Consider the following 72,089-nt stretch of genomic DNA (forward strand, 5'->3'; position numbering starts at 1 on the left):
AATCAGTGTTCTACAAATTTGCTGCACACAAGTTGGAAAATTGACTATTGAAATTAGATTAAACCATCCAAATAATAATTATAGTTCATTTTTCCTGTTCATATCTTTTAAGAAATCTGCATGCAGTCCCCACAAACTACTAACTGTTTCTTCTTGTCTGACAAATAATGCATCTAAATATCTCATAAATAGCTGAAAGTTTCCTAGAGGGGACCTGTAGACTGTTACAATTAGCAGAAAAGGGTTCTGCAGTAACAACTCACAAGCACATGTTTCTAGGTTCTTATCAATGCAAAATCTATTTCTTTCAATATTTTTCACTTTGTGTCCAACTTTTACATATGTTAAAACTCCTCATTTTTCCATGTTAATTCTACATGAAAATGATGCAAGTCTATAATCCCTGATATTTAACTTCTTCATCCCTGTGGTTACGTGGTGTTCAGGCAGGCACTGAACACCTATTCCTTCAGTATTTTCCTTGCCTTCTAAGCATACAATCTATTTTGTATTTCAACCCTTTAACATTATGACTAAGCAAGTTAATTTTATTTTTTTGGAAACTGTCACATTTGTTATGGTCTTTACTGCTCTAATTTCTTTCAATACTTTCTGTCTGTAACCTGGCTCTAACCTAGAAAAAAGTGTCCCTTTGATTCCAGTAATCACAAGAATTTTTTCTTGCGTGCTTGTGGCTACCCTTACACTTTTTGCAAGGTGCTCAGCTAATCTTTACATACCCATCCTATTTAGGTAAAGGCCATGATTAATATATCCCCATTTCCCAGTTGCAGCAAGAAGCACAGCACATATATGAGACTTTGTTTCAGCCGAAAGCAATTCCCTCAACTCTTTGTTCACATGGCTAACAGCTGTGTTAACCCAGAATTGGTTATATCACTGAGGAACTTTGACAAACACAACAAGAGTGTGTGCTGTTGATGCTCCTATTTTCTATTGTGTATTGCAACAACATGGAAAAAGTCAGTTTGCAGGCCATTTAAGTAATTTTTATTTAAATGTTGTTGAAGCTGGCCATTTGCAGCTGGGTTTACATAACTTGAGGAAAAAACTAATAAGAGAACTAAGCGTGAAACTTCTAAAAAAGTAATCATCTTTGGAGAAGCAGGAACTGTCCAGAAGAAAAGTATGGTTTATTTACAGATAAATGCCTTTATATACCTTTTGGAAAATACTGAGTTACATTGTGTTTCAGAGCCCACTTTACATTGTAAAGCACCCTTACAACAGGCTGGGTAAGTCAGTTAAAAGGCAATGCATACCACCTGTGATGCAACCATTACTAGTAAAGCACTGTGGTATTCAATCTGTCCTCTAGTTTGATTACAGTTTTACCTTTTTCATAGATTTTGTGGAAAATGACAGCTCCAACAAACTTGGAACCTTTTTAGCTGACTTTCAATTCAAGCTTCACCGCCTGTCAGGAATTTTATACCATTACATAAATGATCAAGGATTTTAATTGTAGCATTATTCTGAGGCAAAACATGACTTTAAAACCATGAAAATAATTTGTTTCTATTGTTGTCACTACAGTTGTAGAAGTATCTGTAGATGTAGACACTACTACTTCTTAAATGTAACTGATATTTTAGAACAAATTTTATGAGTGAAGAAAGGTTATCTCAAAAGAAAGTTTATATTTGATGTGTCAAAATAAAATAGAGGTTGAGGTCTATTGACAGAATATTTATTATTGAAATATACAGCTTGAAAATAATGCCATTTAACCACAAGGGAGCATGCCTATGGCACCCATTTAAATGATGAACAGATTTTGCATTTTGGCTCGGCATATAGAAACTAGGATGGCCGCCACTTCGCTGCAGAAATTTTCTTTCACTTGCTTCAGAGAAGTTGGATTATTGACATACAGTTTAGATCTGACATAATAAAAAATCCATGAGGCCCAAATTTGAACTGTGTGGTGACCAATTTTGTCACCCGTCCTGGAGATCAGTTTAGCAGGGAAAATTTCACAAACTCGCAGTGTAGGTGCATTGGACATTTAGGTTGCGGCTCTGTCTTGGTGAAACCATGTTATTTGGTTATAACTGGAAAGTTTTGCAATTCAGGCACCAAAACGTCATTTAATGTTGTCACATAATGATCCGAATTCACTGCAACTGCATGATCACTCTCGTCCTCAAAAAAGTATGAGTCAGTCATTCCTCAAGTCAACATCACAACATCTAATGATATGTTAAAATCAGTTGATATTTCCTAGTATAACGTAAATATGCACTAGATTTTGGCTTCTCATCAACCATTTCCTTCCTTCCCTGGATGAATTCCCTACAGAGAATACACTTAGATTTTGTGTGTCAATTCTTACAAAAACTGTCTGTGGCCGACAGGAACCAATGTACAGGATGTTTCCATAAATGTGTGCAAAAATGTAGCAGGACATAGAGAGTGCTCCACTGAACAATTCGAGGAAGGGAACCTAGGGTCAGGGAAACCAGCTTAAGGAGATATGGAAGTAAACTTGTCTGTCACTTTGTCTAGCATTACTGTCTTTCAGCTTATTTAAACTAACATGCATACAAGTTTACACACACTGTGCTGTTTATTTATATGTATATTCTTTATTTCCTGCAAGGAAATGAGGAGAATGGGCCTAATTACTTGGAAGTATTTCCTGGTTGCCTCACTGGAAGGGGAGGCCCTATTCCATGGCCTGCATGGTCACCTGGCCTGAATCCCCTTGTTATGAGACTCCAGTGGATACGGAGTTGGAACCAGCTACCAGAACTGTAGCTGCCTGTGATCTGATTTGAAACACACCAGGAATAGTTGTCAGGGTGCATCAGGATCTTGTTTGCCACTGTCATGCTTGCATTGAGGTTGATGGCCATCAGTTTCAGCACATTTTGTAAAATACAGTACAAATGGTACACTCATTGTGTCAATGATGATATTTGCAGTTGACTGTAATTAATGTAAATAAAAAAGTACACAGTACTGTGATTTTATTCCTATTATTCGCTTAAGCTGGCTTCTCCGATCCCAAGTTCCCTACCTCAAATTGTTCAGCAGAGCATCCTCTATGTCCTGTTAAAGTTTTTCATGCTCTTACAGAAACACACTGAATAGGTTCTGTTTGGCATATAGTTCAGTTGTCTTGTGGTAAAGTGTTCTTAGCACATAGTTGTGTTGTTACATAAAATTGTGCTGGTCTGGAGCAGGTGACAGAGGATTTAGGATCACTTTGCAAAGATTTCACTAAGGAAGACACCGTGGTTATAGTGGGTGGGGCAGGTAACAGTATTGACAGAGATCCTGGGTACAGCATAGAGTGTGACCTGGCGAAGATTGCATCAGCATCGAGGCATACCAGTGTTGAGTTTGTATCTGTTCTTGGGCGCCATGACCGACCTCATTTGAACTCTTCTGTCAAGAGAGTTAATTTGGAGCTGGAACGGCTGCTCATGTCGGGTGCGGGGTCACACATTGGTGTGGTTCATGTTGATTCTGTCAGTAGGTGGGATTATACTAGGCATGGCCTTCACCTCAACAGGAAGGGGAAGGGTAAATTGGCTGGGGAAATAGCAGGAAAGTTAAAGGGGGGAGGCACTGTCATGAGTGGTAAAATACCAGTGGTTATAGGATTCAGAAAAGACCCTTTTTTAGGGTAGGGAGGACAGAAAGAAAACAAATTTTAAGAGAGGTTAGAACTGAGACAAACCTTCAGTTTGAGAAAGAAATCAAAAAACATAATTCCAGCTTATTACATCAACATAAACAGCCATTGGTTAAGAATTTTCAACTGTCAGCAGATATTTTAACTCCATCCAATTTTAAGTCAGTCAATGTGAAATGTCAGCTATCTTTATTGCATCAAAATATTCGAGGACTGAGAAATAAAATTAATGAATTAACTATCTGCATAGATGAATTAGAGTCTTCAAACCCAGCTGACATAATCTGCCTCTCTGAACATCATGTGACCACTGGTATAGAACTTTTAAGTGTTACAGGGTTTAGGTTAGCATCTCACTATTGTAGATCAGAAATGGAGAAAGGAGGAGTTGCCACATTCATCAGGAACTGTCATAAATTTAAGAACATAGACATTCATAAATTTTGCCTAGAACAGCATATGGAAGCATGTGCAACAGAATTAGAATTTCACAAAAAATCTTTCATAATATTAAGTGTATATCGAGCACCTGCAGGTAACTTTAATCTGTTTGTAAACCACCTTGAAGCTGTACTGGCCCATTTAACAACCAAAAACAAAGAAATAGTGGTTGCTGGTGATTTCAATGTAGATTTCCTTAAAGACTCTCCCAATAAGAACCTATTTGAGTTAGTAACACTATCATTCAACTTAATTCCCACAGTAAAGTTCCCCACTAGGATAACCACTTGCTCACAAACAGCCATTGATAATATCTTTATAGAAAAGTCAAATGAACAAAATTATATTACAAAACCAATAGTCAATGGCCTCTCAGACCATGACATGCAGTTCCTTCTGTTAAATGTTAATACTGAACAAGATATAAAATCTGTTAAATCTGAGCTCAAGAGGGTAATCAGTAAGCCAAAAATTGATTATTTTAGGACACTCCTCAGAGACATTCACTGGACTGATGTTTACAGTGCTCATGGCATGAATGAAAAATATAACATTTTTGCTAATAAAGTGCTTACCTTATTTGAACACTGCTTTCCCCCAAAACTTACCAAGGTTAGAGCAAAGTCTACAAAGAAGCCATGGATTACTCGAGGAATAGGGGTATCTTGTAAAACAAAAAGAAAACTGTATCTGTCAATCCGAAACATTTCCAATGTTGATGCTATAGCACATTATAAGAAATACTGCAAAATATTAAAGACTGTAATACGGATGTCAAAGCAAATATATTACAAGGAAAAGATAGTCATATCAGATAACAAAATAAAGACAATATGGGATATAGTGAAGGAGGAGACCGGTAGAACCAGACATGAAGAGGAACAAATAGCATTAAGAGTAAATGATGCATTGGTGACAGATGTGTATAGTGTTGCAGAACTTTTTAACAAACATTTTATAACTGTTACTGAAAAGATGGGGTTGTCAGGTTCGGTAGATGCTGCTATGGATTACCTTAGACCAGACATTTCAAGTAACTTCCATAATATGAATTTGACCCTCACTACCCCAACAGAAATAATGTCCATCATAAAATCTTTAAAATCAAAAACATCTAGTGGGTATGATGAAATATCAACAAAGTTAATTAAAGAATGTGATTCTGAGCTAAGTAACATATTAAGCTATCTGTGTAACCAGTCGTTTATCAGTGGAATATTTCCCGAATGGCTGAAATATGCTGAAGTTAAGCCACTGTTTAAGAAGGGAGATAAAGAAATAGCATCAAATTTCCGTCCAATTTCACTGTTGCCAGCATTCTCAAAAATTTTCGAAAAAGTAATGTACAGTCGTCTTTATAACCATCTTATCTCAAATAACATACTGTCAAAGTCACAGTTTGGATTTCTAAAAGGTTCTGATATGGAGAAGGCTATCTACACTTACAGTGAAAATGTACTTAATTCATTAGACAAAAAATTGCAGGCAACTGGTATATTTTGTGATCTGTCAAAGGCATTTGACTGTGTAAATCACAATATCCTTTTAAGTAAACTAGAATATTATAGTGTAACAGGAAATGCTGCAAAATGGTTCAAATCTTATATCTCTGGCAGGAAACAAAGGGTGTTATTAGGAAAGAGACATGTATCAAGCTATCAGGCATCATCCAACTGGGAACTAATTACATGTGGGGTCCCACAAGGTTCCATTTTGGGGCCCTTACTTTTTCTTGTGTATATCAATGACCTTTCATCAGTAACATTACCAGATGCCAAGTTTGTTTTGTTTGCTGATGATACAAACATTGCAATAAATAGCAAATCAAGTGTAGTCTTAGAAAGATCAGCCAATAAAATATTTGTAGACATTAATCACTGGTTCCTAGCCAATTCTTTGTCACTAAACTTTGAAAAAACACACTACATGCAGTTCAGAACTTGTAAGGGGTGTCCCAAGAGTATATGTCTAACATATGATGACAAGAAGATAGAAGAAGTGGACGGTGTTAAATTCTTGGGATTACAGCTTGATAATAAATTCAACTGGGAGGAGCACACCACAGAACTGCTGAAGCGTCTTAACAAATCTCTGTTTGCAATGCGAATTTTGTCAGACATAGGGGATATAAAAATGAAAAAGCTGGCATACTATGCTTACTTTCATTCCATAATGTCATATGGGATTATTTTCTGGGGTAATTCATCAAGCCAAGCTAAAGTTTTCCGGGCACAAAAACGTGCAGTAAGAATTATATGTGGTGTGAACTCAAGAACATCCTGCAGAAGCCTGTTTAGGGAACTAGGGATACTAACTACAGCTTCCCAATATATTTATTCCTTAATGAAATTTGTCATTAAAAATATATCACTTTTTCAAACCAATAGCTCAATTCATGGAATCAATACTAGAAATAAGAATAATCTTCACAAGGATTTAAAGTCACTTAGTCTTGTACAAAAAGGTGTGCATTATTCAGGAACACACATTTTCAATAACTTGCCAGCAGCCATAAAAAGCTTAACAACCAATGAAATTCAGTTTAAGAGAAGCCTAAAGGATTTATTGGTGGCCAATTCCTTCTACTCCATTGATGAATTTCTGAGGAAAACCAACTGATTTGTATATAAGTACAACATATCTTCTGCACAATTTCAGTGCAGTAATGTGTTCACTGAAAGAGAGAGAGATAGAGAGAGAGAGAGAGAGAGAGAGAGAGAGAGAGAGAGAGAGAGAGAGAGAGAGAGAGAGAGAGTGTGTGTGTGTGTGTGTGTGTGTGTGTGTGTGTGTTTTTCTTACCTTATAAATAAATAAAAAACTTTTTTATTTTAAATTCAGTGCAATAGTATTTGTAAAATGACTCTTAGTGTTCATTAAAAAATGACGATCATTCCACTTGGGACCTGTGGAATGGTACATTAACTTATTTGTTTTAGTTTAAATATTTGTCATGTATTGTTGTTTTTCTGACATGTTCCACATCCTGGATGACCTCCTCACTACGGATCAATTGGAATGAAAGTAAATCTAATCTAATCTAATCTAATGTATTTAAAGGCCTGTAAATAAAGATCTGTATGTATTTGTTTGTAAATGCTATATTCAAGAGCTCTCCTTGGCTTGAGAATGTCTAGGAAAAGTTAACAGATCATTCATTTCTACCATAAAGCTAGAATTTAAAAAGCAAAGGAAGCAGTTATAACTCACCATAAATAAGGGGCGACACTAAAATGATATTACAATATTATTATTAAATGTTAATGTGCAAATAGGTTTCAGAACTTACAATTCAGAGTTCTCTTGAAACTCCAATAAAAATGTTGGTCACAATACATTAGAGGATCTAGCAGTGATGTGGACATCTATAGTATGGCTTATTATACAGGAAGAACATGAAAGAGAAGATTTTATCTATAAAATCTAAAATGTTCATGTACTAATCACCATTCATTACCAGTATCTACGTGTTTATATGAATAACATCAAGCTTGAAATTACTCATTTAATGACAATAGTGAACAGATTATTGTGCTGCACCTTCGTAGAACAATTACAATCTTTGATATTGCAAGTACATATTTTTCTTGATTAAATATATTATTTACTTACACGTTAGGTCCATTGTGTGAACCACATAGTGTCCCCATTACTAGAGAGCTGGGGGCTGCCTGCCCATTGCCCTCCAGAGCCAGCAGTCATTCTGTCAAGATATATCCAAGAAGTATCAATTTCTATTTTCTTTGAGACACACATGCGGAGAAAAGAACTAGAGAATGTGTTATGTACAAACAGAACATTTCACATGTGTCACCATTTGTTGTTTTAAAAAAAAGAAAGAAATAAAGAAAATTTTGGCCATTAGTTAGAATCTTGAAAGATTATGAGTGCTTTGTGTATCATAATTTACATGGAATTCTGATGTAATTTGTGTATTCTACAGATGTTGACGGAAGTATCTTATCAGGTTATTGTTTCACCAAAATTGCAATGCATATGTGACAAAAACTTCATTTCCATTTTAATACAATGACAGCTCTACAGAGTATTTGATTTTCATAACACTAGTTTGTAATATGAATGTCCTATACAACTGAAAATTATTTATTGATTGTAGGTAGCTGCAATAAACATTTCTCTTTATCAATGAATACTGTAATGGAATTGATCAAAGGCTCAACTTTAACTACATATAGTTATTGTCAATAGATTTAAGGAAAGGCTTACCTGATAAACTGCATAAATTTGTTGCACAATACAAATTAATTCAAAAGTATTATTTCACATTTCTTATAATTTTAATTACAATAATATTAGTTCTAATATCTTTCAAAGAACTTTTTTTCCGTTTGAAGTCAATGACATTGAAATTGTTAATTATGAATTTCAGATCAGTTTCAAAGCAAAGGATGTAGATAAGTATGTCGTTTTTTGTGTAAAAGAATCACTTTGATATGTGTATAATATTTGTTGTTGTTAGTGAATTATGTGGGGCTGCTGTTATAAGTGACTGGTTTTATATTATGCACATGTTGCTTTGTGTCTCTGACTATTTTCTTTGAAGGATAATCATGTGGAAGGGTGGAGTAAATGTGATAATTGTGAGGATGAAGATCTGTGACTTTTATTGCTGGTATTAAGAAATTCTACAGTTAAATAATCGAATATCTTTTTGTAGAGAAGTACTCAGGTATGGTGGTAGCTGCATATATGTTCGAGAATATAGAGACTTCACTCACATAACCAAATTTGACAGCTTATCTAAAGAAAGAGACATAGAAATCTCAATAGTAGAACTGCCAACTAGAAATGCTGTAATCATCTGTGTATATAGGTCACCAGATGGTGATAAAAAAAAGTTTTTTACAATCATATGGAAGAGCTGTCAGAGGATTTCAGCACCCTCAAAAAAATATTGTATGTAGAGATTTCAATGTTGTTTTCTCTAAACCCAGTAAATTTAAAGATGAAATCAAAGATTTACTGAAGTCCTTTAACCTAAAACTAACTATAACTAACGCAACTTGTATAACCACTACATCTGCAACAACCATAGATCAGGTGTTTGTAAATACAGATAAATATACCTGCAACACACAGACTGCAAACACTGGTTTTAGTGATCACAGTGCCCAAATACTAACAACCGCTATCCCAGGAAACACAAAAGCCCAGAAAACTAGAGCTATCGTCAGGATGTTTAACACTGAAAACATAGATTACTTTTTTCTCTCTTGAGAAGAGAAATCTGGACTGACATTTACAGTTCAAACAACACAGATGACAATTTTGATAAATGTATGGCCACAGACAAACATTTTTTTTGAAATAGCATTTCCTAAACAAACATCACTTATAAATTCTGTACACAAATCAAATAAATGGATCACAACAGGAATAAAAATATCATGCCAGAATAAAAGGAACCTACTTGAATACTCAAAGCAATCCATAAATCCTGTATTTATCAACTACTTTAAACAATACAAACAAATACTTAGACATGTTATAACAAAAGCAAAGAAAATGGAAATTGACAAACAAATTAAAAAGTCCAGAAATAAGATTAAAGCAACCTGGAGTATCATCAAAAGAGAAACAGGTACTACATCATTAGGCCATGAAAATATAGAACTTCATGAAAACAACAATAAAATAATCATCCCCACAGTAATGGCTAATAAATTTAACAACTACTTTTCTAATGTAGCACACCATCTGATTACCAAACATTACAACTCACAACCAGACAGCAATACACTCCAGTCAGATACAAAAATTTTTACAAGAACCCTATTTATGTCTCCTACGACACCTGAGGAATTGTCTGTCATTATAAAAAGGTTACTGAATAAATATTCAGCAGGTACTGATTTTATCATCAAAGCAAGTGTAACCTCTATCGTAGGACCATTAACAGATATTTTCAATTCATCATTTATGAGTGGGATATTCCCAAAAAAAATCTGAAAATGGCAAAAGTGACACCACTGTACTAGAAAGGGGACAAACATGAAGCTGCAAACTGTAGACCTGTATCAGTATTGTCAGGCTTTGGCAAAATTCTTGAAAAACTGTTTCTTGGAAGGCTGACAGCATTTCTAAATAAAGAAAACATAATGAGTAATGCACAACATGTATTCAGAACTGGCAGAGCAACACAGTCAGCTATTTATACATTCTTAAATAAAATTCTAACTGCATTAGATAATAAGCAACATATGTCTGGCATATTTCTTGACCTTAGTAAAGAATTCGCTGTAATTGATCATAATATTGTGTTGTAGAAACTAGGTAATTATAGAATACCAGGCCTGCCAAACAAGTGGATACATTCCTACATTCATGACCATCAACAGATCACTCAAATAAAATACAAAGACATAAAAACACAAAAATTTGTAATTTTTACAGTAATGCACAAAAACGTTACATATGGAGCTCCTCAAGGGTCAGTTCTTGGGCCAATTCTTTTCATTCTTTATGTTAATGATTTGTCAGAAAAAATAACTAAAGGGACAACAGTATTTTTTTGCAGATGACACAAATATCCTAATCAAATCATGTGATCAGGAAAGCCTACAAAAAACAGCTACATATTGCCAGATAAAAACAAAAGGGTGTTATAGCTATATTTTTGTAACTGTTTCTCTCAAAACTAATCAAACTATACCCACTCAAAAAAGCAACCAGTAAACAGCTGATTACAAAATTTACCAGTGATTATTTAAAGCAAGGTGGGGAACCTAAAACTTTCCTGTCAGATAATGAGCCACAGTTCACATCTCAGACACAGAAGGATTTCATGGACCATACCACAATTAGACACATCTTAATCTCTATCTTATCATCTGTCCAGCAATCGATCTGAAAGGTACATGAAGGAAAGGCCTTATAGAATTTCCTGTAATAAAAACCACATGTCAGGGATTTTGAAGATATCATGAAGCAGCCTGCAACATATATCACTGGATTCTCACCCTTCAAAGTCACACATTACAGAAGACCAGTAAGTTTCTATACAGAAAATATAGAATATCCAGCTTTTAGAATCATGTCTCCACAGGAAAGGGAAGTCAGTGTCAGGAATAGTGTGAAAAAAACAAGTATAAATAAGAAAGAGAAGGCAAGTTGCAAAAAGAAAGTTTTCAAAATTTAAAGTGGAGGACTTGGTATTAATGAAATCTTAGGATAAATCAAAAATAATGACTGCTAAAGTAAAAAAGGTTTTTGACATATAAATAGGTCCCTTTGAGGGAATAGAAAACTCACATTCCAATGTATTTCAGTTGGTGTATGCAAAGTCCAGAAAGTTATTTGTATTATGCAGTGTCACTGAACTAAAGCTGTATCTAATGGCAAAGCCCTGTCAAATTAACCATGAAACAGTATAATAACATAGTTCTGCAAACTATGACAGCAAACTAATCTTCTTACCTGTGTGTATTAAATGCCTTATAGTCATTCACCACACTATTTATACATTTGTCTTTGTTATGAAACTCATCTAACACCTATTACTTGCATGAATATCTAGTTGTGAAAAATTAGAATAACTCTAAAACAGTAAACACAAATTCTCAAAGGAAAAGTTGTGGTAGAGGAAGGTCAGACAGACATTGTTGGCTATAATAAATGAAATTTTAAATATATTATGCAAGCTACAAAAATGTATGAAAGTTGTGTAAGGGGCATGTATCAAACCAGAGGGTGGGGGGTCAGACTGGGGTGTCTGCCCCAGGTGGCAATTTCAGAGGATGCAAAATTCGTATTCTTGATGAAGAAAAACTTGTTTCACAAAGCGCCTAGCATCCAGTGCACATTGGTCTGTCTACAGTTCGTATGATTTTGAAATGCATCCTTGTCATTTTTTGGACATTTTTGAACATATTCTAAGTTGATTATGAATCACAAGTTGATTTTTGGATGCATGGATAATGTACGTTGTATCTCTGCCAGGTGGACCCTGTCGCATCTAGTAATAAAAAACTGTCCCGCAGACAGGGATGGGGCTATACTATGTGAGCTGAATAAACCCAAAAGGGTGAATGTCAATCACTGCTTTTTTATGTGGTTGGCTGGGTGTGCAAATGATAAGCATTGTTATAATTCTTAGCGAAATCCATAGATTCAGACTACCAGAGTGGAAAAAATGATTAACAGGAATAACAGGTACGAAAGATTACGTATTATCTTCTCGGTGTATCTAAGAAAATGAAATTTTTGCCAGAACTCTATACTACTAAGGGTTAGTTGTGCAGTCTCCGGTTAGTGGCCACTTAAGTTCTATGCTTGGAATATCACGGAAAATGCTTTATACAAACACATAACAATGCCTAACCGGATAATAAATGCAGGGTAACTGAACTTCTGATTCTGACAGGGTTAGTGAAGTTGACCAGAGACTACATTTTGACAATGACAGGAATAGTTACAGAATTACTGATGACAAGATTGTTTGTTAGACTAAGGAAGGAGAAGAAATGGGATAATCACAGAAAGTGTATGGAAGAATATGTTTCCAAATTTATACAAAAATGTCATACGACTACTACTTTTCAATCACATGCTTGAGAAACAGGAGCATATGAATGAAATGTAAAACTATTCCCTAACCTAAAACTTTTTCCTCGTAGTAGGCCTAATAGGCAGTTGATATTGGTACTTTGTGAATTATATTCTGTTGTGTTATTTATGCAAATGAGGTAGATAAAAATGACCATTTGTGCCAAGACAGTCTCACTTATTTGTTATGAGTTACAATTACTACAATATTAAAAGGCCTGTTTCATTTTATGTAGCAGATAGTGACAAAATACACATAATCAAATCGAGAAACCACACCAGTCTTGGGTACAATCCATCAATTCATATTAACTGCTTTTTCTGTATTAGACAATGACATTTTTATTTTGTATGTAGAAAAATGTTTGACTAACTTTGATGAGGTAATAGATTCTTTTGCAGAAAGGAAAGCACGCTGTGTAAACCTGTAGCAAAATCAGAGAAAGAAATAATTTTGGGACCTAAGAATTGAAGAAATGTGACTGTCTTGCTTGTCTCTTGTCTTTACTGATTTTATGTTTCCTATATTTAATTTTATGTCATACAAATGAGGAAGTTATTAGCTAATATGCAATAAAGGGTGCGAATTTTCTGAAGAGTTCTTAGTCTCCTGGTCACAAACAATCCCACCCAGTATTAATTGTGAGTTTTTTTTTTTTTAAGGGAGGTAGAATGTCAAACTGGCCGATCAGGAGCAGTAGAGGCACCACAGCTCATTTTAAGTTCCATTATCCTGAATATAGGTTTGATGGCTTCCATTACAAAATATACATGTTTGAATTCCACAGAGTGGAATACAGTGATGTGTGGTAGAAGAATGCTGCTTGAAGACGTGTGGCACTGCACTTTGGCACACTTAAGACCAAGTAGCATATCTTACATTTCCTTGAACATGTATGTTTTACGTATCAAACTCTTCGGAAAGATGTGCCTACAAAATGAACATACTTTTGAAAAATTGACTTTTTTTAAAATTTTTGATGTCATATCTCGAAATAACATAGATCTGGATCTGATGATGACTATCAGTGCAAGGAGATATAATCCAAATTGTAATCAAACCAGTTTTATAACATAATAGAAAAATGCTAAATCTCTGTAAAATAAGTTCTCTACCATTTTCATATTACGTTCAGAGGAAAAGCAGAAAGGGTTATAACTATATTTAACTGTTTATTAGTGCATGCAAGCAAAAGTCAGTTTTGCACAACTGCATTTATATTTCTAAAACACATGTATTAGTTCTACATTTTGATTCAAAGATCGACTAATGACCGAAACAATAGCATAATTGCAAGAATCAAAGTTATTAAAACAAAATTGTTGAATTGACTAGCAAATGTGGCATTACCCTATTTTTGTGTACAAAGAAAGGGAAAGTGCTTTGTCAGTCAGAGAGATGTTAGTGGTGGTTGTGTCTTTATAAATTGCGATTGATATACAGCAGTAATGAGGAAACGACATAGCTTTTGGAAATAAACAGGAAACATCTTGTGTCCAGTTTAATAATTAAATGACCCACTGCCCAGCTTTTGAAAACAGCTTGAGAAAGCTGAAGCAGACTGGTGCACCAACTACATAAGTACCAGAATTCAAATATTAAATTTCATGTATGCCCCTCCACATATAACTACAAGCACTGACATATAAACAGTTGTACTGTCATCATTGGCAGAAGAGCTAGGCAGCAATCTAATGCTTTTTATATATGAAAAGGGTTTTCAGCATGAGATACTTAGACAAAACAATTAAGCAAGACAACGAAATGTTTGATTTAGTCAAACAGAGGGATGACAATGTAAAAAATATGTTAGCAGAAATAGTTCAGTTTATGAAACAGCATTGAATCTAAAATTAGTAACACTTCCAGAATATAATAGAATCAATTATATGAGTTAATCACTCAATTATTAATCTTGAACAGCATGTGAACCAGAAAGTTGCAAGTCTTGAACAGTCATTCCCACAGGTGATTCATAACCTTGCACAGAAAATAATGATTTGGAAACCAGAGTTTTGGCTGCAGAAACCAAAGTGCAAAAGCACAATGAAAGCTGAGTAATAAAATCAAACAAGTCAAAGATACAGAAAAAATGTTTGTACTGAAATCAAAAACATGGACTAAATTTTAAAATCTTGTATCTCAAGTGTAGGAACACAATTAGCTATTGTTGAAAGTAATTTTGATGAGAATGTTAAAATAGTTAGTCAAATAAACTCTAATGAAATAGTGAACACCAACAATGTATCTAATTTGCAAAATTCTATTTCTGTGATTTTCCAAAAAACTTGAACATTTAAGTAATGATATAGTTAGCAGAAATCTTTTCAGTAGCTCATGTACCATGCTGGCTAATATTCCTGTGAAAAACTTTTCAGGTGAAGGCAGTTTACACCCAGTTAACTTTTTACAAAATTATAAAGAAAATTTTGTACCTAGTGTGAGCGACAGTATGAAAACCAAGTTGTTTAAAATTTTTTTGGAAGTGGAAGCTTGGTCAGGGGCAAATCAAAATTCATCTGTAGACATGTCATCTGCAGGTTATCAAAAAAGTTTAGTATGTTCTGGTCTGAAACTGTACAAGCTAAGCTGAAAAGTGAATTTTTGAGTGTACCACATTTCAGGGAAAGACATGGTAGCATAATACAATTTTGCAAAAGTCAAATAAAGAAATTAACTCGTTTAGACAAACCATTTGATGAAATGACACAGATATATTCTTTAAAAAGACCACTGCCAGCTGAAATTCAATGGGATGTAGTGTATGGGCCAGATAACACTATGAATTAATTAGACAGAATTGTGGACAAAATGAGTGAACAATGTCACAATTACCAGCAGAGGGGAGGGAATCAATATTTAGGAGATGCTAATCATGAAAGAAGAAAACAAATGACGGTAATAACTTTCATTCAAGTAGACACCAGACAAACGACTGGGATAAAAGCAGGAGTATAGGATTTGACAACACAAACAGGAATTGCCATAGACACAATGACATGCAGAGGCAAAAATATTAAAACAAACCAGATGGTGAGAAACTAATAGTCACTCTATTTGTGGTCTGCAATTTAGGGGTGGATGAATAGTAATAAATAAACCAACAGGAATGTAGAACATAAAGATTCAAGTGAAGTAATCAGTAATTATTTTAAAAGTGTATACTACCTTATTAATGTAATGTCTGTTGAAAAAGAAAGTTTTAAATGAATCAAATGGGAAACTGCAGATAAGGATAATAAACACACATCTAATTAAGAGAAGTATGAAGAAGATGACATATTTGACTTATCAGGGTTCATGAATGGTTAGCAGCTTGTCACTTGTCAGAAAATGAGATGCTAACTAATTTAAATTGTTATTTAGGAATTAAAGAGCTAATGAAAGAACCAGATAAGAAAGATGTGACCATTGTGTTAATTGAAAACTTAAGTACAAACAGTGAGAAAGAGTGAGGGATGAAGATACTGATGATAATTGTGATAATAATGATATGAAGTCTATGGTGATTCAGAGATACCTGATAAAGAGGAGAAATACAGGGTGATTCAAAAAGAATACCACAACTTTAGGAATTTAAAACTCTGCAACGACAAAAGGCAGAGCTAAGCACTATCTGTCGGCGAATTAAGGGAGCTATAAAGTTTCATTTAGTTGTACATTTGTTCGCTTGAGGCGCTGTTGACTAGGCGTCAGCATCAGTTGATGCTAAGATGGCGACCGCTCAACAGAAAGCTTTTTGTGTTATTGAGTACGGCAGAAGTGAATCGACGACAGTTGTTCAGCGTGCATTTCGAACGAAGTATGGTGTTAAACCTCCTGATAGGTGGTGTATTAAATGTTGGTATAAACAGTTTACAGAGAATGGGTGTTTGTGCAAAGGGAAAAGTTCTGGATGGCCGAGAACGAGTGATGAAAATGTAGCACGCACCCAGCAAGCATTTGTTCGCAGCCCAGGAAAATCGACTCGCAGAGCTAGCAGAGAGCTGCAAATTCCACAATCAACTGTATGGAGAGTCCTACTTAAAAGGTTAGTTATGAAACCTTATCGTCTGAAATTGGTTCAAGCACTGTCTGCAGCTGATAAGATTAAAAGAATCGATTTCTGTGATTTTATCCTTGCTCAAATGGAAACAGATGAATCTTTCGTTTCAAAGATTGTGTTTAGTGATGAAGCAACTTTCCACACTAACGGGAAAGTCAACCGTCACAATGTCTGTATATGGGGCACTGAGAATCCGCGGGAAACAACTCAGTATGAACGTGACTCGCCTAAGGTGAACGTTTTCTGTGCCATTTCAGCCAATAAAGTTTTTGGTCCCTTTTTCTTCGAAGGTGCTACTGTAACTGGACTACAGTATCTGGAGATGTTAGAGAATTGGCTGTTCCCTCAGCTCAAACAAGAAGCACAACAATTCATATTTCAGCAGGATGGAGCGCCACCACATTGGCATTTATCTGTCCGTAACTACCTGAACGTCAACTACCCGAGGCGATGGATCGGCCGCCAGGCAGCCCGTGACAGAGCACTTCATCACTGTCCTCCAAGAAGCCCTGATCTTACCCCCTGCGATTTTTGCTTATGGGGGTATGTTAAGGATATGGTGTTTCGGCCACCTCTCCCAGCCACCATTGATGATTTGAAACGAGAAATAACAGCAGCTATCCAAACTGTTACGCCTGATATGCTACAGAGAGTGTGGAACGAGTTGGAGTATCGGGTCGATATTGCTCAAGTGTCTGGAGGGGGCCATATTGAACATCTCTGAACTTGTTTTTGAGTGAAAAAAAACCTTTTTAAATACTCTTTGTAATGATGTATAACAGAAGGTTATATTATGTTTCTTTCATTAAATACACATTTTTAAAGTTGTGGTATTCTTTTTGAATCACCCTGTATATTGTATGTTTCAAAGAGGACATAGAAGCATTCGGAACAGATGAGGATACAGTAACTGTAAAAGAGTTGTAGAGATATCCAAATACCCTGCCAAAGGTTTAAGTATTAATGATAGTGTGGCAGCTAGTGAGTACTGTAATTTAATTTCTTGTAAAAGACCATGTGTAGATTATGATGATATTCTAGTTACCAAATACAAAAGTGAAGGTAAGTTATCTGATGAAATGGGTAAAGGTGGATTATTTCTTTGTGACCTGGGGCCAAATACTGATGCTATTAATCAAATAAGAATTTCAGGCAAATGGTTATCAGTGTGTGTGATACTGTGTATTCTTGTTGATGGAATAAGATTAAGTGCACATCTGAAAATGTCATGGTGGTGAACAGTGTGAAGCAGACAAAATTAGTTGTATTGATAAAATTGTTGGTAAGAATGGTAATAATGATGATGTTTATGTTAATATAATGAAAGAATATGATGTAATGATGATAGTAGATGTGACACTAGACCTGGAGGTCATTGTTTCAAAGAAATTTATGGTGATATATTACATGAAACTATTAGTTCTGAAAAAAGTGGTTAAGTATGCAGTCCATTTATCAAAGTATTGATTGATTTTTGGGAAGGCAGACACCTAATAGTCACAGATAGTGACTATTAGGTGTCTGCCTTCCCAAAAATCAATCAATACTTTGATAAATGGACTGCATACTTAACCACTTTTTTCAGAACTAATAGTTTCATGTAATATATCACCATAAATTTCTTTGAAACAATGACCTCCAGGTCTAGTGTCACATCTACTATCATCATTACATCATATTCTTTCATTATATTAACATAAACATCATCATTATTACCATTCTTACCAACAATTTTATCAATACAACTAATTTTGTCTGCTTCACACTGTTCACCACCACAGATAGTGAGGTGAACTGAGACATGAAAAAGATTATATATTTAGTTGGTTTAAAAATAAAAGATGCAACAGGAAGACACAATAGGTAGTAAAAAATCAAACTACACTCACTTTTACTATTGAAGAAGTTACCTTTGCACATGGATGTTTAATTATACCTGAACTTAGTGAAGACTTTATACTAAGAATATCTTGGATAAGAGCTGTGATTGCAGGGTTTGACTAGGGAGAACAGAAGCTTCCCATAACAGCACCAAATGGGCAGTTTTATTAAACCAAATGTAACTTGTTATGTCAATAAGATTAAGAGCATTAAATTTCCAAAAGAAGGAGAACTTGTGGATAGAGGTATACTACGGTTAGACACAAATGCAGCAGAATATAAGAAACTTGTAGATGCAGAAATCTCTGAAACAGGACTTACAGACAAACAAAAACCTGAGTTCAAATCTTTATTGTGTGAATACAGTGACGTTTTAACAACAGTCCAGGAGAAGTCAAAGGATATTAGTGTACTCAATAATTAAAGTAGCATTAACCATTTTCCACAAAACCATATTGGGAACCTATAGCTAAATGAGCTGTTGTTGAGAATGAGTTACAAAAAATGGAAACATATGGTAGTATTGAAAGAAGTCTCAGTTCACATAATCTACTTGTGATTGCATCAAAGCAGGATTGGGGAGAGATGCTAGTTTTGGATTCTAGATATCTGATTAAATTTTTGTACAGAGGAAGAGACCAGCCTTTGTACAATTACAAACATAAATTGAAAACACTTCTGATTATATCAAATTTAATTTAACATCAGGTTTGCATAAGCTTCCATTAGCACCATTGCCCAGAAAGCATACTGAATTTCTTTATGGTGGAGTATGTTAGCAATATTTTGTTGTATCTCTCAGTGTGAAGTCATTAGTAGCAGAATTCATTAGAGCTATAGACAGCTGGACCACAGCGTCTACAGTCATCAGGATAATGTCATGCAGAATGTGATAGTGAGGATGTGTCAAAAGCCTGAAAGCATCACGGCAACATTACTGTCAGTTTATATATTATATTAAAAAAAAGTACAGCATTGTCTTCCCCATATTGCTGGCAGCCAGGTAAGCCAAAGAGCACTCGAGTAATGGCTGCTACATCAGGGATGGTTGCTGACTCTGTAGCACTGCAACACAGCCAGTGCTATTCAGTGGCCTGCAATCCTCTCACTGAATTACCAAGCACTCTCCTTTACAATGCAGACTGTTCCCCAGAAAGACTGCCTACAGCTCTGAATGAGATGGCCGTAGTCATGGAGAGCTATGTCGTGGTCTGTCTGCGAGTCAGGGAGCAACAATTACTCTGCTCCCCAGGAACGATGTAGCTTATCAGCTTGCCAAGATCCATCAGTGAGGCCTGTACAGGCCCTAGTGTTGTAAGGCACCACAGACTTCCCATCAGTGATGGCAAGAATGAGGCAGCAGCGGAGTTCATCAGGTCTAGTTGGCAATTGCATTGTAGATTGTAGTCTGCATCTATGTCTACATGATTATTCTGCTATTCACAATAACATGCTTGGCAGAGGGTTTGATGAACCACCTTCAAGCTGTCTCCCTACCATTCCACTCTCAAACAGTGTGTGGGAAAAGCGAACACTCAAATTTTTCCGTGTGAGCCCCGATTTCTCTTATTTTATTGTGACGATCATTTCTCCCTATGTAGGTGGGTGCCAAAAGAATGTTTTCACAATTGGAGGGGAAAATTGGTGATTGAAATTTCATGAGAAGATCCTGTCACAATGAAAAATGCCTTTGTTTTAATGATTGCCACTCCAATTCACGTATCATGTCTCTGGTACTGTCTCCCCTTTTTGTGATAATACAAAACAAGCTGCCCTTCTTTGAACTTTTTTGATGACATCTGTCAGTCCCACCTGATGTGGATCCCACACCACACAGCAGTACTCCAGAATGGGGGGGGGGGGGGGGGCAGCATGGTGTCAGCAGTCTCTGTAGTAGACCTGTTCCACCTCCACTTCTAAGTGTTCTGCCAGTGAATCGCAGTCTTTGATTTGCTCTACCCACAACAGTATCCATGTAATCGTTCCACTTTAGGTTATTTGTAATTGTAATCCCTAAGTGTTCTGTTGAATTTACAGGATTCAGATTTGTGTGACTAATCACTTAATCGAAATTTAGCTGATTTCTTTTAGTACTCAAGTGAATAATTTCACACCTTTCTTGATTCAGGGTCAATTGCCACCTTTCACACCACACAGATATCTTATCTAAATCATTTTGCAATTCGGTTTGGCCATCTGATGACTTTACAAGATGGTAAATGACAGCATCATCTGCAAACAATCTAAGAGGTCTACCCAGATAGCCTCCTATGTCAATAACATAGATCAGGAACAATAGAGGGCCTACAACACTTCCTTGGGGAACGCCAGATATTACTTCTGTTTTACTCAATGACTTTCCATCTATTACTATGAACTGTGACCTTCCTGCAAGGAATCACAAATCCAGTAGCACAAATGAGGCAGTATTCCATAGGCATGCTGTTTGGACAGAAGATGCTTATGAGGAACAGTGTTGAAAGCCTTCTGGAAATCTAAAAATATGGAATCAGTTTGACATTCCCTGTCGATAGCACTCATTACTTCATGAGTATAAAGAGTTGGTTGTGTTTCACAAGAACAATATTTTCTGAATCCGTGCTGACTATGTGTAAATAATTTTTTTTCTTTGAGGTAATTCATAATGTTCAAACACAGTAAATGTTCCAAAACCCTACTGCAAATTGACGTTAGTGATATGGGTCTGTAATTCAGTGGATTACTCCTATTTCCCTTTTTGGGTATTGGTGTGACTTGAGCAATTTTCCAGTCTTTAGGTACGGATCTTTCTGTGAGTGAGTGGTTGCATATAATTGCTAAATATGGAGTTACTGTATCAGCATACTCTGAACAGAACCTGACTGGTATAAAATCGGGACCGGAGGCCTTGCCTTTATTGAGTGATTTAAGCTGCTTTGCTATACTGAGGATATCTACTTCTTTGTTTCTCATCTTGGCAGTTGTTCTTGATTGGAATTCAGGAATATTCTTTGGTGAAGGAGTTTCGGAAAACTGTATTTAATAACTCTGCTTTAGTGGCACTGTCATCAGTGACTTCACCATTGTTCTCACGCATTGAAGGTATTGATTGCGTCTTGCCACTGGTGTGCTTTATGTATGACCGGAATTTCTTTGGATTTTCTGCCAGATTCTGAGACAGAGTTTCATTGTGGAAATTGTTAATAGCATCTTGCATTGAAATACGCACTATATTTTGAACTTCTGTAAAACTTTGCCAATCTTGGGGATTTTGCATTCTTTTAAATTTGGCATGCTTTTTTCGATGCTTCTGCAACAGCGATCTGACCAATTTTGTGTACCATGAGGGATCAGTACCATCACTTATTAATTTATGTAGTATATATCTCTCAATTGTCGTCAATACTATCTCTTTGAAATCACTCCACATCTTATCTATGCTTACATGATCAGATCAGGAGTGGAGACTGTCACTTAAAAAGGTGTTAGGTGCATTTTATGAGCTTTTTTTAAATAGGTGTACTTTGTGTTTCTTTTTTATGGTTATGAGTGTTACAGTATTCAGTCTAGCAGCAACTGCCTTGTGGTCACTATTCCCTGTATTTGTCATGATACTACCTATTTGTCCAGGATTATTTGTTGCTAAGAGGTCAAATATGCTTTCGCAACCATTTATGCTTTGAGTGGTCTCATGAACCAATTGTTCAAAATAATTTTCTGAGAAAGCGTTCAGTAGAATTTTCGATGATATTTTTATGCCTGCTGCTGGCATTAAATGTATAATTTTTCGAGCATATCGAGGGTAGATTGAAGTCACCACTGACTATAATTGTATGAGTGGGTTACTTACTTGAAATGAGACTTCAGTTTTCTTTGATCTGTTCAGCAACTATATCTTCGGAATCAGGGGTCAGTAAAATGATCCAGTAAATAGTTTAGCCTGATTGTCAGGTATAACCTCTACCCATACTATTTTGAGGAAGTATCTACTTCAATTTCACTCCAAGGTAAACTACTCCACCACCAACCGGCTTTAGCCAGCTTTCCATACCTATAACTATTTGAGCTTCAGTGCTTTCAATTAGAGCTTGGAGCTTTAGTTCTTCCCCAATCTAGCTATGACAATTTACAACTTGTTTCTACAACTATCTTGCTGTATTTTGCCTGCCCCCTTTCAGATGGATGCCCTTTCTGTGTTTTCCTGGGACACTCTAACCTAAAAAAAACCGCTCACTCCCTTCCACACAGCCCCCAGTACCCAAGTAGCCTTTTCCTGTGTGTAGTGGACACCTTACCTATTAAGCGGAACCCAGAAACCTGCCACCCAATGACGCAAGTCAAGGAATCTGCAGTGTACATGGTCACAGAACTGCCTGAGCCTCTGATTTAGACCCTGCACTCGCCTCTGCACCAAAGGACCGGTGAGTTCTATTAATGATGCTGCAGATGGTAATCTCGCAAGCAAGACTGGCAGTCTTTACCATTTCTGCTACCTGCCCGAAACCAGAGAGAATCTCCTCCAATCCAAAGTTACACATGTCATTGTTACCAACATTAGCCACCAACTGCAGTTGGCTGCACCCTGTACTCTTCATGGCATTCGAAAGCACCCTTTCCACATCTGGGATGATTCTCCTGGTATGCACACTGAGTGCACACTGGCTTCCTTCCCCTCCTTGACAGCCATGTTCATAAGAGGCCGCATTATGCGCCTAATGTTGGAGCTCCCAACTACCAGCAAACCCACCCTCTGTGAATGCCCAGACCATGCAGGCCGAAAAGCTTCCTCTGGAAGAGGATGGACGGCTGCATCCAGTTTAGAGACTTTGTCAGCCACAGATAATACCCAAAACCAAACAAACAGGTGAGGCGCTGTGATCGGCCTGTCAGGAAGTCTTTTGCTGCCTGTCAGACTTTGGAATTATCTCCCACTCGACCACAGGTGAGGGATCAATCTCAGTGTAGGCAGTTCCTGGGGTGGCCACAGCAGTGGATTGATCGGTGGACATGTCGGACGTGCTTGACGTCCCTCGCATCCCTGTGTCTGACCCCACCACAGTGATGCCCTGGGCAGCAGCCTCAAGCTGTGTGATGGAAGCTAACACCGTCTGGATCTGTGAGCAAAGGGTCACCAACTCAACCCGCATCTGTACACAGCAATCACAGTTCATATCCATTACTGAAGTCACTCCTGTTTGAAGCTCGTCAAAATATATGACACATGAATGGTGTACTCGCCAGGAACTGGAGGTGCTCTGTCACTAACAGTCTAACAACTCTGAGCTGTTCTGCTACACTGTTATTAAAATAAAAGGTTGTGCCTAGTAAACACTCAAACATGCAATAAATTGGAAAAATAAAATAGTAACTACACAGATAAATGAAAATAAATTGCTCCTGTTTGACACTCATAAAAATATGTAACAAACTAATGTGTACTCGTCTTATTAGCAGCAGGAACTCAAGGTGCTCTGTCACTGATGTTCTATCCAAAACTGTCATCTCAGTAGATCTCAGACAGAGCAGAGCAGAAACAGCTTGATAGTAGTAGTTGTAACACTGAATCACAACTGAGAACTAAACTGTGGAAGTGAGGGTATAAGTACTCATTGAGTTATGCTGATGACATTATTCTCAGGAAGGGATATCCAAACGTGCTCTAGTTCTCTGAGCTCATCACCGCTCTTGGTCACATCAGGATGTCACAACTTCATCTTTCAGATGCCCTTTTCTGCTGTGTGAGTAACTGAATAGTTACTCTTGCATTATATCTGAGCTTTCTTGTGACACTTTGAGCAAGCCACATTATGATGTTATCTCTATGTCGTCATGATGTCAGTTTTCCCCATCTGCTTGCTTGAGCACTCAGCTTGTCCTGAGGGTTGCAGTAGCTTCCACATTTGCAGCTGCTTCATCAGTGTTTCTCACTTGCTGGCATTCTGCCTGGCCTATGGAGTTGCCAGGGATAAACTTCAACAATTTATTTAATATCTGCCTGCAATACTATTCTGGGATATGACAATTCCCCCTTCCTTTAGAAAATTAGCCTCAGATTTTCCTGCTTGGAATATCTCTTAAACAATCTGATCATATATATTTGACATCAATAACTATACACTGTGTGGTTTGGTTGTTGTTCTGCACTCAAGGAGCTGAACCACACATCTCATAGGTTGACCCTTAATCCTATAACATTACACTCTACATTAAGCCCATTGAACATGTCATTTTAGCTGACAGTCTTTCATAAATTTACAAATTTACCTACTAGTTTACATATAATCACTTATTAATGCTTAGCTCTATTAACAAACAAGCAGACAGGTATCTGGTGTACAGGTAACTCTGAGCAGTTTACAGATCCTCATCTAAAGTGAAAGTAGATTACACAAGTTGCAATCAGAACCACTGTAGCACTGGAAGATGTAACACTAATAGTTCTAATGTTATGACGTTACTTATCAAGATATTCCTGCATGTGCTGAAGTATTTGCTCTGCTGTAATTTGTTTTTTTTGTGTCTCTACAGGTTCATCTAGTGAGTGAAGGATGTGTGAGTTCAGGGTATTATTCAGGAACATTAGGTTTTGAGTTGGCAGCACCTCCAGCAGTTTCTCCAGTTAATATTACATGGGTTGTTATCACTTAATTGTAGTCATACCGGTGGACATAGTTGTGTCACATGTCATACTGCTTATTAATATTACACTGTCCTGCAATTCCATTCTGATCATCCCCTTCAGTTTCCCCTTTTTGTAACAATTTATGGTTACTATTTCTGGTTAAAAAATTGAGTAGACCCAGTGTGCCCATTTTCTGGAAATGACAGTGCAAGGCTAACAATTCCCTTTCACATTTAGTTGCTTCAGTTTTCCCCAAGAAAATTCAAATGCCTGTGCGTGAGTCTGTACCTCTCTACTTGGGCAGATCATAATATTTTTCTTCTGACAGCCCCTGTAAGTCTTCCAGTGACATCAGAAGGTAGGCTTCTCTTTGTTCTGAACTTACCAATACTTCCCACGCCTGGCCTGTACCCATTTTCTTGCAGTTTTTCACTTCTGCTCCCTCCTTCTAAAGGTGAGTCTACATGGAATGAACAACACAACCACAATCTACAATGAAAGCAACTTTGTTCTATCCCTTGGCATAGTTTACCAACAAAGAAAACAAGCCATCTAAAACATGCGATACATAGTAAAAAGCAAACAATAAGCTCCAAATACCCCTTAATAAACTAGGCAAAGACAATCAGTGTACAAAACAACCATTTAATCTAAAAAATTGATGATAGCCCTAGTCTTTGGAAAGTAGCTGATGAATTCTTAAGTCCAAACAGCATTCAAGATTCCTGGAAACAGCACCAGAGGACACTAAAAGTGATCTTCAGCTGCTCCTCTTGTGCTGCTTCTAGTTGATGATATCCACTATTCAAATCCATTGTCGAAAAATATCTGCACTGATCCAAGCCATCCAGAGTCCCTGTTATGTATGGTATGGAATACACATTGCTAGCAATTCTTGCATTAGGTTATTGTAATCACAGCAAAGTTTGTGTTTCTTAAAGCCATCCAGTGACTTCTTTGGGATCATGATGATGGCTGCTTTCCACAGGCTGTCACTATGTTTAATAATCCCATCACACAGTTGTTGATTACTAAATTCTCCCATCAGTGATTGCACACTTCTCAAGTCTCTGTATGGTTTTCAATAGACTGGACCATTGTTCTCTGTTGGTATTCTGTGCTGCATGACTGGTGTCGCTGGTATAGGACCACTTGGATTAAATAAATCAGTAAACTGCAGTAACAAGGCTTCAATTGCCTTCCTATCATTTCTATGTAAGTTCTTTACTTCCAATGTAATGCAGATACATTGATAGTTTGTTTATGTCAAAGATCCTCACTTGACCTATCTATGTCATCCTTCTCTAAGACATCTAAATTAGCAGTCTGTAAACTCTTTGGCAAACTCACCCCATCCATGCCAAAATTATCAAAACTGACTGGAACCAAAAATCTACAACCATTTCACTGGCATGCGCTACACTTCTGCATATAAAACACCTCTTTGCTCTCCAGTGGCTTACAACACATAATATTACCTTTGGTATGTCTGTACTTACAATAACCCAGACCAACTTCCCTGTTCCTTGTGATATACTATAATGTGAACAGATCTAGAGTACAAGGGTCTGCAGTTTATTTGTTGCCACCTTCACAATTGGTAGACATTGTTACATTTGCAGTTGTTCCACCTCGTGGAAACAGTGACCCTCTGAGCTCAACTGTGTACTCTCTAAGGTAAATTTTTGCATGATGTTTATCAAATAAGTCAGGTCCTAGGATCGCACAGTATCCTCATCAACATGTGGCAACACTTCCATATCCTCATGAAATCTCTTAATTCCTCCATGAAAACTAAACAGTGTTGTCCTCAATGATGTTGATCATTGTCACTCATCCTATGTAACATATATCATGGAGACCTGTCTGTCTCTACACAGGAGGTCCAGATGACACGTGAGCACCTGTGTCGACCAAAAATTTATGTTCCCTACTATTTAAAGTTCCTAACAAGCAGCACTCCATCTTTGCATATATTTTTTCAGTCCTTTGTTCTACTGGGAATTCCATATGATGAATGAGACACTCATATGTACACATCTATAACACTTTACCCCAGAGAAGAAAATACTATGGTCAAACTGTCTCTGAGTGGCAATGTCGATTTCTTCCAGCTGTGTGGTGATTTTAGTAGGAGCAGAAATCATCTGGGTTCTCTATCCTGGATCTTCTTGACATCTCAGCAAAAATGCACTTCACAAATACCTCCAAGGCCCTATTCTCCACTTCTGACAGAATGACTCTTGTCAGTCTATGAATTCTGCATCAGTTCATATGTTTGTGCATTAATCTTCCTAATACTGTATGAGAAGGACTCCACCATTTAGATGTGTTTGTGTGAAAATCCACTGAGTTTCTCTCTAAAAAAATGTGGTGCTATTTGGTTTACGATATTGCTAGATAAGTCTGTTAGCCATTTCACCAAATGTTTGCATCTTATTCAGTGTCTCACGTTACATAATGTTTGTCTTTGGTCACTCACTAACCACAACCTACCCATACTCAAGGAAGTTTCATCATTCCTGTTTTCAGTTTAGTGGGAGCTTTCACATTGTTAATAGAAACATGCACAAACACACAGTCATTTTTCACAGTACAGGAGCTACCAGATTAGTTGCTGTGGTATCAATGGGTATATTTAACAAGGCATTTGTCTCTTCCAAATCAGATAGTGGTTACCTCCTAATGGTTCCAGCACCGCTAGTTTGTTAGAAATGCATCATTCACCTTTTACTGTTTACCTGTAGTTAACAACAACATGGCTATTTCCCATTTTAAGGCTGGTGACAGGTGACCTTTTTGGATGGATCACATTTTATGCTCCATTGGACAGAGGTTTTGTCATCATGTATGGCGTGAAATGTTTTACAGAAAACACCCTGCAAGCGTCATGGTCTGAGGAATGTTTTCATGCCATTTCCTGAGTGATCTCACTCTTTCTAATTGATGAGTTACCCCTGGAAATTATTACATAAGACATTATTGAGTAGAAATGTGAAGTATATGTCAGGAGGTTGATTTGTTTGCTTCCAAGACTAGTAATTACATGAAGAGCAAAAGTAGCCAAATTTAATTGTTGAGAATCTCAGTAAAATGCTTCTTCCAGTTCAGGTTTACACAGATACGTTCATTCAAAAATGTGGAGCACTGTACATTATTCCCTGACTTGTTCATGTGCTACATCTGTTGCTGGTATGACTTTGTTTTACAGAATAGAATATAGTGTTTTCCTTAAAATTTATGGAGGGCCCATTTGCAGAGACCCTCTGAATAATGTTTTGAAAAACATCATGAATAATTTCTTCTGTTGCTTTATCTCCAGTGGGATTATTATTACACTAATATTGTCTGCAGTCCCAATTCTTCTTGTTGGATGTTAAGTGGAAGGTTATTCACATGTATAAGAAGTTGGAATGACTCAAAATTGTGCCTTGTGCACTCCTTTTGTGATTCATCTCATCATTAAAATTTTCCTACTCTTCTAACATCATTTGAATTATTCAGCACAATGTTTGACATTCTCTTTGTCAAGTATGATTCCGGCCAGTTGTTTGTAAAGCCAGCAGTTCCATTCAAATTATGTCTTTCTGAGAGAGCGACATTTTTGCACAATCAGGCACTAAGAAAGTTCACAAAAATACCAACTGATGATGTGTTATTATTTAATACATGTAATATTTGGTGGGTGAACATATAAACTTGCCAACAGCCTTGCCACAGCAAAACACTGGTTCCTGTCTGCTCACCAGAGTTAAGCATTGTCAGGCTTGGCTAGCTAGCACTTGGATGGCTAACCATCCAGTTCTGCCAAGTGCGGTTGGCAAGTAGGTTGCACTCAACCCTTGTGAGGCCAACTGAGGATCAAATATGACTGAGAAGTAACGGCTCTGGACACAAAAACTCACGATGGCCAGGAGAGTAGTGTGCTGACCACATGCCCTCCATATTCCCACTCAGTGGCACCTAGCCAAAGAGGATGACACAGGAGTTGGACACCATCAATGGGCCTTCTGAGGCGTCTTCAAATAGAGTTTAGAATGGATAAATAGCATTCTTATTATACATTCAAAAATTCTTCGTTCCATCACTGATGGGTTGCCAAAGAATTTTTTTGAGTGAATAAGTGACTACTTCTTGCACAACACTAATACTGTGTGCTTAAAAATGTAAACCATTTATCTGTCTTTTATTATATTTATGATTGGTATGCTTGTTTTCAAACTGTGATTGTTTGTCAACAATATTTGTACAGTGTACAGGTGTTGTCAGCATGACCAACTGTCTAAACAGCTGTCTACAAGAAGTTGCAGAGTGGACAGCATATATTAGCCTCCTTACACATTTCTGTGCAATAAACACTTTCATGCTCAATATCACATTATCCCAGAATATTATGCCATAAGATATTAGTGAATGAAAACAGGGAAAAGTAAGTCAGTTTTTCAACACTTTTATTTCCAAAATATTATATTATCCATAATGTAACCAAAGATTGTTACTGATGGAATAGAAGATGCAACAAGTCTGCTAAAGAGACTGCCTACACTACACTTGTCCATCAGCTTCTGGAGTATTGCTGCATGGTATGCAATCCATATCAGATAGCACTGACAGGGGGTTGAAAATGTTCAAAGAAGGGAAGCTAATTCTGCATTATTGTGGAACAGGGGAGAGGGGTCATGAATATGATGTGTGTGTTGGTGTGGCAATCATTAAAATAAAGGCATTTTTCTTTGTGATGAAATCTTTTCATGAAATATCAATCACCAAATTTCACCTCCAGATGCAAAAATATTTTGTCGGCGCCCATCTACATAGGGAGAAATGGCCATTGTAAGAAAATAAAAGAAATCAGAGCTCCCATGGAAATATCTGTGTGTTTTCTTTGTCCTATGCACTGTTTCAAGTGGAATGGTAGTGAAGTAGTCTGAAAGCAGTCACGTGGATGTGGATGGAGAGCTAAGACATTTAAGAAGATGAGTAACATGTGACTTCCAGTTCAGGTTGTTATCAGTATAAACATCTAAGAATTTAGAATTGTTTCATTTACTGTTTTAACCTCATGCATTATCTCTAATGATGTAATCATGGTCAGAATTTGCAGAGAACCAGTTTTATCAAGAAAATACTATTTACATTCTCAAATATTGAAGTTACCCCATTGGGTCTGTTTATAATACTGGTATTTTCAGCAATGGGAACTTTTTCTCCTTCTTGGATATATGATGGAAGATAATTACCAATAATGAGTTTTGTGGCTCTGTGGTACATGTGTGGTGATTGTTCCCTATTATGTAGATGCTGAGTTTCTTAGTGCAGCAGTCTGCTTCCTCTTAGTTAGATAGGATGGAAACCTGTTACTAACAAGATCTTTGACCCCATAATATTTGAGCTTCTTTAACAGAATGCTGTAAACTACACAATCAAACGCTTTTGACAAGCTATAGACAACATCAGATGCCAATATTTTGTCACTTAAATTTTTTAATAGCTTGCTTTACACATGTTTAGATGGCAGTACCTCAACTGGTTTTCTTGATATAGTTTGTCAAATAAATGAAAAGGTGGCTTGAGTGGATGAACTTCCACAACATATATTATATCTCATTACTCTATAAGTTAATGACTGTTGAAATGATGTAATAATTTCTATAAGGTTTTCTCGCATAAAAAAGAAAACAAGAGGTAATTAATTATGTGAAAACTGCTTCCAGCTATCATCTTAATAAGGTTGAAAGGTACATTCACAAAAGTTGCCACATTCAGTGGTATTCAGTTGATGCATTCTATTTGTTCCCATGAACTGTAAGTTGTTCAGAAATAGTGACTGACTATGTTGTACACAACACTCCATAGAATGGTGTGTATGAGCATCTAATAACTTAGTATCAACTACATATCAGCAATGAAACCAAAGTTTTCAGTCTATATTTGTAGTTTTATTTATGTTGTATACAATAAAGAATACTTACAACTACTGCTGGCTCTTGCTGACATTTCCATCCTCAATTGTCTTCAGGTTGTGAACAGAGTATCTGTTGTAGAAACCCCAGATACTCTTCATCAACTTGTCATTATATTTAGTGGGCAACTCTTCCATAACTGAAAAATAAAACATTTTAAATGACACGACATCATCCCAAATTCAGACTGAAATGCCATGCAGCATTTTATAAAGCATGGTACAATTCATTTTAACTTGAGTCATTACAGTTATGAAGACAGTGAGCACATTTTACACAAATGAAGCACATGTGAATTTGATGAATTATCTTTGCAGTCATTTACATGCTGCTTAAAATGGATTGAAACAATAAAAACAATCAAATATAGATAAAATTATTTAAATGGATAGATAAAAAATCTACTCACCAAGTGGCAGCAGAAGACACACATAAAAGATTGTTGTGATTGGCAAACTTTCAGAGCCAGTAGCTCCTTCTTCAGGCATAAGGGTTGAAGGGGGAGGAAGAAGGGTGAAGGAAAAGGACAGGAGATGTCTAAGAAATGGGGTAGATTTTGCGAAAGCCACCCAGAACCACGGGTCAGAGGAGACATACCGTGTGAGATGAGAAGGAAAGACATTGTTGACCAGTATGGGATGAGAAGGAAAGACCTGCCAACAATCAGTCTTTCCTTCTCATCTCATATGGTAACCCTCCCCTGACCCGCAGTTTTGAGTGGCTTTTGCAAAATCTACCCCATTTCCTAGACATCTCCAGTCCTTTTCCTTGACCCTTCTTCCTTACCCTTCAACCCTTCTCCCTGAAGAAGGAGCCACTGGCTCTGAAAGCTTGCCAGTCACAACAGTCTTTTATGTGTGTGCTCTGCTGCCACTTGGTGAGTAGATTTTTTTTATCTATCCATTCAAAAAACATTAAAATGGATTGTGTTTGATCCCTAATGTTAGTAAAAATTCATATAGTAATATGGTCAGTGTAAGGTGACAATAAACGAGACAATGGGAGGGGTGTGGGGGGGGGGGGGGGGGTGGTTGGAGGGGTGTGTGTGCATCAGTAAGTTACCGCCATTCTCATTTGTTAAATGCCTGTCTGTTTGTTGCCTAATCTATTAAGTAATCTATGATAATTGTAATAAAATTAAAACTCATTCTAAAGTGTACTTTGAATCAAAAAAATTATATTAAACAGCAACTTTCTAACTGTACATTAATTGCAGGAAAATGCATGTGGCTAGGTAAGATCTTTATACACACGCAAATACACTGGTTAGCCAAACATTTCAGGTATGTAACAGACATTTCAAACATTTTCAGAACATGTAACATTTAGGTTCATAAATGCTGTTGTATTCTCTTTTCTGTGTTCCATAAATCCCGTCATGGAGGAGATGATTTAGGGATGTGGAATGTGTACATTAACAGCAGAAGCCAATGCTGGTTAACTTCTGCAAAGCATGTTAATAACACATTATGACTAGTGATAGTCTACTAACTTAGACTGTCATAGGAATTATAAATAAAATTGTTCAAAAAAGGTTTTTCTACACTGCACATCTGCAAAAATTTGTAAGCTTAGATTTAAAGAGAGAAGCAAATGAAAGAATAAATTAATGAAAAGCACCAGTTTGCTTTTGTTCTACAATATTACTTTTATTGTTAACCGGTTTTCGGCTTACAAAACCATCTTCCGACATTTACTGAGTAATATCACCAAAGAAGTTACAATGTTTGCAAAGAACATTGGAAGAGAAGTAAACTGATGCTTTTCATTTATTATAATATTGTTCTACCAAGAATCAACGGAAGATTCTGTTAACATGAAAGAATAAACCTTATGGAGGGGGAAAAACTGTATTGTGAAATACAAAAACAATAAACAAGATAAAGGCAATCTCTTTGAAAGTGCACAAAATGTGAAATCAAAATATGCATTGCTCCAACAGATACATAGTAATATGCATGGATATTCCTTGGCAATCTGTCAGTTGTGTGAGGTAAGTTACTGTCAGTCCTATACATGACTAATCCACCTCCCTGCTGAAACTGTGGGTCTGCAAGCCTGAGACATGCATTCATACCAGCTCATTCCGTGTTCTTGTATGACAATCATGAGGTGTCAGACAAATCCTGCATTTATTGGTGAAGAAAATCCAATGTCATTCTTCCATATTCCATTCCAGATGTCCCCTGGTCCACCTTCCTCACACACAACAGAGTGTCTAGGGATGGGAGGGTGTTGTGCTCTTGTTAGTAATTGATACCTAGAGGCCTTATTGATCATTTGGACATGATGAAGTACTATATACCATAGATCGACACAGTCCTCCAAGTTGTACCAATAAGGCGGCATGCAGTTCTGCAGCATTTTCCTCTGGAGTCATTCTCCAAACTGAAGTTCAGACGAAACATTTTACAAAACCGGGCAATAAACAACAATACCTCCCTTTTGAAGCTGTGACACTTCCATGTCAAACACTTCCTTCCCTCCACACTATGCTTTTGTGGAAAATGTACCTGCTAGAACACTGTATATTTTTTTCCCTTTTAAATGTGTCTATTAGAACTGGAATTTTGCCTTCTGAAATTAAGTACTGGCCATCTACTCTCTGAACCTCTGATTTCTAAAATGGATGTAAGTCTCCCTACATATGAAAGAGGTGTCATGCATCTCAAAACATTTCAGTTTGTCAAAGAGAATTTTATGGCTCTCACAATCAGAGCCCTTGGCAATGTTCACAATATACTGACATGATGTTTTTATTTGTTTAATTCACCAGCACTCCATTTGCAAGAAAACATATGGCTTAGGCTGTGAAGAATATATCACATAAACAGATTGAAAGGCATTTAGCAGGTTATGCTATAGGACATGAATCTGGAATGATGATGGTGGACAATTTAAGTGAAATTTTTTAAAACACTGATAGAAGTTAAATGGGTCTTGATTAAAAATGATTTTCTTAGCTTCACTTTTATGGATTTGTATAACCATTTCATATCTGAGTCTGTCAGGGAAAATATCACGAGTCATAAACTCATTACAGAAATTACTTAAGGGCAGTCACATCAAATCAACATATGATCTAATAATATACTAGAACCACCATCATAGCCAGAAGAATTACCATTTGTAGTGATAAAATTTTTCTCTTCCTTCTTGGAGATTATATTTTTGAAACTATTGTTGATGGCTGGCGAAAACAGTGACTGCTTGTAAAACTAATGCATCTCTGTGTTATTGTAGAACAGTAGGTGCAATACTTGCTGCCACAGTGAGGTAGTAATCCTTGAAACTGGTGTCCAATTATTTTAGTGTGTTTTCATTCCTGCCACAGCTATTATGTAGGAAGTTGGTTTCATTTGCCTCATTGTTTTTGTTTATTTATTGTTTAATAATTGTCCTGATTGTTTTTACTTATTCCTGAAGTTTTTCACTTGTTTCTGTCAAGTGTTTCTGTGTTGCTTTTTTGGTACTGGTAATAGGCTAAAGAGTTGTACAATACTTGTGGTAAGGGTATTACAGTTCTTTGTTACAACTTGTTCTCTGAATTAGACAGAGCTTCCTCCTCCCATCACAATAAACTTAACACCTCTATGTAGCCCATCCCTTGTCTGTGCTTCTTTTACCCTACCCCTCTCCTGCTGCTGCCCCCTATTTTTACAGGAAGAACAACTGAAATACTGATGAAACATTATTATGCAAAAGCTAATTTTTAGTCTACAGTGTGGGTCGCAGAGATATCTCCCCTGTGTCCTTCCCATAGTTTTTCACTGAACATAATGGCTGATTCATTGGTTATGTTGCTTCCATACTCTGCTTTTCTGTTATGATGCGTATTTAATACTTCACAATATTTTATTGTAATATTTGACCATTGTGACCAGATAAACCATTTACTACATTTAAATCACTGAATGTATTTGTGTCTTAGAACAAGCATTCAGTGTTACTGAATGTATTTGTGTCTTAGAACAAGCATTCAGTGTTACTGAATGTATTTGTGTCTTAGAACAAGCATTCAGTGTTTAATGAAACATGACCTTCGAATTTTTTTGAGGACTTTGCTGTGAGAAATACCACACAGCTATACATGAACAACTTTTGTTCTTGATCAGTGCTGTCAGATGGAATAAAAGTGTCTACAGATAATCAGTGTCTAATGAAGTATGCATAACCTACTTAAACCTTTCTAGCTACTTGATGATACGTAAAATACAAGTATTTCCTGGTTTTGGCTTCTAAATTGTCTGGTTTTTCCAAAATAATTGAAAAATCTATTATAAAAGATTAATCAGTTTCATAGAAAAAAATAATTATTTCTCAAATAACATGGATTCCAAAAATCTAAATCTACTGAGACGTCTATCTTTGCATTCCTAAATGAAGCCTTAAATGCAATAGACAATAAAGAACATATCTCAGCCATATTTCTAGATGCCTCTAAAGCACTCGATGTCATCAATTACAACACCTTGCTTTAGAAACTTGAATCTGTAGGTATTAGAGGCCTGGCCTATGAATGTATAAAATCACATCTCCAAAACAGAGAGTAAGGGAGAAGGGAACAAGATAAAGTCCTACTGCTCAGAAAGGCAGAGCATCAAGTATGGTGTACCACAAGGCTCCATTCTAGGACCAGTTCTGTTTCTACTCTTTGTAAATGACTTGGAACCAACTAGCCCATGCCATAATTACATAAAATTTGCAGATGACGCAAATGTGACAAAAAAAGGAAGGACCAAAGAAGAAAAATTGTACCATTCACATTACAGACTGGTTTTCTGGAAACAACTTAGTAATAAACACAGAAAAAACAGTTACAATGCATATACACACAGTGCAAAATAAATTTCCACTAGCACCAGACATAGAGTTGTTTACTACAACCCATGAAAATGTAAGCTCTACAAAATTTCTTGGGATATGGATCCAAGAAGATCTAAGATGGGTCCAACATACAAAATACATTACAAATAAATTAAATACCATTTGCTATACTATCAAAATTCTTTCTGACTGCACATCAAAAGAGACACTAAAAGATGTATACTTCACCCAGGCAGAATCCTTACTGCGATATGGCATAATCTTATGGGGAAACGCATCTGCTAGCAAAAGTTGATTTATATACCAAAAGAGAATTGTAAGAGCCATAGAAAATGTTGCATCAAGAAGCTCATGCAAGCTCTTATTCAAGAACCTACATATCCTTCCACTACCATGTCTGTACATTTTACAAGTAATCATATTTGTAAGGAAAGTCTTAGAAAACAGCAACAGTCTTGTGTCAACTAACCAGAGTATCCACCTGTATAACACGAGGAGAAAGCAGGACATACATATTCAACATGCACACTACACTAAAACAGAATGGACCACTGCAAACAGAAAACAGACTATACAATAAGCTACCTACGAACATTAAAACAATAAAAGACACTTCAAAATTTAAAACTGCTGTCCATAAATATTTATTGCAAAAATGTTATTATAGTATAGATGAATATCTTGAAACATAAAAATCTATTTCTTAAAAAAAAGTAATGTATGGAAGCTGAACCTTCAGTTGTGATTATATTAACCCCTAATCAATGTAAATATTCTTGTATGATTTAAAAACATGTATTGTAAATCACAATGACTTGTCCGATATCATATTGTATACCTTGTACAACAAATGATCAAAAGGACCAATAAAAATGTAATGTAATGTAATGGTACTACCTTATATGTTACCAGAGTCACTGATATGATACAGTAGTTCAATATAACATTCAATAATCAATGGCACTATCAGTCCACTGCTTTCTATTTTACATAATTATTTTCTTATGTATTTTAAAGTTAAGAATATTTACATTTATTTCCCATGTGAGGATAGTTCCCACTGCCTGAGTTATCTGTACTAGAGCTGCTGAATGATGACTGTCGATCTGCCTTGGTCATTGACTCATACTTCTGCAAGTTGCTACGCACTTTGTATGCAGCATGCATGCCTTGTGGGAAGGCTGACATCTTGTGGCATGCTGGAACATGAAAATTAACAGTGCAGTTCTCATTAAAAATTCAAATAAAACAAAGACTACTCTTAAAAATTTTAATATTTGTAATTAATAGCTTGGATATTACATAAACATAAATGATGACCATATGTTTCTTGCACATGAAGAGAAACAAAAACATGGGTGCGAGCTCACTATGTCCACATAGCTGATTGCATACTATCTTCCTTTTTACACATACATGAAAATAATTTGAATTTATGCAACCCTAAAAGTGAGAATATTTTTTTCACTTCTGTCATCATGAAAGACTTCCAGGACACTTTACATACATTCACTTTGTATTAATTTTAGATATGAGAATAGCACTAAATCAATACAATATAATTTAAAATTAAGTTGAATAACTACTAACTACTGCTGCAGCTAAATTAACTGAAACTGTGGCACAGTAACACTCAATTTAGAGGTAGATTATTCAGTCTAAGTGACTAAGAATTTTCCACTTCAGAATTTGATCTCAAGAAATATGAAGACAATAATATAGTGTTTCTGAATGGTATATCATAAAATAAAACCCCAGTTAGAAATCAAATTTCTTGTTTTACTTATTGAAAGTATAAGAAAGTCCTGGTGACCTAGTTAACCTGCAGGACTGTGCTGTACTGAGGGTGACTGAACATCAACATAATATGGAACCTGTGTCATGTTGCCAAAGAGAATATTTTGATTGAATTATAGGACTTCTATTTCCATCTTCTGCAAGCTGCCTTACTGTGAGTTGTGGAGGGTACTTCTGATAGCACTGCCATTTCCCCCTCTACTGTTCCATGTGCAGATGGTGTAGGAAAGGAACAATTTCTCTGATTTTTTTCTTTGTAGTCACTTCGCAAGAGAAATTTGGTCGGAAGTAATTTGTTGTTCAGATTGTCTTGGAACATATGCTCTCAGAACTTGTACAGTGAACCCCTCCATAATGCACAGTGCCTATTTCATGGCATCTGCCAGTGGAATCTGCAGAGCATCTCCATTACGCACCAAAAGATTCTGTGATGGAACATGGACTTATGTTGGAACTTCTCTCTCTCTCTTCTAATCATTAAACTGTCCCAGATTGATGAATAACTATACTGAAGAACTGGATGACCAGATGTTTTGCTTACATGTCCTTCAGATTTTTCGAATAAATCCCAGCCTAGCATGTGCTTTCCCTACAATTATAAGGTCATTTCAAAAATTCTGCACATTGTGCACATGCAACTGTTACAGTGGCATGATCAAGATAAAATCCATGTCAGTTGTGAGCGAGAATTTTAGGCATGATGCATGTATGTGTGTTTGCTGATTCCCATGGCTCTGTCATGAGTAATGTAAGCTGAAACCGAGTCAGGTTATGTTACACATAATGACCAGTGTTCCTACAGCAAAATCAAATCCCCATATGGAAAGAACCCAACAGAAATTTATAACACTTTGACAGAGGTATGTGGCTATATTATAGTGGATAGTAGCTCAGTATCACAGTGGTCTGCTCATTTCCATGAAGGTGAGGCAAGCACTGAGGACAATCCAAGAAGTGGAAGGCCACCAACTGCAACAGATTACACGTGTCATGTTATAGTTAATGACATTTTGAGAGAGGATCGAACAAAATAACATATGAGGAAACTGCAAATGGTGCCAGAATATCTGTCACTTCAGTTTACAGAACCATAAGAGAAAAGTTAAAGATTAGAAAAGTTGCTGCCAGATGGATTCCACATGACCTGAGTGAAGAGCAGAAAGTAGGTCACAGAAGAATTGTAGAAGAATGCTTCAATGTTATTGACCAGAAGGAGAACTGATACTCAAAAGAATTGTTGCACTTGATGAAACTTGGATATGAGCTTTTGAGCCAGAACTGAAGTCTCAATCATCACAATAGGAAAGTTCTGACTCTAAATGGCCAAAAAATTCTGCCACCAACGGTCAAAGGTGAAACTGATGATGATCTTTGTGTATGACATGAATGGAGTCATAGCTACAAATAGGTTGCTCCAGAGGATGTCTGTAACACACACACACTATAAGTTATTTCTCCAAAATGTTTTGTGCCTGACATTTCCTCAAAGAAGGCCTGACATGCTTGCAGCTGGTGTCCTCATTTCGCTCAATGATGCAAGACCGCATTTTGCCCTACTGGTGACATAAATACTCGACATAGAGTGTAACGGCCGCGAGATCGCGAGTGAAAAGTGCTACGCGGGAATAGAAGATAGCGTGCATGACGAACTTCAAAAAGAACTTGACATTATAAAAAAATATATAAAAACAATGGAAAATTTGGTACTAACCATACGGGAACTGTCTGAATCGTCAAGGCAACAAGATCTCATTAATGCTAGCCATAAAATTCGTAGGTATGCACAACCAAATGTACAAAGTGTAAACAGTACGACTGTAACTAGAAATATGAACGAACTGATCAATCTAAAATACACAAGTGAATTAAACGCAAAAAAAGAAAGTGTTAATAGTGCATCTATGGATAAAAATATGAACAAACTATCCACACAAAAATATACAAGTGGATTAAACGGAGAAAAACACATGGTAAATATTCGTAAGGAAAAAAAAGTAAACAACCACGTTATGCATAAGCAAGGATACAAGCAACAGACATATATTTTTGCAGATAGTCATGGGAGAGGAGTTACGGAAATTATGAGAAGAAATCACCCAGACCTTAATGTAACAGGCATCATCAAACCAGGCGCGCCATTACGCGAAATTCTGAAAAACAGTGACAACATATTAACGACGGGTAACAGCTGCATCATAATAGGAGGCGCAAATGATGTTTACTGTAATGAAACTTGGCGTGCAACGAGAATCCTAAAGGAAACAATCAAAAGGATGCCTCAAGTGCATTTCTACATTGTTAGTATCCCCAGGAGGCACGATCTGATGGAAAACTCGTGCGTAAACATCGAGATTGTTACAGCAAACAGGCTATTTGAGAAAATATGTCGAGGTTTCCAGAATACGACTTTTGTAGAGATAAACAGTGTTCACAGAGAGCACTTCACAAGACATGGTCTCCACATGAACGTAAAAGGGAAAAAGATTATTAGTGCCGAAATACTTAAATTTATTAATGAGTCATCTGTAATGGAAGTGTCTCCAATCCCAATTCCGCCAAAACAAGAGTTGTCTGTAACAGTGGAACCATCATTATCTGCAGTAGAGCTACAACAAACACCAGCAGCAAAGGCTCAGATGTTCTCAGCAGCAGTGTCTGATAAACCAATAGCAGCAGAATCACCACAATCATCAGCAGAGCTGTCGTCATCAGCAGCAGCATCCAGAACAGCAGACCCCATAATACTACCTCAAGGCAATGAAAATGCATGTGAGGAAAACATACGAAGGTCATTAGCTGCAGCAGCTAACAAAGAAGGGCAGTCACCAAGTCGGCGAGCACAGGAGCCACCAGCAACAGCAACCACACAGAAGAGGTGCCTGAGGCCTGGGAGATCAACAGCAGAAGCAGCTTCCAATCAAGACAGATGCCTGAGAACTAGGAGATCTGCTACACTAAGTGAAAATTTTTTATGGTACCGAGTAAGCAGAAAGAGAACATGGAAAAAGATGTAAGTAAAACTGTCCATTTTAAATACCAGTGTGACAATAGTGAGAGGAATATAAACACCGGACAAAGATACGTTCCAGGTTTAATGACACAAACTGAAAAAAATCACTGCATAGTACCAGAAGCAAAGGGAGCAAGTGAAGTGCTTAGTATATTACAGGAAGGGGAACTATTACATTTAAAGCCAACTGTTAGAATACTTCACCAAAATGTTCAATACATAAACAATAAAACAGAGGAACTAGAGGTAATATTACAGGAGTATAGGCCAAACATTCTAGTAGTTACAGAACATGGGCTAAAAGAAAATCACATAGGAATGTACAACTTGAAGAATTATGTGAAAGTAGCCAGTTTTTGCAGAACTTCCTATAAAGGTGGTGGGGTTGCTATTTTTTCTAACTATAAATCAACTAAAGCCATAAATATAACAAAATATGCTATAGAATTGAGCTTTGAAGCTACAGCACTGGAAACTAAAATTGCTGGGAATTTATGTTGTGTATTAGGTTTGTATCGATCACCAAATGGTATAATTAAAACCTTCTTTGAACAGCTGGAAGATATAATCCAACACCTCTCAAAAACATATGCTTATTTGATCATTATAGGAGATCTGAACATAGACACGAGTAAAAATACAGACAATACTAAGACCCTACTGGACTTATTGTGCATATACAATCTAAAAATAAAAATAGATAAACCAACCAGAGTAACAAAGCATAGTGAAACTATTATTGATCATGTAATAACAAATATTCCTACATGCTATTGTGACACACAGGTAATAAACTCCACATTAGCAGACCATTTTGCAATCATGATAGACATAAATATAAAGACTAGTGATTCAGTGCAGAAGATATGGGAAATGAGAAGACAGAACTACCCACATAACATAAATCTGCTAAAAAAGATGTTAGAGGCAGAAAACTGGGAAACAATATATGCAGCTAAAGATGCAAACACCAAATGGAACCAGTTTTATTCTTTATTCAATTATTATTATGATGTTACATGTCCTGTTAGTAAAAGGCTTGTCAAACAGCAACAAAAAAAGAAAAGCTGGGTGACTGGAGAAGTAATCCATGCCAGAAATAATCTGAGAGTGTATTATGACCTCTCCAAACAAAAAAATAATGAGGCCTACAACACACTGTATAAAATAAAAAAGAAAGAGTACTGTAGTTTTATCAGAGAAACTAAAGCATCATTCATCAGGATGTCTATAGATAAGGGAAAGAACTACTCAAAAGGTTTATGGTCGTTCATTAATGGAGAGAGAGGAAAAGTAACAAATCGGGCAGAGGACATCTGCCCACTGATGAGTGGGAAAAGCAACGCAAACCCTCTAGAAGTAGCCAATACTTTTAACAGATATTATATTACTGTAGCAGACGAATTAATAAGTCAAAATAAAACAAATGCAGTAAGTAAATTGTTAAACCCCCCACATACAAATCATACTATGGTTTTCATACCTACAACAGATGCAGAAGTGTCAAACCTAATAAAACAACTTAAAATTAAACATTCTTCTGGCTTGGATGGTGTCACATCACATCTCATAAAGGAATGCAGAGAATGTATATTAAAACCATTGACACACATGCTGAATGCAGCGATAGAAGAAGGTATATTTCCAGATTCACTGAAAGTAAGTAAAGTGAAGCCAATATTTAAGAAAGGGAACAGGGATGAATTAGGAAATTACAGGCCAATATCATTGATCTCAACATTTGCTAAAATCTATGAAATGATAATAAAGAATAGAATTGTAAGTTTTATAACAAAGTACAGTATACTGCATTCATCACAACATGGTTTCAGAGAAGGGAAGTCAACAAAAACAGCATCAACAGATATAATTGAGCACATTCTTAATTTACTTGACAGGCAACAAAAGACTTGTGGGATTTTTATGGATCTATCTAAGGCATTTGATTGTGTGAACCACTCAAAATTAATGATGAAATTATATCAGTATGGAATTAGAGGAAAATGCTATGACATACTTAAATCATACATTACAAATAGGAAACAATGCACAGAAATCAGACATACTAGTGGGGGAAACATAACAAACTACATATCAGAATTACAAACAGTTAAACACGGTGTGCCGCAAGGGTCTGTGCTTGGGCCAATACTATTTATACTCTACGTAAATGACTTCTCTAACTATATAAATCAGAAACTTATAATGTATGCTGATGACACAACAATCATTTGCACAGCTGACACAAAGGAGGAGCTTGAGAAGGAAGCACTCCTGACTATTGAAAATGCAAATAAATATTTAACACAAAACAACCTGTTTATGAATCAGTCTAAAACAATGAATGTAGTATTTCAGACCAAGCATAGTGAAAATTATAATATAAATGTTAGTATAAATGGAAACACTATTAAAGAAGTAACCAGCACAAATTTTCTAGGAACTATAATAGACAAACATTTGGCATGGGGGGAGCACATAGATGCACTGTGTAAAAAGATAAACAAACAGATCTTCATCATGCATAAAACAGCTAAGACTGTGGATGATAAAGTCCTCAGATCAATGTATTATGGACTTGTCTTCCCACATTTGTCTTATTCGGTTCATATATGGGGAAATGCACAAGCTGGCTACCTAAAAAGAATATTCACAATTCAGAAAAGGGCAGTGAGATGCATTGCAAAAATACCACCAAGACAGACCTGTAGGCAAGCTTTTGTACACTATAATATTATGACAGTATATTCACTGTATATATACCAAAGCATAATGGTGGTAAGGTCAAGTGATAAACACCTCCTAAATAAAGATGTACACAAACACGGTACAAGAGGAAATGAAAATTACTACATGATAAACAGAAATCTAAAACTGTCTATGACTGCCCCAGAAGAAGCAGGCAAAAGGTTTTTTAATAAACTCCCCAAAATCATTAAAAAAGAAACAGATCTAAAATGTTTTAAAAATCATTTGAAACTATATCTCACAGAGAAATGTATATACAGTTTGAGTGAATACTAAGATGTGTTTAAACATATCATTACTGAAATGTACCTGTAAAAATTATCATTTCTGTATGTTTTTTTTGATTTGTGTGTACATATAATGTGAAACATGTAAAACCTTTGTATGATTATGGACTATTTCTGTTTAATCATTTGTTTCATTTATATATATATTGAAATCAAGTTTGATGTTAATAGGCTATTGTATGACACACCCAATACTCTCAGCTGGATTTTCAGCTGGAGTCCATGGGCAAAGAATAAATAAATAAATAAATAAATAAATAAACAAATATGGATAGGGAATACGTCCATACCCACCATACAGTCCAGATATGAGCCCATTAGACTTTGATTTGTTTCTCAAATTGAAGGAATAACTCTGCGGAAAACTTTTTGATACAATTGGTGTAGCTTACTGTGTCACAATGAAGGTGCCCTATCTGGTATACAGAAGCTGTCAAAAAGTTGGGAAGCTGTCATAAGCAAGAATATTGAAGGCCTGTAACAGTATTTCATAAAATAAATTATTTTCTTCAATGCTATCTTACAGTGCGCAGAACTTTTGAAATGATGCTCTTGGTTTTATGGGGCCATTCCACTTTAGGTCACACTGGATGGTTACTCCTAGTTATTTCAAGGTTGTTATTGTTTCCAATGATTTATTGCCAATAGTGTACAAGACCAGTAATTGATACATGGGCGTAAACAGATTGGCAGCTATGGAGGTTCAGACCCCACCTGAAAAGTTGATGAAGCTAAAAAAAAAAGAGAGAAGTGGTCTTAAAATTGATTGCAATGTAATCTTTATTTCAAGATTACAGTGTTTCCAAACTTTGGCTATTGCCAGGCTGGTATAGTACAAGAGGGGAAAATGGCAGTGATGGGTCAGTGTTGGCAACAGTATTAATACTAACGTGTGGACTGAGCATCATTGGAATGTGCTTAGTCTGGAGCCCAGGAACGTTCAGTTAGCACTGTCCCTATGTGAGGGCTACCCTAATTGTCACAGCTGCTGAGGCTGGGCACAGTGAGGAAACATTCATTCACACAGCAGCAGCTTAGAACTACCAATACTGTCACACTTCCTGGAAACTGCTGAAACTGTTGTTATTATCTTACCAATTATTTATTTAATGTTTATTTTAAGTAACAGCTACTGTGTGCTATAAGATAATCTCTCACCATGCGCATGTCAGATGTTACAGCAATATACCATGTTCATGTAATGTGTTGTAATCTATAGTGACAACATTATTATGAAGTTCTTTCAATAAGTAATACAACACATTTTTTTCTCGGCCAGTTTCAGTTGAAAAAATTCAGAATTTTTTATGGGACATCGCCACTTCAACCCCTATAGTTTCATGAAGTTTAAATAGGTGGCAGCGCTATATGTAGCCTTCAAAATGGTGTCTGTGACAGAGGTGTTCCAAGCAGATATTCATAGTTGCTGGCAGAATGTCTAAGGAGACTTGGCACTGAACAAAGGCACAGTGACCCATTGGGTGAGGCACCTGTCATCATCACAACAAGGTCATGCAAACCTGTCCGATCTCCCACATGCTGAGTGGTTAGCACACTGGACTCGCATTCGGGAGGACGACGGTTCAATCCCGCATCTGTCCATCCTGATTTAGGTTTTCCATGATTTCGCTAAATTGCTCCAGGCAAATGCCGGGATGGTTCCTTTGAAAGGGCACGGCCGGCTTCCTTCCCTGTCCTTCCCTAATCCAACGAGACTGATGACCTCGCAGTTTGGTCTCTTCCCCCAAACAACCCAACCCCAACTCACATGCTGACAAGCTGCACACAGTTATGACTCCTGCAATGTTGGAATGTATGGCCACTCTCATTTGAGGTGATCAATGGGTCACAATCAAACACCTTGCTGATCAACTGGATGTCTGTATTGGTAGTGCCAACACATTCGTCCAATAGAAGGGGTGCTCAACGGAGTGTGCCTACTGGGTTCACCCTCATCTAAAAGAAGATGATAAACAGGAACAAAGGCCCATCTGTGCAGAACTGCTTGCACATATGCGGCCACTCTTGACAATTTTTTTGTTGGACATCATCATAGGCATTGAAACATGGGTTCATCATTTTGAACCAGAAATAAAATGACAATCCATGGAGTGGCACAACACCACCTCTCCTCCAAAGAAAACGTTCAAAGCCTAGCCCTCAGCCAGTAAAGTCATGGAAACCATCTCATGGGACTCTGAAGAGGTTATTTGATTTGATGTCCTCCCTCATGGTGCAACAATCAAGTATGAAGTGCATTGTGCTACGCTCGGGAAATTGGAGAAATGACATCAGCGTGTTTGTCACCACAAAAACACAAACGGACTTCTCCTTGACAACACAAAGCCTCATAGAAGTCTGTGCACCCAAGAGGAGCTCACAAAACTTCATTGGACTCTTATTCCTCATCAAATCTACAGCCTGGATGTTGCACCTTCCGACTTCCATCTGTTTAGCCTAATCGAGGAAGCTATCTATGGGTAGCAGTACCTGGATGATGGAGGTGATCAATGCAGTGAGATGTTGGCTCCAATGTCAACCATTTGCGTGGTACAATGTGGGCGTACAAGGCCTCCAAATAAGGTGGCATAAGTCCATTGCTCTGAACGAAGATTATGTTAAAAATAGGGTATTGTCACCAGAAGAGAAGGGAATAATATTTGTATTGGAATCCTGAATAAATGCTTTCAGAAAAAAATGTGTTCCATTAGTTATTGAATGCCCCTTTTAGTAATGTTTTAGGTTAACAGGAGTCTAAAGGATTTGTTGTTGGCCAACTCTTTCTACTCAATTGACGAATTCCTTAGTACAACCACTGATGTGTATATATTAATAATAATTTTATTAATACAATGTGTTTATATTGTTAATAGCATCAAATAATGTGAGAATAATGCAAAACATGACTTCTGAACATCTTCAGTGCATTAATGTGGTTGTCTCTGGTGAGGCATGGCTACAATAGCCAAAGAATTATCATATGCACATCAGTGTATGGTAAATTTACACATCTTGTGTCAAGTTTATTATTAAGTTTTAAATGAAAACATGTTTATGATTTTATTGACTTTTTCAACAAAATTATGACCCTTTCACTTGGGTGTGTAGGTGTATTAGCATATCTCATTTTCTTGTAAATATGTGTTGTGTAGCATGGTGTTATACCTTAAGAATTTCCTCACTGTGGATGTAATCTAATATGTTCAGTAAATACTCAAAAAACTTTATAGCTAAATGCTTCACAACTTTTTGTGTCACACTGAGTGCTGAGTAATGGACAGTGTAAGTATTTTTTTATTAGAATATTGTATTTATGGCCGGCCGTTGTGGCTGAGCAGTTCTAGTCACCCTATCGCACCTTGACTGACCCACTAAATCAGCTGGTCGTAATCCCATAGAGAATGTTTGGGGATTTTTGGAACAGTGGGTGAAATGGAGCAATCAACACCCCTGAAATTTGGTAACACTATGGGATCTAATTATCAATACATGGCCTGAGATGGATGCGGCATAACTGGGGAAACTTGTGAGCTCTCTTCTTTGCTGAATTGACACCATTGTCAAGGTTGAAGTCTGTGTTAAATGGTGTTAACATGATGTCTGGTGGCATTGACTAACTTTTTGCCTGGTGTGCGCATGTGACACAGTAGGAAACACCCTCTAGCTGGGAACATGAACTTAGATGTAAAAAGTGATAGGAGATTACCTAGATCAGGGTGGCCATGATGTGCCAATCTGGATGTGTGCCATATGTGCGGGCCACATGTGGGTCAAGGTTTGGCCTGTCTCAGCTCTGTTTGGTCCTTCTCAGAAGTACCCAGTACAGCATAACATTTCATTTACTATCATGGCATGGCATTTTTCAGTTGGCACAGCTCTTTTCATTTTGGCAGAATCGTGTTGTCAGTGCTGTTTACACTTTGCTATTTGTTTGCATTATGAAGAATGTTCATGGATCCAGTGGCTGCTTGCACAAAAAGAGACAGGCTAGCACTCTATCATCGCAAGCCTTTAAACCTGAATGGGAATGTTCTCAATATCTATTATGCAGTTGCATAATCAATGGATAATGCAAATTTGCTATGAAATGACATTACACATAGGTGACAGAAGTCATGTATATGTACAGATAGTGGTAGTATTGCATACATAAAGTATAAAAGGGCAGTGCTTTGGCAGGGGTTCCATTTGTACTTAGGTGATTCATGTGATAAGGTGTCTGATGTGATTATGGCCCCATGACAGGAATTAACAGACTTTGAACACAGTGTGGTAGTGGGAGCTAGACGCATGGGATATTCCATTTTGGGAATTGTAAGGGAATTCAATATTCTGGAATCCACAGTGGCAAGAGTGTGCCGAGAATACCTAATTTCAGGCATTACTTCTCACCACAGACAACGCAGTGCCGACGGGCTTCATTTAACAAGCGAGAGCAGTGGCTTTTGCACAGAGTTATCATTGCGAACACACAAGCAACACTGCGTGAATTAACCACAGTAATCAATGTGGGATGCATGACGAACATATCTGTTAGGACAGTGCAATAAAAAGTGGCTCAATGGACTGTGGCAGCAGACGACTGACCTGAGTGCCTTTGCTAATAGCACAACATTGCCTGTAGTGCTTCTTCTGGGTCAACCAACAGTGGACTGTGCAAGTTGGTGGTGGTGCCATAACGGTGTAGGCTGTGTTTACATGGAAAGGACTGGATCCTCCCATCCAGCTGAACCAATCATTGACTGCAAATGGTTATGTTCCACCACTTGGAGACCATTTGCAGCCATTCACGGACTTCAACCAAGTAATGATGGCATGACATCAGGCCAAAGTTGTTCATGATTGGTTTGAAGAACATTCTGAACAGTTCGAGCAAATGATTTGGCCACCCAAATCACCCAACATGAATTGCATCAAATATATATGGGACATCATCAAGAAGCTAGTTCATGCACAAAATTCTGCATTGGCAACACTTTCGCAATTATGGATGGTTATAGAGGCAGCACGGCCTGATATTTCTCCAGGGGACTACCAATATCTCGTTGAGTCCATGCCGTATAGAGTTGCTGCACTACTCCAGGCAAAAGGAGGTCCGGCACAGTATTAAGAGGTATCCCATGACTTCTGTCAATATTTGAGTATGTCTAGTTTCAATCAGAGGTTGTATGCATAAATTGTGTACATTAAAATTTGCTTTCTGGCTGCCTGTTTTATCAATATGAATGTCATTTTCAACCTGTCTCTGAACATCCTTTGTTTCTGCCCTCCCTCTGTCACTTGCAACCACTGGTACTTTACCACATGTGCTAGTGCCCCCATTTAAGTTATCTGCTATTAGCCCAGAGAGTTTTCCCTACCCTTTCCTGTTGAGGTGAAGGCCATGCCTAGTATAGTCCCACCTGCTAATAGAATCAACAGGAACCACACCAATGTGAGACCCCATACCTGATCCAATCAGCCATTGCACCTCTAAATTAACTCTCCTAACAGAAGAGTTTAAATGAGGCTGGTCAAAGCACCTCAGAACAGACACAAGCCCAACACCAGTATGTCTTGTTGTGTACATTGTTTCTTTCAGGTAGAGTTCACGTGTTTCCATTATGAGGTTGCAAAGGTATTACAATATTACGATCAAAACCTTTTTTTCCATTATGAAAACTGAGTAAGTCTTGCTTACATGCCAGCCTAATTGCAAAAACTTGTAAAATTTTCTGTGTCTGTCCGCACGCTGACTGTTTGTACCAGATAAAAATTAAATCTTCAGAGTGTCAAAAATAATTAAATAATACTGAATATTTTTGTTTTCTGTTATCAAGTTGTTGAGAATTGTGAAATAAAAAACTAAATGGTATGCACTGTGACTGCATTGCCATTTAAATGCTGTGAATTTGCATTTTCCCCCTCTTCCTCCTACACAAAATTCAACAGCACAACATGGCGGTGAGGGAAATGTGCAGGCAGGCTGAGCACTCTGGCACTCATGCCAGGTTACAGCTTGCAAGCTGAATTCTTGGCTTAGATTGCGGCTGCAGTATCTGTACATAGAGGTCTAAACTTACAAAGGAGCTGAACCCTCACTTTCCACCCTGAACCACATACTACCAAGTTTTTCAAGTGCCAATACCTGATGTTCTGAATCACAAAAGAGGATCATTACAGTGGTCGGTATGAAAACACACAGTGAGGCAGCAAGATGACGCAAGCTGCCATTGCGTGTCATCAGCACGACCTGCTGTTATCACATAACTTTGGGTCGTCCCAGATTCGTGTCAAGTCAGAGCAAGAGCACAAGGGGCATGCTTCTAGTCAAAAGTGCTGATAGTCGTATCTGGACCGGTGTCATGTTCAGGTCACTGCAGAGAGTAGTGAAATTCGAGGATGACAGTTTTTCAAGATTGACCAGTTGACTCTTAGACGTCTACAAAAGTAAGCTGTTCATAAATTACGATTTCTGTTTCTTGTCTTTCTACAGTCATCTCAGGCTTGTTTGTCTTCCACTGACTGAACACAGCATGCAGCTAAAACGGTTTTTCTTAATCCGAGCTTTGTTACACACCCGCAACACTAGACAATGTTTTTCATAAGAGTTTGATCTAATGTCTACAGTGCAGTCACTGGAGGATCAGGAGAAGAAATAACAGTTTCACGTCTCATCAGCCTTCTTCACCTCTACCTACTGTATATAACCTGTTTACTGTGCCCATCTCTTCCTTGGCCTTCCCAGACTTCTTTGGTCTACTGGACTGCATTTTTTTTTTTTTTTTTTTTTTTTAATTTTGTGACGTTATCTTTACAGCTCGTTCTGTTGAGATGTTCGCTCCATTTTCTCTTGTCGTTCTCGATTTTGTTTCCTCCCTTTAATACTTTCAGTTGCTTCCTAGTGCTGCTGTTCCTTACTCTGGCAGCTCTAGTACAAACTTTCGTAGTTGTAACAAAGCTCATCTCATCTGTCTAGATTTACTTTCTTGTTAGTTGTAAGTAACCCACTGCGGGGACAGCTATTATTCTGCAAAAATTCATTTGCGTTATTGTCTGTGTCGTGTTTCATTCTAATTGTTTATTGCCTTGCTTGTATTTTCAAGTTCTGCTACCTTCTTGTTTGTGTATCACATCTCAGAAAATTAAATGATTGACATGTTCTCCATTCTTCCGTTTATTGGGTCTTTTTTTAAAGTTATCTTTGGGGATACTGTCATGTTCAACTCCTTGGCTACTTTGCTCAGAAGGTAAATTCCTTTTTATACGTTATTCTCTTTTTCTGTCGTATTGTGACATCGTCCAAATACAGAAGACCTTTCATTATGGTAAATATATTAAATACGTAATTGCACATACATTAAATTCGGCTTTCCAAACAAGAAATAAATTAATTAAATTTTAGAAACATTTCTTGTCACTTTTATTAATAGAAGTGGGGTGCCCCTTCTTTAATTGTGCTCTATATTATTTCTCTATTAATTTAATCAAAAGGGGCTGACAGAATTGTGCGACCCTGCGAACTCTGACATCCTGGAAGGGTCACACCTCAAAAATCTTGAAAACCGACTGCAATCTCGTCACAGCTCTGCAGCTCATTCCTCTGCCACGTCTACGAAGGCAAAAGTCACGTGGTTCTCGGACAGTTAACTTTGAATGTGAAGCGGCTAACTGGTGTCAGCGAAAAGCGAGTTCCTCACCCTTCGAAACTGGGGCAATGTGACTGAGGGAGTCACCTCTGACAGAAAACAGATCAAAAACATGCACGGAAATCTAAATTAACCTTTTCCTTGGTTTGAGGCGAGTGTTGGAATAGATTAAAAAATAAAAGAGAGAGAGGAAAATCAGTGCCACTATACATTTCCTTCCCTATTCTTATTCGACTTGCTGAGTGCTCTGTCTTTAATGATGTCGACGTCGACGAGGATCTCTCTATGAGAGATTGTGGAGTTAAACGCAGGAAATTGCAGCTCAGCCTGGTAATCAGCAACAGAATGCTACCACCACTCATCCCGTCTCCGGACATATCCTACTGCAGAAACGCTTTCGCGCTACTGGGATTCTTCACGGCCATTTCCTCGTGTAGGACTACTGCACTAGCACGAGTCAGAGACTTTGCTCACCAGGAGCAGATACCTACGCTCGAAAACTGTTGACCGTATCGAACAGTGGTCGTCTGCCAGTGCAGTAGTCAACCGTTCACAGCTCGTGCCCTAGCGGTATTACCGATGCCAAAAATGAAAACCAAAAGAATAATGTAACATTCCAGTAGGTATGTGAGGAAAGTCAATATCTTCAACTTAAACTGTGCCATCAAAAATGGTTCAAATGGCTCTGAGCACTATGGGACTTAACATCTGAGGTCATCAGTCCCCTAGAACTTAGAACTACTTAAACCCAACTAACCTAAGGACATCACACACATCCATGCCTGAGGCAGGATTCGAACCTGCGACCGTAGCAGTCCCGCGGTTCCGGACTGCAGCGCCTAGAACTGCACGGCCACCACGTCCGGCCAAAAACTGTCCATCTTCTCAAATTGAAGACAGATGGAAGGCGTGGAATTATCCATAAGAAGAACCATCATGGTCATTAACAAGGAACCACACATCTTGTCACTTCGTAGTTATTGAACAGTGTACAGCAAGTGTGCAACTGCCAATAAATGTAGGCAAGTTAAACTTTAAACCGAACCACACCAGAGAGTCTAATTTTGAAGTGAGTTATTTAGGCGAAAACGTTTTACGAAATATCGTTTTAACGACAAAAAGCTTGGTTGATGTAAGGAAGAAGACATATGGCTAAAAGCTGAGGCACCCAAGCTTACCATTTCATCCAACGTGGTATAAAGTCGTGAACGGTACAGTTGTAGCACATTAAAAACTCAGTAGGACTGTCTTATAGGTGGTGTGGTGGATACACTGTGATATGATTCACTTGCTGCGGACAGTTAATGAACCAGGAATGGGTCTGAAAGAACACAGCGTTCCTCGCAAGAAGCTCGGCAACAACTAAACCACATACTCCTCTGGTCCGATTTGGAGTTCTGCACACAGACGAAAACCAATAGTGTGGTGTGGATTCTCAGAAAATGTGTAATTATGTTATAAACAGAAATGGTGAAGACATCCTCATCACATTTCAAGTTTACACGGAAGAAATCTTCTGGTGAATAAAACGGGTTCCAAACTTCAAAAAGAATTTTGCAAACATGCTCACGATTCTTTGTGGAAAACATGGAGTCGGATGAAATTTGTTGTAAAAGAGGATGCTCTTTTTTATTTTATTTTCTAGAAAGATTGGTCTCTGGTCATTCGTTAAATGTTGGTTGACAAGGGGCAAGCTCAGTGCATGAAATGGACTTGAAGTGCCAACATAATAGTTCTGGAATTTGATTCAGGAGGAAACAGTCTAGTCTGCAGTTTTGTCGTGCACTACGGAATAGAAATTACTGGAAAGGCAGCCTGAATTTGTATCAAGGTGTTCGAAACGAAATTAAATTTTGCTTCACTATTTGTCATGTGGAAGAGCAGTTGAATGGAATGGATAGCGTCTTAGAAGGAGGATATAAGATGAACATCAACAAAAGCAAAACGAGGATAATGGAATGTAGTCGAATTAAGTCGGGTGATGCTGAGGGAATTAGATTAGGAAATGAGACACTTAAAGTAGTAAATGAGTTTTGCTATTTGGGGAGCAAAATAACTGATGATGGTCGAAGTAGAGAGGATATAAAATGTAGACTGGCAATGGCAAGGAGAGCGTTTCTGAAGAAGAGAAATTTGCTAACATCGAGTATAGATTTAAGTGTCAGGAAGTCATTTCTGAAAGTATTTGTATGGAGTGTAGCCATGTATGGTAGTGAAACATGCACGATAAATAGTTTGGACAAGAAGAGAATAGAAGCTTTCGAAATGTGGTGCTACAGAAGAATGCTGAAGATTGGATGGGTAGATCACATAACTAATGAGGAAGTATTGAATAGGATTGGGGAGAAGAGAAGTTTGTGGCACAACTTGACCAGAAGAAGGGATCGGTTGGTAGGACATGTTCTGAGGCATGAAGAGATCACCAATTTAGTATTGGAGGGCAGCGTGGAGGGTAAAAATCGTAGGGAGACCAAGAGATGAATACACTAAGCAGATTCAGAAGGATGTAGGTTGCAGTAGGTACTGGGAGATGAAGAAGCTTGCACAGGATAGAGTAGCATGGAGAGCTCCATCAAACCAGTCTTGGGACTGAAGACCACAACAACAACAACATATTTGTCATGCGAGGAAGATATCTTTACCAGTGTTGTTATACTTATTGATGTGCTGTGTATTGTATGTGTAATGTATGTGAAACAAGAACTGTAAATCTTCATGGACTGCAAAGTTATAGTGTTTTATCAATAAAGTTACTTAATTAAAAAAAAAAAAGTGACAAGCATCGCTGTGTCTAGATTTCAGAGTCCCAGGCTCGATTCCCGACCGGAACGGAGATTTTCTTTGATCAGAGGCTGGATTTTTTAATGTCATCTTAATCATTTCGTGTCATCTTCGTCACAAAAACGTTCTAGTCAGCAGAGTGGCGTCATATACAAAGATTTGCACGAATCAGTCCCAGATAATGCCTCCTCGCTAACAATGTGATACTATCATTTCCGTAGTTGAGTCACGTGGTATTGAGGCCAGTGAGTTATGTGCTGCCATTCACACATCTCACTGAAGTCTTATAATTTCATAGACAAAATCGCTTCAAATAACGATGTAATGTCTGGATGGTTTTGTACCAAACAACAGTTCCATCATTATGCTATATGATATGGGTAATTGCACAGGCGTGCATGAAATTGCGGATGTCTCTGATGGACCCAGTTTCGCTGAATGCCGCACTTGCACGTTTCACTGTAGGCATTTCTCAGATAAATTGTGTTTTCGTAGGGAGAGACATAATGTACCGTAAACCAGTTTGTGACATATACACCTAAGCGCCGAGGATACACGCGTTAGCTGCTTGAAATCCTCTAATTTACTGGACGCTAATGATACCTGAATAGCAGTCATTAAAGTTCCGTTGGAAGAAACGGTGTTGGCATTTATCTCTGTGACTGGACACCCTGTATTCTCTTACTGTTTTATGGACTCGTTGCTGTATTGTTTGCTGAAGAGAAATAAAAACAAATACATCATTTTTTTCTCTTAAGCAGTAACGCAATTTAAGAGTGTGTTACACCAGACGCGTTTCGATGTTATTAACTGGCGTTTATTACTCTTTTGTTTTACATGTTTGGAAGACGACAGTTGTTTCCATCATTGCTTTTTTTCGGCTTTTAGTAACGTACTTTTTCTTTTGGTGCATTCCTTGACTTCACTTATGTAAACCTTCACACTAATTGTCTTCATAGAAATTTTAATATGATTTCGCCAGTTATGCATTCAGCACACAGAAAGAGAATGCTGAATGCAAAACAAGCGAAACCACACGCAAAATCGGTTTACTAAAATTCGAAAAAAACGCGAAGGATGAAACTGCAAACACTTTTTTCGACTGAAACCACTGCTAGCAACTAGGGCAAAAGGTCTCGACTTCAAAATATGTAAAAATGGAGTAGCAAACGCGAATCACCTTTAAAGATGCTATACCAACAAAAGCAAAATGCGCCTGGTGCAACATTCTCTTAAACAGCAGCACTTTTAAGATAGGAAAAAGCAAGCAGCTGTTATACGTCAGCTACTGTTGAAGATGCCCATCCAAATAAACATAAAAATATTCGTTCAAAAACAACAAGACCATAGGAAGAGCGTATACAAATATTCACAGAGCAATTGTAAAATGTTAGGAAGAGCTGCATCGCACCAAGTCAGCGTATAAGTAGTTTTTTCGCTTTTTGTTGTACATTTCCACTAGTATAATTTCGAAATCGAGCATAAAACCGTGGAGTATTTATGTTGCCTCTCAATGCTATAGACACATGCACTGCAAATGCGGTAATTTGTTTCTCCGATATGACATTAAATACCGATATTCATGAAGGTTACCTGCACTTGACAGTTGACCTTAAATAACGGAAAGTGTGAGGTCATCCTCATGAGTGATGAAAGGAACGCGTTAAACTTCGGTTACACGATAAATCAGTCTAATCTAAAAGCCGCAAATTCAACTAAATACCTAGGTATTACAATTACGAACAATTTAAATTGGAAGGAACACATAGAAAATGTTGTGGGGAAGGCTAACCAAAGACTGCGTTTTATTAGTAGAACACTTAGAAAATGTAATAGACCTACTAAGGAGACAGCCTACACTAAGCTTGTCCGTCCTCTTTTAGAATACTGTTGCGCGGTGTGCGATCCTTACCAGATAGGACTGACTGTGTGCATCGGAAAAGTTCAAAGAAAGGCAGCACGTTTTGTTTTATTGCGAAATATGGGAGAGAGTGTCACAGAAATGGTACAGGATTTGGGATGGACATCATTAAAAGAAAGGCGTTTTCGTTGCGACCAAATCTTCTTACGAAATTCCAATCACCAACTTTTTCCTCCGAATGCGAAAATATTTTGTTGACACCGACTTACATAGGGAGGAACGATCACCAAGATAAAATAACGGAAATCAGAGCTCGTTCGGAAACATATAGGTGTTCATTCTTCTCGCGCGCTATACGAGATTGGAATAATAGAGAATTGTGAAGGTGGTTCGATGAACCCTCTTCCAGGCACTTAAATGTGTTTTGCAGAGTATCCATGTAGATGTAGATGTATTGATTTGACCTTAGCTATTTACTAGTTTCAAATTTTACGGCTGCTTCCTACAGTTCTTTAATCCACGTAATTTTCCGTCAGTAACTTCGGTTACACTCTCACTGAAAACTCGCTCCTTCTATTGTTGATACCTGGGAATACGTATGCATGATAGCAGATAACCGAGTTCGTGAACAGCATTGGAAATATCTGTGAGTATCCTGAAATATGTACACAGTAAAGATAAAGGGACATTCAATAATTAAAGAGACAGATTTATGATAGAAATGAAACAGTTCGTAGAAAGGACTTTGTACTTTCATGATTTTAGGTTGGCATTGCTGGGATGAGTGGAGAACAGATGACGCTTAATAACTATTTGGTTTATAACGCCAATATTGCCTTTAAGGATGGCATGTCCGCTTGAAATTTCCACGTTAGTTGACCAATATTCAGTGACATCGTTCGAAAATTTTTAGAAGTGGGTAGAACAGTTGAGAAACAGCCGAACGTTAGTAACTGATGGATAGCAACCTCGATGGTCAATTGAAGTGTCAACTCCTCCGCTTGAAACTCCCATTCACGACATTATTCGTGAAGACCGACGTATTACAGTTGAAGATGCAGCAAAAAAACAGTTGCAGTAAGTATTAGTACGGTTGGTAACGTTATCAGTAACAAACCGAAGAACAGCAAAATGAGTGCAAGGTGGGTCCCGGAAGAAATAACGCAACAAATCAAGGTAACAAGACTCAAAATGTGTACACACTTTGAAAGAGTGGTATGAAAGGGAAGGTGACCTTTTTCTAGAGAAGATTTTCATTTGTTTGGTCCACTCACGGAGGCATTACGTACAGGGGATAAGCAAAATAATGTGAATAGTGATAGTAATGGGATGGTTGTATTTGACGGTCAGCTACGCAGATAAGGCACGCGTCGCGCTGGATTGTGCTTGTTCAGTACGGACAAGGCATCAGTGCTGGTTGTGTACGAGTAGTGCAGCTTCGTATTTGCGTTCAGAGGCCTAGGTCGACGTGCAATGAAAGACCTAACAGAGTTCCAAAGAGGGCAGATTGTGGGGGTCCGATTAGCTGGAGCGTCAGTAATCAAGACAGCCAACTTATTGAATGTTTCAAGAGAAACTGTTTCAACAGTAATGAGAGCCTAAATGTAATCGTGGGCGCCAATCAAAACTAAATGACAAGAGATCGTCGTGCGCTAACACGAATTGTGTCAAAACAACACAAAACTATGGCGCCTAAAGCGACTGCAGAGCTCAATAGCCATCTTCGAGACCCCCTACCTATCAACACTGTGCACTGAGAACTCTTCATGGACGAGCTGCTATACCTAAATCATTAGTGACGACAACCAACGCAAAGAAGCGTAAATCATGGTGTCAGGAGCATAAATCTTGGACGGCTGACCAGTGGAAACATATCATATGGTCCGACGAGTCAACGTTTACGTTATTTACAACAAAATCAAATGGCTCTGAGCACTATGGGACTTAACATCTGAGGTCATCAGTCCCCTAGAACTTAGAACTACTTAAACCTAACTAACCTAAGGACATCACACACATCCATGCCCGAAGCAAGATTCGAACCTGCGACCGTAGCGATCGCGCGGTTCCAGACTGAAGCGCCTAGAACCGCTCGGCCACACCGGCCGGCGTTATTTACAACATCGGGCCGGATTTACGTCTGGAGAACGCCAGAAAAGCCTACAGTGCTGATTGCTTGATTCCAACGCTTAGGCATGGAGGTGGAAGTATGATGGTGTGGGCAGCCACCTCATGGTATCCTGCTGGTCCCATCATTACCCTAAAAGGCCATGTTACAGCCAAAGATTGTGTGAACGTTTTATGTGATCAGGTGCACCCCATGAATCAAATGTTGTTCCCCAACAATGATGCCATATATCAGGACGACAATGCACCCATTCTCACAGCCAGGACAGTATAATCGTGGTATGAGGAGCAAGCAACTGAACTGCAGCGTCTTCTTTGGCCAGCACAGTCCCCGGACTATAATATTATCGAACCCTTGTCGGTGGTACTGGAGTGCAGACTCCGGAGCAGATTCTACATCTACATCCATACTCCGCAAGCCACCTGACGGCGTGTGGCGCCTCCCTCGTCATTACAAGAGTCAGAAGAGGTTCTGATCGAGGAGTGGCATAACATTCCACTGGAGACTATACCACCATTATGCCAGAATTCCAAGAAGAATCGAAGCTGTACTACGGGCAAATGGGGATCCAGCCCCCTTATTAATAAAGTATAGGTGTTCACATCATTTTGCCTGTGCCCTGTATAAAATAGTTCAGAAACAACGAAGAAATCGGAGAATTTGTTGGGGTTTATGTTAAGATGTGGTAAAAGCCTCATTTCGTAAAAATACACAGTTTTTTCTACATCAAATTGTCACTTCAATTATTGAGTGTCCCTCGTACTAGCAAACAAAAGAATTTGGTACCACTAATTTTCTGTTATCATTTGGGGGATCTAAACTTGAAGATAGAATTTGAAATTCGTAAGTTAAATAAAGGAATTAATTATTCTTGTTTTGCGGGCATCTTCTGTTGAAGTACTGCAGACTTGCGCTGATTTGGTAGTGTCGTGGTCCAGTCAAAGACAGCAGAAATAAGCCAATAATACCACAGAACGATCAGTAAATTTTTGCCTAACTATAACAAGATGTATGATGCAGACAACACGAATCTACAGGCACGCTGAAGTTCTGTGCTACAGACGCGCGTTCTCCATCACTGTTGAGAGAGCCGCAGTTCGCTATCCTGTCGATGGAGAGATCACTGCCCAAAACACGGCACGCCAAGAACGACGCAGCACTCGGTTGTTTGCCCGGTCGATCGCAGAGAAACATTTGCCAGCCGCCGTGGTCACTCACCGAGACACGAGTCGAAGAGCAACAGGTGGACAGTGTCAACGCGAGCGGCAGCGGTGCTCGAGATCATACAGGGGCGGCGGCCTTCCGTGAAGGAGACTGCGGCGACAATGGCGGCGGGCGGACGAGGACACGGCAGCGGCTGCGGACGGACCTGCGCAGCGACTGAGCCGGTGTCAAGCGCCGTCGGCCAGCTCTTATGGCTCGGGGGTGCGTGACGCACGGCACGGCCTTGCAGACGAGATAGCGGGCGAACAGATAGACCCCCTCGGCACTAGGCCGATGACGGCGCCCGGCGATCTGCAGCACGAGAGCGCCAACCGCTGCCTGTAATCTCGTGCGGCCAGGGTCGCCTCGAGAGCATCTTCCCCACACAAAGCGACGTATCATTTGGCCCCTCGTCTTCCCTCAGATATTAGCTGCCTTTCCTTGGGCTCTCGATAAGACCATTTTAAAAGCATTTCACTCCCTCAGACATGGGCTTCTGATAAAACCATTTTAAGATAAATGTTACGTTGTTTTCAACTTACACTGAGGGGACTAAAGTCATGGTATACCTCCTAATATCGTGCCAGACCTCCGTTTGCCTGGCGTAGGACACCAAATTGACGCGGCATGAACAAGTCGTGGAAGTCCCCTGCAGAAATATTGAACCATGCTGCCTTCATATCCGTCCATAACTGCGAAAGTTTTGCTGGTGCAGGATTTTGTGCACGAATTAACCTCTCGATTATGTCCAATACATGTTCGATGCGTGGCGAAATCATTTGCTCCAACTGTCCAGAATGTTCTTCAAACCAATCGCTAACAATTGTGACCCAGTGACGTGACGCATTGTCATCCATAAAAATTCCATTGTTGTTTGGGGACATGAAGTCCATGAATGGTTGCAAATGGTCTCAAGGAATCGAACATGCAGAGGACCCAATCTATGCCATGTAAACACAGCCCACACCAATATAGAGTCACCACCAGCTTGCACAGTGTCTTGTTGACAACTTGAGTCCACGGCCTCGTGGGGTCAGCACCACATTCGAACCCCATCATCAGCTCTTAATAACTGAAATCGGGATTCATCTTACCAGGCCTCGCATTGCCAGTCGTCTAGGGCAGGGGTCTCCACACTACGGCCCGCGGGCCGAAACCAGCCTGCGAGAGCCGGCAAACCGGCCCGCGTTAACTGGCCGGACATCCCCGGTATCCGGCCCGCCAAATATTTGGTACCTATATTGCCAACAATTGAGTTTCGAGGTCTATCGCGACCAATACAATAGATGGCGTTTCAGAGACTCATACATTTCTAATCGTTCCCATCCTGTAAACTTGGAGTAATTCTGAGAGTGCTTAGTCTCATAATGACGTTTTATATTGTATTCTTTGAAGACTGATATTGCTTCATTGCAAATAATACGCATTGGTTTGTTGCTTGACTCCACCACGAAATATTGACATCCCCACTGCTCTTTAAAAATTCTACATTCACTGTCAACCTTTCGTTTCTTTTCCATATTTGTACAGAACTTCACAAAAGATTGTAACCTGAAAATAAAATTATGCTATTTTATACTAATAAAACTAGGTAGTAGTCTGCCTAAACAAAATGCAATGAATTTATTTTTAAGATACTTTAATCACTAAATTAAATACAATTACACTGTAGCTCCACTAAAAATACAGTCAAAAAATACTCAAGTCGTGCTATACATATTTAGATTTTCAGATTTTCCTTGTCTCTTCGAATTCAGACTTTGAATTGTTCCACACTTCGTCGTCTCACCTACTAGTACAGCGCATAAAACACTAAAAAAACTCGTGAGACACTCGCAACATAGACACAATCATGCAACAGAACTATCAAATAAATGCTCTGGTTCTGCTACTCGCTACAAGACTACATAACTAAACTTATTGTTGGGCCGCTTGAAATAACAATGCGTTGACATACTGTACCTCTGTTACGTCTTGCAGTAATAGTGTTGCTAACAATGATTTTGAGATTTCGTTAACTTTGCAGGACGCTTTCGTGAAGAATGTGCAGTGACATACTTTTTTGTCGGTGAAATTCGTCACAATAAAAACGCCAGAATTTCGGTCAGGTACGTCCACCAATCAAAATTATGTAATTAAATAAAAATCGTAGTTCGTTTCAGTGCTAGCTATCCCCACAACTTTAGATTTTTGCGATTTCATGTTTCGTTTAGCCTTACATTACAGTAATCATGGAGTGCTAGGGTGCTTTAATCCCACTAGGTAGATCTTGGCCCTTTTGACTTCGTGCAGGAGTCAATGTGGCCCGCAGACTAAACAGTTTGGAGACCCCTGGTCTAGGGCCTAACCGATAGGGTCACGAGCCCAGGAGAGACGCTGCTGGCGATGTCTTGCTGTTAGCAAAGGGACTCGTTTCGGTCGTCTGCTGCCATAGCCCATCAACGCCAAATTTCGCCGCACTGAACCAATGGATACATTCGTCGTACGTCCCACACTGATACCTGCGGTTATTTCACGCACTGTTGCTTGTCTGCTAGCACTGACAATTCTACGCAAACGCCGCTGCTCTCGGTCGTTAAGTGTAGGACATTGTGTAACCTCCCCCTCACTTATCGACCTTAATGACAGTGAAAAATTAAACAGCCTGTACCTAATGGGAATTTGGGAAAAGCAATCGTCACCGAAGTTAATCTGTCGGTAAAGAGGGAGGAAAGGGTTACATCTAAATGAAAGGAAAAATGCAAATGAAATTGGTGGAAATTAATTTTGAGAAAAGGGGAAAATTAATAAAGAAAGTAAATGTGCGGTCGTCACATTAACAATTAATTGGCGTTAATTAGATATTTGAGATTTGGGGAAAATTATGGTCGCCAGTCCTATGGACAACTACTATAATAACTGAAAAAAGAAAGGTTATTGCACATATAATTAGCACTAAAAGCGTGCCAACTGAAGGTTGACACGTGTTGTGTGAAAACTGGAAGTTTGTCAGAAGTAATAAACTTCGCTACACTCTGACTTAATTTAGCAAAAGAATTAATAAAACCGGAAAACTGAAAGTTAATTTAGTGACTGAAATTAATAGTGAGCTTTGTTTCTGAAGCACATCGAAATTCAGTAAAATACGGTTAATCTTGGGCTACTTCAACAATCATTTCAAAAGCTACTTGAATCGACACAATTTAGAAATAAGAGATTTAACTTTGAACTTGAATTAAATGATTCTGAACAATTAACAATAGTAAAATTTAGTACGTACCAAGCTGAGCTGCAGTCACAGGTTAGCTAAAATATGGTAACAAAACTCGCACTCTTAATTTGTGCTTGTGTAATCTAAATATTGTAGCCAGCTATGAATACTTTAACTGAACTTTGAAATTAAAGCAGTGAAATGGAATGATATTACTTTAATGCTGGCGTCTGAATTTCAACGACACTCGGGTTCATTTCGGAAAAGGAAGGGACCCTGCTTGGTTATGCAATTGGGACAATGAGCAACAAATGTTCATGCTAAGTTGCTGTAATTATAGTTACGAAAATGGAACAGATTGAAAAGCTGAGGTCTGCCATACAGTTCTAAGACTTTACGTGCTTCCAGTCTTCCTTGTTGGTTGACTGAAGGTTTGAAGCCGTCGATCGAGGAGGTGGCGACAGTCACTCATTGTCGAGCGTCGCTGTTGCAGAAGCTGGATGTTGGCGCGCCTTCTTCTCGACACGGTGACCAGGCGAAACGGGCTCTTGATGTGTGCCAGCTAACGCTTCCCGTTCGCGACACCATGTCAGAAACTAACATAGCAAGTCGAGCGCAATTACATGCTGACAAACCCCGAAAGCGCGGCAACTCAAGGGAGCCTCACACAACACACCTGCTCCACTGCCCTCCTCCAGCCAGACTCTCTCTGCCCGCGCTCCATGCGGCAGAGTTAACACTACCAAAGATCATAAACACTTTGGTTCTCCACACGACCTATCGATGTAATCGTTCGATAGCATAGTTTTTCGTAGGCCAGACCCAACATAAAAATACAAATAATCTTTACACAACAAACCAATTATACATCGACATAAATGCATAATATACAAATAGTAAAGCAATTACAATATACAAAGACACAGAAACGTCATATCTTCAAGCAACAAAATAGGGAAAAAATTTATAGTACAATAGATGGAAATAGGAGGATATGCATTTCTGGCGTTACAATTGCCAGTGCGTTGTCCGTGGTGAGAGGTAGTGCCTGACATTTGGTGTTCCCGGCACACTCTTGACACTGTGCATCTCAGAATATTGAATTCCCTAATGATTTCCGAAATGGTATATCCCATGTGTCTAGTTCCTACTACCATTCCGCATTCAAAGTCTGTTAATTCACGTCATACGGCAATAATCACTTCAGAAACCTTACCACACGAATCCCCTGAGTACAAATGATAGCTCCATCGATGCACTGCTCTTTCATGCCTTTTGTACGCGATACTACCGCCATTTGCTTATATGTGCATATTGCTATCCTATGACTTATGTCACCCCAGTGTAAGTAAAATAAACGTAAGGTGACACACGTTGTACAGAAGGAAATCCGCACTTTTGCTGACGCAGCAGAGATCTGGTCCCCGATACTTTGAGGGATCAAGGCAGACGCCCGACTGCAATGCATTCACAAAACAGTGTGTCTGTAAAGACTATACAGTAGTGATCGTCAATCTGTGGTGTGTGGGCCGCAAGCTGCCGGAATATAGTATTCGTGCTGACCGCGATTCTCAGAGGTATCTAACAACTAACAGCCGAATGCAGAAACGTTAATTAATGTACAGCTTCTTAAACGTGCAGTTTACATGTCAGTAAGAAAGCAAAAATACTTAGTAAAAGAAAGTAACGTGGATTCGTGACTGTGCTTTAAAAGACGTTCACTTCATATGTGGTTCATATTTGTAGCAACAAAGATGAAATTAAATTACGGGTTTTGTAATACATCGCAATTAGTAGAAGAAAAATGACATTCAAAACATTTGGCAAACAATGCTGATCCTGTCTCATATTACATAATCCATTTAAATACAAGTTCTATCACTGTTATTAATCAGTTGATCATTCGTTCACGCGGACAACACCAAAACTCTTCGTCAGGCAATTACAGTGTCACAGCGTTGGGGTCGCTGAGGGTGGCAGCAGTGTGAAACAGAGAACAGTCGACACGAGGTGTTGCGAGTTGCGCCGACTTTTAACTATCTGTACTTAGCGGCCTTTGGTCAACTTATCGCGCCCACACTCTTGCTACTCTGTTAGGGTCTCATAAGACACTAATTTATGTTGGTCGCCTATAATATCGGTAGATTTGCGGCCAGAGGTGCTGCCCCGCCATGTCAGTATTGATTCTTGAGTAAAAAGGTTTGGCGACCAGTGCTGTACAGTTTGGAGGGCTGCCTAACTAGTCGTGGGCCAAATATCACTTTTACTCGATACCTACAATTTGTATGGACGGAACATTTCCTACACGTTGGTGCGAGGCCACTGTAATCCCATACCTAAGTCTGGTAACTATAAAATAAATAAATAAATAAAATAAAATATTAATTATTGTATATATATGATAGTGATTGGTTGTAATTAATATTTGCTTATCTGGAACGTTGACGTTTAATTATTTGGCATCACACGCTTGACAATGGATTTCTCGTAAATGCAATGTTATTCGTAGTTGACCGTGAAATGTGATTCAAATAATCGGACTTCGTATTTAAATCGTTTCCAAAGACTGCTGCGGTAGGTGCGGACTCAAATCTAAATCTCAATATTAGAATAATTTGCCAGCCATGTCAATACGTCGTACAGAGGTGACTGTCTACTAAACATAAAAAGTTTACACAGTTAGTTAAATCAGATATATTCAACGAATAAGCCTACAGTTAAATAATTCTACTTACTTTCATAAATATAAATTCTTTACAGAATCGAATGCCTAGTAAGATTGCAACTCGCAGTGTTCTTAGACAACATCAAATATGGCGGTGTGCTAGTTAATAAAATATATGTGCTTCCAGCCTCAGCTATTCTCCTCGACCTCCTTCTTCTTAATCAAACATAAGAGTGTCATAATTGTATTTTGTTTTATCAGCGGCATAGGGCTGCAGTTCTGTGCCATAGGCTTTATTTATTTGTCAGAGATTAATTACTTAATTAAGATTTCGCGTTTCCGAGGAAACTCACGCACGGCATGCAAATGTGCCTTTATATTGCCCCCTGAATTGCGAGGCGAAAGGACACACCTGCAGGCGGGCAATTCACCTAAAGGCACAAGAAAATCTAAGTTATCTACAACTACACTCCTGGAAATTGAAATAAGAACACCGTGAATTCATTGTTCCAGGAAGGGGAAACTTTATTGACACATTCCTGGGGTCAGATACATCACATGATCACACTGACAGAACCACAGGCACATAGACACAGGCAACAGAGCATGCACAATGTCGGCACTAGTACAGTGTATATCCACCTTTCGCAGCAATGCAGGCTGCTATTCTCCCATGGAGACGATCGTAGAGATGCTGGATGTAGTCCTGTGGAACTGCTTGCCATGCCATTTCAACCTGGCGCCTCAGTTGGACCAGCGCTCGTGCTGGACGTGCAGACCGCGTGAGACGACGCTTCATCCAGTCCCAAACATGCTCAATGGGGGACAGATCCGGAGATCTTGCTGGCCAGGGTAGTTGACTTACACCTTCTAGAGCACGTTGGGTGGCACGGGATACATGCGGACGTGCATTGTCCTGTTGGAACAGCAAGTTCCCTTGCCGGTCTAGGAATGGTAGACAGATGGGTTCGATAACGGTTTGGATGTACCGTGCACTATTCAGTGTCCCCTCGACGATCACCAGTGGTGTACGGCCAGTGTAGGAGATCGCTCACCACACCATGATGCTGGGTGTTGGCCCTGTGTGCCTCGGTCTTATGCAGTCCTGATTGTGGCGCTCACCTGCACGGCGCCAAACACGCATACGACCATCATTGGCACCAAGGCAGAAGCGACTCTCATCGCTGAAGACGACACGTCTCCATTCGTCCCTCCATTCACGCCTGTCGCGACACCACTGGAGGCGGGCTGCACGATGTTGGGGCGTGAGCGGAAGACGGCCTAACGGTGTGCGGGACCGTAGCCCAGCTTCATGGTGACGGTTGCGAATGGTCCTCGCCGATACCCCAGGAGCAACAGTGTCCCTAATTTGCTGGGAAGTGGCGGTGCGGTCCCCTACGGCACTGCGTAGGATCCTACGGTCTTGGCGTGCATCCGTGCGTCGCTGCGGTCCGGTCTCAGGTCGACGGGCACGTGCACCTTCCGCCGACCACTGGCGACAACATCGATGTACTGTGGAGACCTCACGCCCCACGTGTTGAGCAATTCGGCGGTACGTCCACCCGGCCTCCCGCATGCCCACTATACGCCCTCGCTCAAAGTCCGTCAACTGCACATACGGTTCACGTCCACGCTGTCGCGGCATGCTACCAGTGTTAAAGACTGCGATGGAGCTCCGTATGCCACGGCAAACTGGCTGACACTGACGGCGGCGGTGCACAAATGCTGCGAAGCTAGCGCCATTCGACGGCCAACACCGCGGTTCCTGGTGTGTCCGCTGTGCCGTGCGTGTTATCATTGCTTGTACAGCCCTCTCGCAGTGTCCAGAGCAAGTATGGTGGGTCTGACACACCGGTGTCAATGTGTTCTTTTTTCCATTTCCAGGAGTGTATTTACATGACATACATTATACAGTATATTATATACAAAATTTGAATGACGCGCGTGCGCCGTAACAGTTCTTATGTTGGCAAAGTAGAGTGCGCGCATGCGCAGAAGCGTCTATGTGACTCCGGCTCTGCCGTTATATCGTAAATTTACATCACGCGGCACAGTATTACAGTTCATATTGTTCGTATGCGCGCGCGTATCTTAGTCGTCGCACAAATAAAAATATTCCACCAAGATTACATATGAAGAGTACATTCTATGACAGGTAACTTAATTTTAAAATTACGATATTTGTTATAATCAATACAACTTTAGATTGTTGAATATTCTTAGTTACATAGTATTGCATTGAAATGCTTCAAAGAAAAATGTCTTTTTGTTTCAGGTGCGTTGACCTATACACATCGTGTCGTTATTACAGTTTATATTCATCTGCTGCACAGTAATGTTTCACAGGTTAGTGTCGTCGTGGTAAAGTTTTTTGATCACAGTAACATCGCTGTATAACAACGTAATTGATACATAAGCATGTCCATTTCCTATTTCCATTATAGTCGTTGTGATGCAGTTCGTTGTGACAAAAGGCATTGTTTATTACAGATCAGACGTGACCCGTCGAGTAATTGGTCCATATGCAGTTCGTTTTCGATATTCCGTGGAAGCTTGGTTGCAGAACCTCGGACGGCACATAGCTGGCGTCGATCCTTGGACAGTCCAGGTAAGTGTGTCCGTCACATTTCGAGAACATTCCATTCTCTGAAGTTCCAACCAAAATTCTTCCACTCGTCGTGTTGTTTTCTGGACAGGCACGTTGTGACTATTTAATCCAGTTAACATCTTGAAGTTAGATACTGTAGTAATGTCACTAGACGATGCACTAATTATGCACTTCACATTTTCAGTTTTTCGCTAAATATAGCTCACCTAAATGTTCGTAGTTACTTATCAAAGAAATCGTTCATCGCGTTCACAAAGGTATGATGCATGATGAATGTCGTTAACAGTTTCTTTCACATAGGTTTGTGCATAGTTGCAGACTTAGTAATGTACGTTTATGTCCATGAACAGTCGTTCACTATGCAATTTTTTAAAAGTTTTTCACATTTAGGCACTCGTTATCGTTCAAATTTTCACATAGTAACAGTTACATTATACATCTTTTTTAAAAAAAACATAAGTAATCATACATATACACTTCACATATTTTCTTAGCATAAACATAATACAGTTACACATAAACATGTTTACATCATCATTACGTAGCTACAAATTATTACATTATGTCACATTTGATTACATGAATTGCAGATATTTACGTTCTCTTTCACGGTTTTGCTGGGATTTTATCGATGTTTTTTTTTTTGTGATGTCGTCTGAAATTAAGATAGGTTAGACACAACATTCATTACAACAGTAGGCAAGACCAGGCGTTTTCACTACTCAATAAATATTCAAAATAATAAGAGACGGAAAACTGTTAGATTCCTCGCGTTTTGTGCGTGTGTGTATAGTGTCTGTGTGGCCTTGGCTACTGGTAGATGCGTTTCTTGCTGAGAGATGTGCATCTATCTATTTCTCGAAGTAAAGGGTCCCTTCACAGATGACGTCTGTCGGTTCGTCAGGTGTCATACCAAGTCAGTGGTACCTACAGTCACATACGTTCCGTGAAAAATTAATATATCATTCACTGCTACGTAATCATAAATTTTACCTTAATATTCAGTCTTCTTGGTAGTGCCGCGGCGTTGAAAGAAAAGTTCTTCTGTCTTCAACTGCGTCACTGGTGCAGCTGAAATGAAAATTTCTATACTACTTATTATCTATGTTGTAGCGAACAGAGTTTTGCGAGTTGCTTAGCAGTATTTTCATGGATATGACTGACATTATTTAGCATGAAATGCTCTAAGATCTCGGTGTGCGTATAGCCCAATAATTTTGTTAGTTCTAGGATGTTGTAACAGATACGCACCAGGATGCGGTATGTTAACAATAATATAAGGTCCTTCATATAGCAGACGCCACTTGGCATTACGTCGTTTGAGTGCTACAGATTTATGATGAGTACGAAGTAGTATAAGCATTCCTGCCTTGAATTTTGGTTTTCTCTTTATTATGTTTGTGTGATGTTTGTTTCGTATCTATGCTCTAACATTAGCCTAATGCCACCATTTGGTTTTTTTGACAACAAGTAGAGGACTACAGTAAGGTGAGGTGGATGGTTCAATGATTTTCCAGTCTAACATTTGTTTTAGTTCTTGCCACACAGCAGGTCGTTGAGATAACGGTACGTTTTATATCTTGTGGTAGAAGATCTTGTGAGGCTTAGCTTCAATTTTGTAGACATACGTATTGATAACACCTAATCGTTTGGTGAAAACTTGTAAATATTTAGATAGCACTTCCTGTAGTTTCATACGTTCATGTACGCTGAGAGCTGTAGCTTCATTTATCTTATGGTCAATCAATGTTTTCAAGTCCATTAGCTCTGTGTCAGATGAGTGTGTGTGCGTGTCTTGAATGTCATTGTCAAGTACTAACTGAACCTTGTACCCTGTACAGTGTTTGTCATGCTTTAGAGTTCTTCTGTCCAAATCAATAATAATTACACTGCCTTTATCATTTAAAATACATTTACCTTTGGAGAAGTCTATGATGCAGTCCTTCTCGCTCATAATATCTAATCCTAATATGCAATTTGTCACAAGGTTTTGTACAACCAGGAATGGCCATTGTACGGTTCCATTACCTATTTTAATGTTTAGAAAAACTTTCTTCTTAACCCTACATGACTTATTACCTAGAGCAGTAGTTATTTTACAGTTTTGGGCGGGAAACTCAGGCACAGGCTCCAATTCACGCATCTTTTTATAGAAATTAAAAGACAAAACGCTCACAGCTGCACCTGTATCTAAGATAATAGTAGTTGGAATCCCACCTACTACACCAGTAGTAGAGGCTAAAACAATTTCATTTGTGTTTGAACAACATTGTGTACTGTCTTGCAAAAGTTCATCTGATATATTCTCATTGTGGTTGTATCTTACAAATAAAACAGGCAGTTTTTGTTTACAATTGTTAGGCATATCAATATTTTGTTATTCAATGGCGGTGTCAAATAACTGATTAACATTGAAGCCGCCCCCCCAAGAATTCTTCAGCCACGACCCGGGGCAATAGAAGTGACTGTTTCTAGTTTGTTGGATTAGCATTTGTATTAGGTACTGACACAGATTGAGGTTGTGTATCCGGTGCCACTTCTATTATATTGACATTCGGACATTGCCTGTTGTGACTCCAAACTTTTGCGGTTGTTGTTGCAGTTGCGCATTATGACTTAGCTGTTGGTCGTAAGGTATGCTCCAATTTTGTCCTGGTGGCTGCTGTGGTATAGCAGTGTTTGAATGAAAGTAGTGATCGCTACGAGTCCAGCCTTGATGTTGTCTTGGCTCGTAGTTATTATTGTTTCTGTTTGTGTTTTTGTTGCTATATTTGTATGCGTTGTTGTTGTTGTTATTACCGCGGTGCCTTTTGTTCAAATGGTTCAAATGGCTCTGAGCACTATGGGACTCAACTGCTGAGGTCATTAGTCCCCTAGAACTTAGAACTAGTTAAACCTAACTAACCTAAGGACATCACAAACATCCATGCCCGAGGCAGGATTCGAACCTGCGACCGTAGTGGTCTTGCGGTTCCAGACTGCAGCGCCTTTAACCGCACGGCCACTTCGGCCGGCGTGCCTTTTGTATGGATTGCCGCATTAAATGTTATTACTGTTGTAACTGTTGTTTGTATTGGAATACGCGTGTTGATTTTGATTTCCGTATTGAGACGGCATGTGAGTTTGGTGTTTTTGCTGTACCGCGTATGCAACTGTCGGCGCTCCAGAATTGAGTTGGCAAGCCTGCATGTTTTGCATACCACTAGTATAAACATTGTGGCTGCTGTTTTTCCGCGCGAAGCGCTGATCTTCTAGTAACATGTCAACCGAATCAAAAGCTGTTAAAAAATAATTTGGATCGTCATCTGGAATATGTAAGAGTTTTTCTTTAATGTTGAAATGCAATTTGGCCTTCAACGCACGGAGTATATCACGTGTTGCGACTGGTTCGTCCAAAAAATGTCCCATGTTCAAGTATTTTTCAAAATATCTGCGTAAGTTACTATTTTTACTGTTAAAAGTTTCAGGTTCTAAAATTTGTCTTCTGAGTCGCTCCTGGACAGATTTTGACCAGAATTTGATCAGAAAGGCACGCTCAAACTCACTGTACGTGGTACATACGTCAGTTTGACTGTATGCCCAGACAGCTGCATCGCCTTGGATGTAACCGATAATATATGAAATCTTTTTCCGGTCACTCCAACTGCGTGGAAATGCGTTACTAAAAGACTTAAGAAAAATCACCGGATGAATGGTTCGTTTTTCAGGGATAAAAGTCTGAAATTGCCTGTGTTTTATTAAGCTTTCTTCTTCCTTTGCATTATGATATGGATTTGTTCCACTGTAATTACTGTAATGTTCAGATGGCGAGTAATTACGATAATGTTGCTGTGGTTTACCATGATAATAGCTTGTGTTTGTGTTTGCACGTCGTGGTATGTGTTGTTGTCGTGGAGTGTTTTGTTATTGTGTGTTTGTTGTGTGCGGTATGTGTGCGTCATACTCGTATGAATATCGGTTTCTGAACTGTACATTTTGACTGATATTTTCGTTACATTCAGACTGTGGTTGATCGGTGAATCGTGTCATTGGTGCAGTGACAGACTGTACTGCGTCACTAATCAGCTGTTTTGTTATTAGTGATGTATTCTGCTACGGAGTCGTGCACAATTATTGGTAAATTTTCACGTATGCATCTATCTAAATGTTTGTCTTTGTTCTCTGCCCAATCATGAAATTCCTTATTAATACTTTGAAA

The 72,089-nt window shown here is 38.5% G+C and overlaps 1 protein-coding gene across 1 annotated transcript; it reads right to left on the reverse strand.

Annotated features, from left to right (window-relative positions):
- Positions 1 to 7,708: 7,708 nt before the first annotated feature.
- LOC126458098 (uncharacterized) lies at positions 7,709 to 59,643 on the reverse strand. Its single transcript, XM_050094924.1, has 4 exons — positions 59,444 to 59,643; positions 37,017 to 37,184; positions 31,168 to 31,297; positions 7,709 to 7,805 (listed from the first exon to the last, which is right to left on the reverse strand). The coding sequence occupies exons 1-3, from the start codon at positions 59,508 to 59,510 to the stop codon at positions 31,170 to 31,172; spliced, it is 363 nt and encodes a 120-aa protein (XP_049950881.1). The 5' UTR covers positions 59,511 to 59,643; the 3' UTR covers positions 7,709 to 7,805; positions 31,168 to 31,169.
- Positions 59,644 to 72,089: the final 12,446 nt, after the last annotated feature.

This window comes from Schistocerca serialis, chromosome 2 (genome assembly GCF_023864345.2).
Source record: "Schistocerca serialis cubense isolate TAMUIC-IGC-003099 chromosome 2, iqSchSeri2.2, whole genome shotgun sequence".
Taxonomy (NCBI): Eukaryota; Metazoa; Arthropoda; class Insecta; order Orthoptera; family Acrididae; genus Schistocerca; species Schistocerca serialis.

What these genes read in the sequence shown, in the direction of transcription:
- LOC126458098 (XM_050094924.1), bottom strand. Translation starts at nt 59,510, where the DNA reads ATGATCTCGAGCACCGCTGCCGCTCGCGTTGACACTGTCCACCTGTTG. An exon ending in GCTCTTCGACTCGTGTCTCG is followed by an intron (nt 37,185 to 59,443) that starts GTGAGTGACCAC and finishes TTCATGTTCCAG; the next exon opens with CATGCCACAAGATGTCAGCC. An exon ending in TCCTCACATGGGAAATAAAT is followed by an intron (nt 31,298 to 37,016) that starts GTAAATATTCTT and finishes TTTATTTTTCAG; the next exon opens with TTATGGAAGAGTTGCCCACT.